This window comes from Excalfactoria chinensis, chromosome 9 (assembly GCF_039878825.1).
Source record: "Excalfactoria chinensis isolate bCotChi1 chromosome 9, bCotChi1.hap2, whole genome shotgun sequence".
NCBI lineage: Eukaryota > Metazoa > Chordata > Aves > Galliformes > Phasianidae > Excalfactoria > Excalfactoria chinensis.
The window spans coordinates 1,040,593-1,112,327 of NC_092833.1; the positions used below are offsets into that span (position 1 = coordinate 1,040,593).

The 71,735-nt window shown below is 47.1% G+C and overlaps 1 protein-coding gene and 2 long non-coding RNA genes across 3 annotated transcripts; all 3 read right to left on the bottom strand.

Moving 5' to 3' along the window:
- Positions 1-18,666: 18,666 nt before the first annotated feature.
- LOC140256375 (uncharacterized) lies at positions 18,667-28,809 on the bottom strand. Its single transcript, XR_011904693.1, has 3 exons — positions 28,728-28,809; positions 23,893-24,082; positions 18,667-19,655 (listed from the first exon to the last, which is right to left on the bottom strand). It is a non-coding gene; the product is annotated as an uncharacterized lncRNA (long non-coding RNA).
- Positions 28,810-43,119: 14,310 nt separating this feature from the next.
- LOC140256225 (uncharacterized) lies at positions 43,120-45,289 on the bottom strand. Its single transcript, XR_011904658.1, has 3 exons — positions 45,064-45,289; positions 44,447-44,897; positions 43,120-43,849 (listed from the first exon to the last, which is right to left on the bottom strand). It is a non-coding gene; the product is annotated as an uncharacterized lncRNA (long non-coding RNA).
- Positions 45,290-61,473: 16,184 nt separating this feature from the next.
- On the bottom strand, positions 61,474-62,569 carry SOX14 (SRY-box transcription factor 14). The gene is made up of 2 exons (XM_072344546.1): positions 62,117-62,569; positions 61,474-61,963 (listed from the first exon to the last, which is right to left on the bottom strand). The coding sequence occupies exons 1-2, from the start codon at positions 62,386-62,388 to the stop codon at positions 61,666-61,668; spliced, it is 570 nt and encodes a 189-aa protein (XP_072200647.1). The 5' UTR covers positions 62,389-62,569; the 3' UTR covers positions 61,474-61,665.
- Positions 62,570-71,735: the final 9,166 nt, after the last annotated feature.

The following is a 71,735-nucleotide window of genomic DNA, read 5'->3' on the forward strand; positions in this document are numbered from 1 at the left end:
TCATGAGCTTGTTCTGCACCACCAAAATTAAGTGGCAGTTTGATTTCCCCCCCCACACACACACACCTTACATCTCTGACTGAACCCAATGGTCCTGCACACTGGAGAACTTGGGGGGGTTACCAGAAAGTGGCCCACAATTAAAATTGTTCTGGGCCTGAACTTGCAGCTAATTCTGGTACAGGCTAAGTGTTGCATTCTCTTTTCAGTTTGATGTCTCCCATAGAATGGATACACTGAGCTCAAAGACTTTTGAAGGTGTTCTTCCAAGCTGGGACTGCTGCCTCTCCAGTTAGCCTAAGTCCAGCTGTGCCCACTGTCCTCACCAACCTCATTGCACAGGTGAAAAATAACACCCATTTCAGAGCAGAGTTTGCTCTTCTGCCTGTGAGCCGAGTTATTTTGGCTTCAGCCATCACTATTGCCCCAAGGAAGGAGAATCCTGGATCGTACCCAAAGCCAATGGCCCTCTCCCTCCACCAGCATCCACTCTCCATCTTTCAACTTCACAGTCCCATTGAATCTCCTTCCTCCAGCACGGCAGTCAAGATTTCTCCTGAATACAGGATTCGTCCCCGCCAAGGAGGACGCCTTGTCTGCTTAATTATTTTATTCATAAGTCGGCCGTAACTTCAAAGACATCTCAGTGACCTATCTAAAGCTAAGTGAATCCCTCACCCCGTAGGAGACTCTCTCTTCTTGATCCCCCTGGGGAGCTGGGGCTGGGTGGCAGAGGAGCTGCTGGGGAGCGATGTTCAGCCGGACAATGAGAAACACATTGACAAAGTGTTCACATTATTGGCTGATAGGTCTGCATCAGTCACTCATTCACAAGCACAAGGTCTAAATTGCAGAACCAATTAACGGCACTAATAGCCCTTGCCTGAATTAATCTTTGAGACAAAAGAGGAGAGAAGTGGAAGAGCTATTAGCAAATCAAGCTGTACCATCCCTGCTTTATTGCGGGAATCTAAGTGTCTGTATTTGGCTATTATGAACTGACTGCAATTACAGCCCTCATTTAAAATGATTAAGTGGTTATAATTATTTTTCAATTAAAACTTAGATCTTCCATTTATACAACATTGCAGGCTTCAATTAAAGTCCTTTTTCCTCTTCTTCTTTTTGGAGGAAAAAAAGTACCACTGTGCCAAAAGAATCTTGCATCGTTTCTACCCATTAAGAGCCAAATAAGATGCTAATAATGCTTTTGTATGCATCCCTCCTTACCGGCCCTGCTGAACTACATGGCAAACGAGATTAACTGCCAGAGACACCACTTGCAGTACCTGCAGGAGGTCAAAAAAATAACTGGGAAAGAGGTATGGGCCTCGGATGCTTCTATGAAACAAGTTATAGTCAAGTAAAACTTAGGTGAGCCATTGTGCTATGAGCGTAATAATATGGCTATTATTTGGGAAGAGCCTGGGTTTGGGTTTGAGTTTTGGTTTGAGTTTCAGTTTGAGGAGCAAGGGGGACTCTGTCCATCCATACTATTACAATAAATGAACTTACTTGGAAAAGCAGACCTGGAACTGCCACTGCAGGTGAGCTTGGGATGGGTTTCTTGAAAATCTGGTTTTAAAAAGCAACCCGGGGGGAGGGAGACAAACTTTCATATTTGCATTTTGCTAAGTGAAAGATTTTCTGCTTTGCTTTTCAAGATAGCATTTATCTTTCTAACTTTGCTTATAGGGATGTAAATAGATTTACAGGAGAAAAGGAAAAACAGAGCAAAGGATGGAAGAAAGAGGTTGAGGTAAAACGCATTGGTCCAGCCAAACATACTTCTCTATTATTTTTTAGTTACATGCCTCCAAAACTTGACTTTTACATTTCTTCACCTATATAAACACTCTACTGGTGTTACTTAGCCACGGAAGTCATGGGTAAGTTTGACTCAGGAGTGTTAGTCAGTAGGAGAGAAAGGCAGCTGCCACCAGAAGAGGCATACCATACCAAAACGTCACTCCTTATGTCACCTCCAACTGGGGACATCACAGCAACCTTGACCCCAAGGCACCAGGCACACCAGGAAATTTGACTTAGACTGCATTTTGCAAGAAGACGGGGAGGGATGGGTGGAGGGAGTGTGACTCAGAGAAACAGGATAAGAAAGAGTTTGTAGCCCAGGAGGACAGAGGTACATCTCAGGGGAGACCTCATCCTACAACTCTCTGAAAGGAGGTTGTGGTAACATGGGGGTTGGACTCTTCTCCCAGGTAACAGCAATAGGATGGGGGGGTGATGGCCTCACATTGTGCCAGGGGACGTTCAGGTTGGGTATCAGGAAGCATTTGCTCTTAGAAAGAGCAGTGAGGCACCAGCACAGGCTGCCCAGGGAGGTAGGGCAGTCATCACCCCTGGAAATGTTCAAGAACCAGGGAGATGTGGCACTGAGGGACGTGGTGGGATGAGTTGGGGTTAGACTTCATGATCTTTCAACTTCAGTAAATGCGTGATTACGAGATTCCTGTTTTTCCCAATGGTCAGAGCAGCAGCCACTGTTTCACTCTCTCAAGGTCTCCAGGTTGAGAGCAACAAAGAACAGTTCCCCCTGCAGGCTCACCAGCTCCACCATCGCACCTTCTGGTGCAGGGCCAAGCAAGATCAGCTCTCAAGAAGAGCAAACATCACGCCACATCCCATTCCCCATTCCCACAAAAGAGAAACAATGCTTCTGCCTGCTCACAAGAGGAGGAGGAAAGGCATGACAGACCTTCAGGAACAAAGCTGTCTAGTCCATTGCTGATGCTTCTTCTCCATGCATTTAGAGTTAGGCTTCACTCAACCCCCTGGAGGAAGATGACCCAAGGAGCTCTGTTGTGACCCCAGAGGCCTCTACAGGCAAGAAAAGACAAGAAACAGGATACAGGTACAGCATCTTGTCTCACTGACACCAAAAAATGCTAAGCACAGATCCTGAACGGTGACATTCTCTTGAGCACAGAGCATTGCAGGGAAGGATCTGGGTGCTGCCAGAAACAGCAGACCTGGTTACCTTCCATTTGATGGCTTTGAGTGACAACAGAAACTTGTCACTGTGATGTGAGCCAAGCTGTGCAGGTATTCTGGAGCACAGGTGGAAGCATCCCCAGGGGTGAACTTCTACAAGCACATAGTGCCTTTTCATAATGTACTTGGCCACAAATCGATGCTCCAGCTGACAGCCAGCCTACATTTTCTTTCTTTCCCAGGTTTGGGTCGATATAACTTCTTTTCCCACCTTAAATAATTTGTTGTGCAGATTTGTATATAAATACAACGCGTGCCACTTTTGTTATCTTTCTCCTCCATGGCATGGAAATTAGCCTCTCATGACATGAAACACGCTCTCTAATCTCATATTTGTTGTACAACTCCAACCTCCTCCAATGTATTTATTCTCATAACTCAATACAAAGCACCTTCACCTTACACTGCACAACAATCAGGTTGCATATTCTTCTACTTAAGAGTGAGGAAATGCAGAAACTAAGGTTAAAAATAGGAGAAAAGTGTGATATTGCATATGCACGTTGTGGTACCCACTCAGACCCTACAACCTTCAACTGAAGAGTGCTCCTTTAGGAGGTCACTGTGTTTCATATGCATAAGGACTTCAGAAGTGATGATGCATGCCACTGCTCAAATGATACAGTGTACTGAAACCCGCTGCCTGCTTTTATTTCTGCTCCAAAAATAATCCATGACAAACTCATGATGATTTATTGCTAGATGATATTAGAGGTCTTTTCTAACCTTAACAATTCTGCAGTCGTACGGTTCTATGGTTTCTTCCCATTTTGAGACATCAGTTCTCACCAGCATTTGAGAAGGTCTCCTGGTGCAAGAGAGTGAATTACTGAGATAGCATCTGTGCATGTGCCAATCACATCATCCTTACACATGAGAACATCATATTAAACCTACTCCGCCAGTAGGAAGAGGCTGATTTTTAACATCTAAAGCCCAAACAGATGGCCAATTCCTGCTTCATGTTTTGCAGCCAGAATCTAAAGGCTCAGATGCATCTTTCACAAACACCATTTCAAGGCTTTCTTCTCCAAACCTTTGTTTTCTTCTTATTGCTTTGACACCAACAGATTCCCTCCAGAAATGCAGGAATTGTGCTTGCAATTGATACAGCCCCAGCTTTTTCAAGACCTAAAGCCTGGCACTGAAGAGAACAATTGTATCTGTCTCCTTTTTTTTCCTTGGATAGACAGAATTTGCTTTGGCAGTGTTCCTCAGCATTGGTGGGCAGAAAGCATCTAGGACACTCTTCTGAATTGTCCTCTTTTTAATTTGGTTTTTCTTATGCTTATTTCTTAATTCCAAGAAAGCCTCTGTGAGCCAGATTGGAAGACCTCTCTCAAGGTGCCTTTCAACCCTGTATTGTATTGCCTTGGATGAAGGGGGGGGGGAAGGGGAAGAAAAATAAAGGAAAAAGAAGAAAGAGGATTTCACTGATTTTGAGAGGAATGAAAGAAAGAAAACACAACATGTGAGGAATGAGGGTTGTTGTCCCTGCATGGCTCCAACAAAGCCTACCCAGCACTGGAAGCAAGGAATAAACTCTCATTCCATCTGCTATGTTGCCATTAGGACTCACAGATTGTTTTCCACCTTTAAAGCAGATTTCTTCATCACCCAGGAGTTCAGGAGATACAAGTGTGCCACAAGCAGCTTCCTTCAAGGGAGGAGAAGCAGTCTCCAGTTTATTATGGGGTGTGCCTGCAGAGCCTTCATAGGGTATATCGGTACCTTAAACTCATCAGCAACATTCAGGTCTATCCATTGGCCTTACGTGTACCTGGATAATAAAAGAAACGTATAGCTTCACTCAAAAAAAAATCCCCACATTTTGTCTACTTTTCTCTTCCTGGCATCCTTTGCTGCTAAGGACAGCAGAGCTGGAAAAGCAACAGAAATGGAGCTGGTGCATCATTCTGGAATGCAGAGTACAGATTCTCCTATGCAATGCTCCTCCATCTCAGAGTTACAGGGTGCCTAATGAGTACAGGATGCTAAAATGCAAGAGAAGCTTTAAGAGCAGACACTGAAGTATTGCATCTGCTGCCTGTTATTATAGCACTAACGGTGTGAAGAGCAGCATCCTATCTTTGGCTCTATCATTGTCTTTGAGTTAGAGGTCACGTTGAGGGCTTCCTCTTCATCAGGCAAAGGAGAGCAAAATTCCAGGTTTCCCCCAGCATTTCCCAGTCATAAATGTAGCTTGTTGTTTTAATCCTGCAGTCTCTGAGCCTCTCTATTCTCAGGCTGATGCAAGGACATATGGATCCTGCAAGCAGTGCCTGGATGAGACTGGCTTTGAATGTGTTGATACTGAAGAACAGAGCAAACTTCTGCGCTGGGACCTGAACACTTGAATACGTAGCAATTAATAATTTGTCAGATTTGTTTTACTGGATTTTCAGAGAATCATTAAGATTGGAAAGGACCCCAAGATCCACAAGCCCAACCCCAGCTCACCCCACCATGCCCACATCCCTCAGTGCCTCATCTCCACAGCTCTAAACACCTTCAGGGATGGTGACTGCTCCACCTCCTTGTGCAGTGCCTCCCTGCTCTGTCTGAGAAGAAACGTTCCCTAATATCCAACCTGAACCTACCCTGGCATAACGTGAGGCCGTCCTCCTGCTTTGACGTGTGTATTGTCAAGATTGTACCGGGGTCCGGCAAAGCAGCGCGGATCACAGCCACAGGATGGCAGCAGAAACTCATCGATGGTCCCCAGCCCCAGATCTGGCCCCGATCCTCACCCTGCGGCAATGACTCGCTCTGATATAGACAGTAAATGGAATCGTGTCACAGTCTGCAGGAATCTTCTGCACTTTTCCCCTCCATAGACCTGCTTTGGGGTTTCAGGGAGATGGCATGGAGGTAGAGGGTGGTGGCACACGTGTGTCCCACTGCACATGGGCTCCTTTAGCAGGACATGGGCATCCCTTTGAGGTTAACTGGTAGGAGAACTCTGCTACCTCATCTGCCACACTGCAGAAGCATGCATATTCATACATACATACATATATATATACATATATATATATATACCCACGTAGTTTCTTCCATTCATTATGTCCCCTCTGCCATATACTAGCTGACACTTGGATTCTCAGACTAAGTTTTTCTAGCCTACTTCAGATGCAGTGTTGCTTCTCATCTTCCCTCCTTTTATTGGCATGCTGGGCTGTGCTGTCAATAGGACAGCCCTGAGCACACAGCGGGCCCACTGCAAACCTGCTCATCAGAGCATCCTCTCACTCCCCTCTTTGTCCATTCATCTGTTTCCCCCCAGCTCCCATCTGAAGGCCATGGACCGTCTTCAGGCCACAGCACTCTGTTTATGTCTGATCCTCATTCACTGCTACCCGTGGGCTTTACTTTGCAGAAAGGGCTATATCTGAGCAGTGGCAAACTTCATAGTATCATTATTACTGCCTTTACCCACATCCTTCTGCCTGCAATAACATGGCTGTATTTCCTGCTTTAAGAGGCAGATAACAGTTTATGCAAGAAGCCCAAGTGAGTAGATGGTTTAGTGGCACTAGGATTTGCTTTGTTACATTTTCATGAGTTTGGTGAGCCTGAACTGACTCTCAACAAACTAAAACTTAACTTTGGCACGTATGTCCCCTGTGTTGGGCACCCAGTTCTCAGGGTTTGCTCACAAAACTCTGGCAATTCAGCTGTTACATCCAGAGCTGGCAATGCTTCCAGTCTGACCTTGTTAATGCTATTTTAACCATGTGGTTCCTTTTTAAATCCTACTCTCCACTCAGGTGGGCAGCAGGACTCAGGTGCCTCACTGTCATCCACTTTTTAGCAAGACAGCCAAATCTGGAGCCAGCACTGGGTTAATCCATTGCCTGAGAGCAGCTGGGAGAACCATGGTTAGAATGGGGCAGCATGAAGAAGTCCCCAAAGGAGGTGTGAAGGAGCAGAGGAAAATGATATCCCACCATCAGGCAGACATCACTACAAAAGCCACAGCTTAAATATTACCTTCCATATTAATAGTTTACTGCAGGTAACGTAAAGAGAACAAGGAATCTTTCCCTTTGGCATGACTCTGGGACCACCTAATCACTTCAGTGTCCCAAGGACTACAGGAGTTCAAATGGCTCCCTGCAGAGTTTCTCTACAAAAGATACCCATGGGACTTTTCATCATCCAATCATGAGTTTATCACTTGCTGGCCTCCAGAATTCAGTGCAGTGTACTTTAGGGATGGGTAGCTAACATCCACCAATACTGACACGCGTCTCTGTATCATGCATCTTAGTCCCTTGAGCACAAGGGACCTGATATCCTCTTCCTCTGATTCAGTATTATGCACTTGTGAGCAAAGGCCACATGCAACAAATCAGGCTGCTTCCTACACGTAATGAGGGAGCATATCACAGCTGTAGGCATGATACCTTTCCTAAAGATGTTGAATAGCCATTGAACTGGAGGAGAGATGGAGGAAGGTAACTGGGATGCAGTAGAACTCTCCTACACCCTCTGCCAGAAGAAACTCCTCAGTATTTGATACCAGGGGGAAGAATAAGACACTGTGACCACATCCCCTGCCATTTCAAGACCCCTCTGGTGAGCCTACAACATCCCCACACTACCAATGGCATGAAGCTGGATGGTGAACACAGGTCTGCTCACACTCATGGCCATCATCAGGCAGTGCTTATCATCCATCAGAGCAGCTTCTACAGCACTGAATGAGCTGGGATTTTGTTCAGCTCATCATAGCAGAAATCCATCCTCCCCCCCAATGCAAATCTAGTTGAAGTCTTGTTTCTATTGAACCAGAGTCCATATCTCCCGCTAACCAACAGTAAGGCCTGACACTGAAAGGATGCAGAGATTCAACTAACCATGCCACTGAGGAAAGTAGTCCTGTTGTGATCCCTTTGATTTGGCCCTAAGAAATCCCATCAAAAGATGTGCTAAATTGCTGGCTCATAGGAAAATAGAAGTCATTTTATCCAGGCTTTAGGGAAGATATATTTTTCCCCTTCAATGCAGTATCTAGTGAATCCATAAGTTAATTGTGATGTTTTGTAGATGAATACGATATCATACCAATATTGTTGCCAGTGGTGGGTACTTTGAGCTTCTTTCACTTGAAGGATACAAAACCAAGCAACATTATATCATTACACAGTTACCAAGGTAACTAGAGAGAAAGATAACGCTGGCTGGGGTTGCACACTTTGTGATCTCACTTCATTAGCTCATTTCTTTACGTCAGCTTGCTTTTCTGGCTCCATTTCTTCCTTTGCTTCGAAACCCCAAGAGAACAATGAATCCACTAATCCATGCACGAGAAAGGTGATACTGCCCAGTAGCTACTTTGTAAGAGACAGAAACAAATGATTGTGAACCATTCTCCACTGTAATTAAATTGAAAGATGCTCATCCACCCCAAAAGGGGAATAAGAGAGGGGGAAGCTTGTCATGAAGGAACTAAGGACACAGGATCCCTCTACTTTGGTGGCCCCAAATGCTTATTGTTGCACTCAGAAGACCTCCATGTCCAGACATCTCTGTTCTTCCCATGCCAAGTGTTAACTCACTCTGCAAAAACAGTGTTGAAGTGGTCTGGTTGTGATGCGAGCCATTTCCACTGTGATTTGCACTGACATGGTGCAGCATTGCACAGGGTGGCTGCTAAAATCCACACCAAAAGAAAACCAAACTGGAACTAAACCCGGCATGCAGAAGAACACTGCATAAAGATGCAGCAAAGACACAGATTGCTCCCTAGAGGAGTAATTAAGAAGCAGTTGGGAGAGGAGCATATGGTTGGAGGATCAAGCACTTCTAACTATTTGGAATCAAAGTTCTTCACTGCATTCTCTAGCACATTTAGAAGACAAAGCATTAAGACAAGAGTTACAATCCATTCTTTTGCTTGTTAGTTTATAACTTCAGAATCTAGTATATAGGATAGTAGATGATGGTAATTTACTTTCCAACAGATGCTATCCAATAATGCATGCGCACAAATCTTAATGACTAGTGTGTAAAGCTTGCACCTAATCATGCTTATTCCAGTCACTATGGAAAGCAAAAATGAGAGCAATCCACAGCATATCACAGAATCCTAGAATGGCTTGGGTTGGAAGGGGCATTAAAGATCATTGGGCTCCCACTCCCTGTCATGGGCTGGGTGACCCCCAGTAGGAAAGGCTGCCCAGGGCCCCATCTCACCTGTCCTAGGCCACCTGCAGGGATGGGGCACCCACACTTCTCTGGGCAGCAGTGCCAGTGAAAACCATACCATAGGGAAATCCATCAGTGCAGAGGTGAGATAGAAAGAAGCCTAGAGAAGGTTGCTCAGCTGAGGACTCCAGGCCACTACCTGAGCTCCTAACTAAGTTCCCATAGACAGAAAAACAACTGTAGGCTTTGTGCCTCTGCTGGATCACAAGGTCTGGGGTCCTGGAGCTTCAATTCTCCCCATCACTAAACCCATCTTCACCTGAGCCATCCCTGAGATACTGTAGCAAAGACTCTTGCTGAGTATTGGTGTAAGCAATAAGGTGTGCAGTGATTTCAGGGATGTTGCTTACACAAAGATGCACTTGCTCTGGGTTGCAGTATATCAAATCTTCTCTTGCACTGCTCTGTGCCCCCACCATGTATGCGCTAACTGCAAAATCTGATGCAGAAAATAATCAGACATAGAAAAAAAATCATGTCCAAACTATTCCTTAACACCATCTTCACAGTCTCTTTCCAATTACAAATATAAGACACATTGATAAAGCCAAGAAACTCAAGCCATAGTGGACACAGATTGTGGTTACTGTAATGCTTTAAGGAGATGGAAAGTACAGCAATAATAGCCAGGTAGCAAAGTCTTTATCTGAAGCAAATGAGAATGAGCCCAAATGCAGCAGAAATGAAGGAAAAATACTGCCTACCTTCATAAAACCCCAGGTGAGCAGAAACCTCCAGCAAGAAACACCCTCACCTCCACTGCCAGCCCTTCAATGAGATCTGGGAAGGGGTGCATCCTGGCCCCACCCTCCCAGTCACTCAGGTACATTGCATGCACCTGAGCTCCTCAGGGTTGGCACTGCCTTCCACCAGGTGCTCAATCACTGCTTCAAGCCATGACTTAGCATTTCTGCTACAATTACCTATCAGTACAACCCAAATGCACACTTTGCATTTACACTGAGCAGGCTGTACCTCTGGCACCCCCACCATCTGTGGGGCAGGTGTGTGAAGCAGTACTGTGGGGACACTCACCCCCTGCTAGCTGACTAACATTTCAGGATCTGACCCATTCCATACATGCAGGGTGGACATGTGCCCTGCCTGTCCTCCTCTGCTCTGTGCTAATGCCTGTAGTTAGTCTGTTTCCATTCCCTCCAGGAGAGACCTGAGGCACTTTGGAAGTGCTGTGGGAAAGGCCTATGGAAAACCTGGGAGTGGGATAGTTCTTTTATTGCATTGTGTGCCTACTATTGATATAATAAAGATAATAATAATAGTAATCATCTGTTGAGTCTCATACAGCATATTTCAGAGCACATCAGCCTATCCCACTGCTTGCTGGGAAGAATGTATGTCCTGCCCTCGTTTATAACTTAAAAAGATATATTATTTACAAACCTGCTTGCCTCCCCCCCCCCCAAGCTGTGCATTCCAGCCTCTCTTTCCATCTCTCCCTTTGAGAATGAAAGCAAGGACAGGTCACTTGCCTTTTTATATGAGCATCCCTCTGAACATTTCCAAGAGTGGGAGGGAGAAAAAAGGAAGCCAAAAACACAAAACAAAATGAGAGAACATTTCTAATTGGAAGTGTTTTGTTTTCGCCAGGATTTTAACTTTAGAGAGAGCCTCACAAATACTCTCTCAGGGTCCACTGCTGAACAGCTTTATTCTGCCGTAGGCAGGCTTTCATGGTGCAGCACAATAGCTTTTGTTTCAGAAGTATAGGGCAATGAGGACCTTGAATGCCAGAGGTCTGTATTATATCCATAACTGTAGATTTGGATGGTGGAACTGAGGTTGGGGGAAGGTGAGAATGAAAAATTTCTCCATTGTATAGATGGAGTCCTTCCAGCAAACACCGACACAATAGGAAGCACATTCTTAAGAGCTGAAGCAGACTCTGGATAAAGACTCACTCATTTTGTACATAATGGTCCCTGTGCTTTAACCTTGTACAGCTGCTATGACACCTGCTTTTCAAAGCCATTGTTGAAGAACAAGCAGAGCTTTGTCTGCTGTATACATTCTGTGCCACACATGTTAACATTTCTCTTTTTGTATTTACTTTTGTTTCCCCCACCTTCCCTCCCTCTCTCTTTTTTTTCTTTTTCAGACATAACAGTTATGAATGAATGGCTGAAAACTAATTTCAGCCTTGATTCCCGCAGCATCGTGTCCAGTATGAAAGTCTCAATGCATTGTAATACTGAATAAAGGGCAGATATTAGACTGGGTAGCACTCTTCTCCTTTTTTATCGAATCGATGGGCTTTGTGTCTCTGCTTCCTCCTCTTCTCTCCCTTTTCCCTCCCTGCCCATCTCTCTGGCTCTTGTTTGAAAGGACGGGCAGGACGAAGTAGCTCCAGTGAAAGGGGCTGGGGGACTTGTGGCGTTGACATGCTCATAGGGACGTGGCTGTGATATACAGCACGAAGCCAGGCCACGGGATACTGACAGTGCTGGGGATGAAACAGGAAAGGTTTGGAGCAACGTGGTCTACAAGCGGCTTTTTCTTGGGCAAACATGCAGCTGGAGGCAAGAACAAAGCCTGCAGCACAAGGAAACTCAAAATCTTTGCAAGACCAGTCCTCTTGCTTCACAAGAGCTGCTCCAGCTGGAAGGGACCCAAAAGCACCAGGCTGTTCAGTATGAAATGCTCTGCAGAAGAGGCACTGATTTACTCAGGAAGGATTTACTCTGATGAAAGAGGACAATAATGGTTTGGTTTTATTAGAAGCTGTTCTCTTCCTCTCACTTAGCAATCTACTGTGAAATAGAGCAAAGACACTGTGTCCTTCTGAATTACATTAAATCTCCCCCATTCCTAACTTTCCTCAGGTGAGTAGGTGCTGGCTACAGGGGGGCAATGGGAATAAGAGAAACTGCTCCTGATCTATCACAGAGTAAATGAATGATGACTATGGCCAATGGAGCAGCGACAGCCCAGGCCCCAAGACTTGACAGTGAATCATTTAATGACAGGGTTATTGATCATGTCCACTCTGTGGAAATAGCCAGGAAGTAGGGAGCAATCTTCTGATGCCTAATTCCAATGGGTGCTGGCCTCTGTGTCACACAGCCCATCATCTCCACTGGGAGGTCATTCTGCTTCATTTTCTTAAATGAGCGATGGTTGCCAGAGATCTGGCTCTGCTTCATGCCTGACCAATACAGTCTCCAGCATTTTCCATGGCTTAAAGCTGTGGTGATGCCATTAATAAATCTGTGAGCAGGCATGGGAGCATTGGAGGAGAACACAGAGAGGATGGCAAGAGGTGGGGATGAGCTATCTGCTTGCACAGGACTGGTTATTCCTAACACACATTGTCATCCCTGAGCAGTATGAGATACCAAGTCCAACATAACAAAGCCCTTAATGACCACAGCAATTCAAATTGCCTGGGCTTTATGCTTGCATTTGTTTTTGTGGCTTGGCAGTTTTCCTTTGGTTTGCGGCTGCACACCCAGCTCCACTTACAGGCAGATTTCGAGGGCTACAGGGAAATGTCTCCTCCTCAGCTGAAGTCCCTCCCAGTGCAGAAACACAGCACTTTTAGAAGGTGTAGGGGGATCCCCAGTGCCCAGACACAGCTCCTTCTGGGCACTGACACTGGTGTCATTAGAAGGGCCATGAACAGCCAGTAGTGTGGGACAGGAGTGGTTCCCAGGTCCAAGGCATATATTTACCTTGAAACAAACAAAACAAAAAGAGGCCAAAACATGAAATTAAAGGCAAGGGACTGGTTTCTGAAATCACTATTTGGGTTTCTGTTCTTCACGGGAATAACTCAGATGTTTGTTTCAAGCTTCTTTTCCTTTCTAATTATTGATGGGAAAAGCCTACTGCATTCACTTGATCTTCAGCGTGTTCCTACTTGCAAAAGGAAAACTCCATGGATATATCCAGAAGACATCCACTGTTTTCTAAATGTCAGCAGCTGGCAGGGCAGCAGGCAGAAAAAAAACAGGCTGGAGAAGGGCTGAACTGTGAGCTCCTGCAGGGCACAAACCTTCAGTGTTGGGAGAGATGCAGTGGCACAAATTCCACCTCGTGTCCTTCAGAGCTGCTGCCAATGTGGGAAACTTGAACAGGACTTCTGTGAGATGAGCGTTACTTCTGAAACATCACATCCTTTACCGGCCTGAATCAAGATACTGTTCCTCTGTTAAGTCTGCATTCTCATTTGAATGATTAGGAGTGAAGCTTGGATATGTGTACCTTTCAAGTCCAGACACTGGGAGCTGGAAATTGTTGCATGTGAATGGTGAGAAATTGTAATGCAACTGCAAAAAGAAAGTCTCCAGGTTTTGGTTCCTGTGTCCTGAAAGAAGCAATTGAACAAGGGATGTGTTGGATTGCTGGGCCGTGTCTGTCCATGAAGCAGAAAGGAAGAGATGGGAGGGGAAGGACGGCAGCAGTTCAGAACAAGACCTGCTGCCTGCCCTTACCCACCAGCATCATCTGGGTGCAGGGAATGGGATGCTCCAGTGGAAAAGCACCAGCTGCTGCTGGGAGGCCTGCAGGTGGGATCCCACCCATCTTTCATTGGCTGAGCTCATCATGTCCCTCCTAACACATCCACCGGCCATCCTGATACTTTCCAGCCATGTCCTCACCTTTAAAATCTTCCCCAGCTATGCTGGCAGGGAAGTGTGAATCCCAGCAGGCTGATTGTAGAAGCAAGAATGTTTCTACAATTAAAAACCAACCAGGCAAACAAACAAACAGAAGAGTGTAAGCCAGAGCAGGTGCAAGTTGTTCATTGAATACTCAGTCCTCTTTCATGTCATGCCCCTAAGATCAGTTCACGCCTCCATATCTGTGCTGTTAATAGAGCATGAGACAATTCAGGCACTGAGCCATCCAGAGCATAATCCTGCCATTTGAAAGCACATAAAGGCACTTCATAGCAGCAAGTGTCAATAGTCACTCCCCTATTGATATAACATCCCTTCCCTCCTCCATAAACTCCATCTAGCAAAGAAAATAAACAAGGGTTATATGAAATCTAACCCCCAGCGTAGCCGTAAAAGATGCATCATCTAAAAATACATATTAAAAGAAAAAAAAAAAAAGTGGTGTTTCATCTACTAATTCACGCTCAGGTCCCTGCTCCTTATTTGAGAACAGTGTGCACAAAGCATGGGAGACCTGCCAGGGGATGCCAGTGGAAAGGAGCAGGAGGAAGGGGAAGAGGTGGATGGTAGAGGAGCCCTCAGACCATCGTCTGGTCGTGGTCCATGGGACACCCCTGCATCCTATGCAATGTTTACATCCCTGGGTCAATGGAGGTCACAATGGCAGAGCAGAAAGGGGGCATGAATGAGGGATGTGCTGCCAAAGGACTCTGGAAGTGAACCAAAACCCACCTTAAAGCTGACCCTGCACCTGGGGCTCCCTGCATCCAAGGCAGAGACCCAGTCAGTACTCCTGACTCTAGAGAAATGTTTGTCTTGAAGGGCAGGGAGCAATGGGCAGGGGAAGATCTGAAATCCCCCAAGTAGACATTGAGATTGAATTTAGACATCTACATCCAGAACATTCTCCACCATCCAGGCCAGATGTAGAGTCCTTAGATGAATTAAAACTCCCTCCCACCCACCATCTTAAGTTTCTGCAAGCATTTCAGTAGACCTTTCCCTTCTTAAGAGCTACCCAGGTGACCGAGCATCCCTGAGGGAATAGCACAAAATAAGTGTGAACTGTGGTAAAACTGGCAGAAGGAACCTTTGCCATCCTGATGGGGCACAAAGACACACTTCACTCGTGTGGTTGCAAACAGAAGATGTGAGGAGAGACCCTCAAGGGGCCAGAGATGAAGCCAAGCAGAGGTGACTTGGCTGTCCAGTTTTCCTATGGGTCAAATGAAAGATGATTTGCAATAAAAAAAAAGGAGCAAACCCTGATTGGTTAACGAACATCTCACAATTTACAGCAGCAAAATGCTGGGTGCCATCAAATGCAAGCCAAAGTTAAAGCTATGACTGCTTTAATAATCAATGACTGCAGAGTATTTAAAAAAACAGCTAAGCTTTCAGGGGCTTAAGACTTATTGCTCGCATTTTCTCAGCTTTCTTAAAGAAAAAAGGGGTGTTGTAGAAAATGGTCGAATTTATCATTTATAGCAAAATATTAATGTAGCAGCAGGAGACTTGATGTGGCCATCTATCTACAAGCATTCAGACTTCAAAGGAAGCATAAACACGAAATTAATGGTTTGTCTAGTGTAAAGGAAAAATAAATGCAAATGTAGCCTCATTAATACCAAGTGGGTGACTTCTTGGTTTATGGGGTTTGGATTGATTTTGTCAAAGGCCAATAGATTTATTAAAAATGTCTTTTAAATTTAGCATCCCTATACCCATTAGTTGAAAGAAATAAAATTCTCTGCAATTGCCACCACCTCTCCTCCTCCTCTACCCCCCCCGCCCCCCCTCCCTCCTTGGATGTTGTTTTACCTAAATAAAGTTCTTGCATTAGGACTCACTTTCATACTGAAATATGTCTCTTGTAGGAGCCGCTATAAACGTCAGCATTTTCCACAGCGTTGGTTTATGGGCAGAGTGAATTTTAATGGCATCGTAATCTCACTGCAATCAATTGTGGTACATGGGGCGGGGGGGGCTAAAAAAAACCTGAGGGAGTGTCCATTAACCAGAGCTCTGCATCACTCCTTGTGTTCCAGAGACTGCAAAGGATGCTTGGGGAATACTTCCTTCTCTTTTTTAATATCTATTCTCAAAACGTTTCTTCTTGGTTGTTTTCACCTCATCGTTCACAGCTCAAAGTGAGGTTCCTGCCTCTCCTTCTCTCCAGGGTGCATTCTCAGGGTGGGACATCCCATGCCCCATTCTCCCAGTGCAGGAGGTGATGATGGGCCTCTGCTGGATGTCACGCACACAGCAAGGGCAGCAAAATCATGGCCCGTGGGTTGGTTCGGTGCACCTGCTGCCCCAAAGAAAGAGGCTGAACTCTTCGCCCTCTTCTCCTTTTGTGTCTTTTGAACTGATGAAGCCAACAGGACTCTGCACAAGCTTTCCAACACTAAAGGCAAAGAAGCAACTCTGCTTATGGAGCAAAAGCCATAGGATCACCCTCCGAGCCAAACCTAGCAAACAGCAAGGCTTCCTGATGCAAAGCATAGAGTTTTCCTTGGGAAAATGAAGGAATATCTCCTTACAATTGCATATCACCTAATTTTTGTTGCTTCTTAACTGAAGATCACATTTTCCCCTCCAAAAGAGTTATCCTGGAAGACAATTAGTTGGTTCAACTTGGTCTGCTCAGGCCATTTTAAAGAAAGAACACAAAGTTATGCTTTCTGTACTTCCATGTCGGTACTGGCATAAATGGTTCGATGTCACAGGAGAGAAAGAAAGAAAGAGATAGAATGACCTGGGCCCTAAGGATATGCTTTGTCAAGTAAAAGACAAAATAAAGGAGACACAGATGACTAGGGAAAGGTGGAGGCAAATGATCTTTGACTATTTCCTTTGCTAACAATAGGGATGCTTCTTGAGATTAACTTAATTTAATGAACAGAAACAGCTACAGATGCATAAGGAGCATCCTTTCCCATGACTCGGTCCTTTTATGTCTGTAACTCGGATCTAATTGCTCAAGCAGACTGCAGAAGTTAGGAAGTTTGCTTTGAATCCTCACATTCATCGTGGAGAAAAACAGATCTTGATGTCTATGGTCCTTGGCATGACAAAACCACAAGAAATGAAGACATTGGATTTCCTAGGTACATATACCTGGACGGTAATGTAAGAACAAGACTACACCTTCTGCTCTAGTAGAGAATGCCACTTGGCTTTCTTGATACCACTATGTTTGTTCTTACTGCAGAATTTCCTTCCAACAGACCAAGAAACCCATGCTGCAAATGGGTGTTTTGCTTATCAGTTTTGGAAGATTTTCTTGAAGGAAGAGATCCTATATTCAGAGTATGGGTGGAGACCACCTGAGCCATGTTTGCCATTCGTAGACCTGGACCAGCTACATACTCTGAGTACACACGAAGCACATAGGCAGACCCATGCAAATATAGACACTGGGTAAGAAATGGGCCACTTCCCCACTAAAGCTACGAAATGAAAAAGGTGCATGTAAATGCATTTATTCTAAGCAAAATAACAACTTTCCAGCCCTGTGGACTTTCATCAGAAACCGAAATGTGTGCAGCACAGTGGAGTCCCTGGGTATCTGTAGCCTAACTGGTAAAAGCTCCCATGCCAAACACACTGAAATGCCTTTCACTCATTGGTGTGTGAATTCCTATTAGAAGTGACCCCATCTGCTGTCACTATCAATGCATAAATCTCTGGGCTGACAGCGATTAGCAGAAGACAAACGGTCAAAAAAAGGTAACACTCTCCTTGACCTAGAAATCATCAATTCAGGAAAGCATCTGAAAACACCCTGGAACCTGTCAGCAGAGCTGGGAGGGGGAACAAGTCTCCCGACTCATTTAAATGTTTTAGATGCAAACTGTTTGTCCTACTTGGACAGGTCAGAATGAAAACCAAACTAAGAACAGCAAAACCCGACACAAACGGTGGCTTCGCACCCAGCTGCTTTGTTTTCTCATAGCAGAAACAGAAAAATTAGAGTAAAAAAGCCCAGTTGGGTTTCTCATTTGCATCCACATCCAAATGCAAACCTTGAGTGGGGTGTTTTTTTTTAGCTGAATATCCCATGTCAGCCATAGCAGAAAGATTCCCCTGTCACCAGTAGCTCCCAGTGTGAAGCCCTTCCATGGAAGTCTTCCTAGTTGGCTTTTTCTGCACTACCAAAGATTTCAGCAATAGGGCAGGCTTTGGGAAGGGCCCACCCCTGTTAGCAGGGTGCGAGGGGTGCTGGTTTGCCTTGCAGCAGGGAGCAGCGAGTCTGACTGAGCACACGTGGGTGTCACCAGTCTTTTCTCAGGCTCTGCAAGCCAAATTTTGGCATGGCCGGAGTGTACCTCCCAACATGCATGGGGCTCCTGGTGCCTGAACACTCCCAGCTCACATTGCTAGCTTTGTTTGGCAAGCAGGAGGCAGAACATGGCTAGGACATGTGTGGTTCACCTCTGCTTCTCTATGCCACAGCAATGCCAGTTCATTGTGGGTGCTGCCCTGCTCAGCTCTGCTGGCTCCATTTGTGGCTCATTTGTAATGCTCCTGAGAAGTGCTGACGACCTCCCAGCTGTCAAAGGTGCCAGCTTAGCACCCAACTCAGTGGGGAAAAGAGGAGCTTGGGGCACATCCCCAAAAAGAAGGCCAGGAAACAAGAACAGATGAATAAATTTGGCTTCACCACCCCTTATAGATGCAAGAAAACTACCAAGAGCTAGCCAAGACTCCTCTCTACCTTGGGATGGACTCTACCATTTGCCCACAGGTTGCCCTGTGACCCCAGCTCAGCCTCTCTATGCCTTGGGCAGCCTTTTTATCAAGCAGTGAGCACAAGGAAGCTGCCCAAATGGCAGTCCTTAATGAAAGCTTTTGTCTGGTTGCCGAAAGAGCAGGGAAATACATCTGTCTGCTGCTTCTCCTCCTTTCCCTAAGTGCTTCAGGGCCATTCTGCATTGCCCACGCTGAGAGCAGACAAACAGAGGATTCAGCTGGTTTTGCCTTTCTCATTTCTTCTTTCTAATAGGACTAGGGGAAAAAAAAATACTGCTGTAAGTGTGTTTACATTACGTCTGCAACATCTATAATATTTTGGCATGTTTGCAAACAGAGGGAAAGCTCAATTATTTGGAGGAGAACCTTGTGAACTTTGTCTGCCCTATTGCTAGCAATTCCCTCTCTGGACACTTGGGTTCAAATCCAAAGCACCAGAGCAAAGCAGTTCTGCAGTGGGACAAATCAGCCCTCACTGCACAGGTGAGGCCACCACACTGAAGAAAAGAAGTAAGATCCAAAGTCAAAGGCCGTGTTTCTTATCCAGCTTTCAAAATCCAGAAAATAAATGGTATGTGCCTATGGAAAACGTTCTTGGGGTGTCCCATCTTGCTCCTTTCTCTTTATTCTTAAGAATTAAATAAGAAAGCATTCAGGCCGATTTTTAAACAAGCTGATATTAAAATGAACGTGTATATATATGTATGTATATATGTATTGTAAATTGCCATCTCCTAGCATATTTAAGCACAGCTTTTGTGCTCTGAAAAGCTCAGGGAGGGAAATTTATTTCTGCTGCCTCTTCAGTGATTCTCTGAGCAGAGCTATCTTCCAGCCTGAGGCTGCAGAGAGCTGGGTGTGAACTTGCTTTCTCCCCTATTGGGAGTTTCTTGAGTTGATAACATGCTCCATAGGGCAAGATGAGGACAGGAAGATGAAGTTTTTTCCTGGAGAGTGATGCTATTAATCTTTTTCTTCTCGTCTGTTTGGTGCAGTGAGCTTGGTCTTTCCTGTCTGTGGCTGGAAACGTGCCTGAAAATGAAGAACAAATATGAAAACAGAGCAGGCTATTTTAATTTTCAGCCACTCTCTTACCACACAATATATTTGTAGGGCAGTCAAATTGCCCTGCTGAATACCAACTAAATTATCCATAATCGTGTCAAAACATCAAGTCAGATTTTCTGATTACTGTATCACACTTGGTAATGTGTGTCATGCACTACTGCAAACTCAACCTGGTACAACCTTACCCATTGAGAGCCTGCAATCCCACAAGTGAGAATGGACTTTGCAACTCTTTTAATCCTATCTCCAACAAAGATATATTTAGAGCCTATAACAAGTTTATACACACACACACACACACACATATATATATATATATATATATGTTTCTGATGCTAATTCACCTTTAATGTCTTCTTCCAAAATGGTTAGATAGTATTGCCTTGCTGCAGCTGTCCCTTACCTGGTGGAGTCTTGCAAGGGGCCATGCTCCACTCGAGCCCAGTAAAATCACATCTCTTTCCTCAACAGCAAGTCTCAAATATACCCCGTAGCCTCCCAAGAGGCTGGGCATTCAATTAAACACATTTCAACCACAGATTGGGCAAATGAATTTGCAGTCTCACTGTGCTATGTCGCTACAGCCTTAACAGTTCCTTGCAATATCCCAGTATGTAAGATACAATTTCTCCTATCTACTCTAAAAGGCAACCTGTCCCTGCTCAGGTAGCCCTGGACCTTCTTCACTGATCCTAAAGGGACCATACACACATCGTGCTCCAGCCATGCAGCAAAGCAGGTCTTCATCCTGCATGTATCAACATGAGCCTTAGATAATAAATGAGGAAAAAGAAGAAGAGAGAAATCATCAGGGCTGTTAATTTGACACCGACTCTTTTGATCTCCTCTTTAGATCATAAGGAAAGGGTAAGTGTGCTTCCTTTTAATCTTCACTCCCGCACTTTAAAGGCCTCAATAATGTTCCCACCAACCAGATCATTTTCATTTGCAACTCTAATTAATCTGTGAATAAATATGCTTCGGAGAGGTGGATTGATTTAAATGAGAGCTGTCTTTTCACCTTTAATCTATAATGCTGCATTTCTCTCTCTTGAGAAAATAGCTCCTAGCTTGCACTCTCTCCCTTTCTCCCCAAGTTCATGCAAGGCTCTTTCTCCTCTTTTTTATTATTATAAAATAATGGCTCCAGCAGGTGAATAAAAGCTTAGGCAAGTTTGACAAAAATGGGAAGCTATTCACCCTTGCTACCTTTAATCTACTGCATTCTCCTCCTAATGAGTGTAAATTACCCTGGCTATTTCACAGAGTCTTTATATGGCATAATATCAGCCGGCAGGCCATTCTCAGAAGGGCGTTTTTATATGATTAGTATTAGTATTATCTTTAATCTTTTGTGGTGTGAAAGCTGAGGACAACACGAAGATCCACACAAAGCAAAGGAGAGCCTGGCAGGGCCCGCTTGGCTATGTGAAGGAATGGGTCCTCTGTAGGGAGGATTTGTTAGCAAAGTAGGTGGGTGGAAACCCACCAATAAATTTTAACCCCATTGCACGTGGAAAGCTTGGCTGAAGCCACATCAGTGCAGACAATAGGATCCTATGCCAATGACTGGTGGCTTCAGAAAGGGATGAGAAAGGAAGAGATACTAAGTCCCACAAACTCTCATATGTTCTTTTCTGCTTAGTGTAGTCAAGGTCTAGATGCAGATGTAACAATGCTGTTACCATCTGCTGCCCATCTCTCTTTTCAGTTAAGAGAACCAGGCTAACCTCTGACGTCAACAAAAATGCTTGTTCTCAGCTAATGCCATCCTGAGAGGCAGTGGGGGCATCGCCACCCATTGGAAGGCTGAGCATCATCATCACCTGTGGGGAGGATAGGCATCACCAATCATAGAGAAGCTGGGCATCAGCATCCACAACAAGACTGGTCATAACCACCTGTGGAAAATACCAGTATCACCACCACCCAGACATGTGGCACAGGATCAATGTCTAAAGGACCATCTTCTAAGCTCTTAGTACAGAAAGGCTGAAGAGGAAAGCTAAAGCAAGACGTCCACCCAAGGCCTCTGGTAAACAACAGATTGGAGGGAGAGCTAGGAAGAATTCTTGCAACTGGTTGGTACCACCAACATAATGTAGTAACTCTTGTTTACTAACAAGAAATCAAACTAGGAATACGTGCAAAGGAGCACTTGAGGAGTGAGTCTCTCATCTTCACTTGTGATTTGAAGGTGTTTAAGACATTTCTCCTGGGAGTGTTCAAGTCAAAGCAGAAGCAGCTGTGAATGACAGCTACAAGGGGATATATGGGATGTATTCAGGAAAAGTGGATGGTATCACGCCTTAGGGTTAAATAACCTGAAACACACATACTTAAGGTAAAACAAAGCCTGGAAATGTACCATGTGGGCAGGCACTGAGTTAGACCTGTGCTCATGAGGTAATAAGAAAGCAATGAACAGATCATCCACAAAAACTCACTTCAGCTGAAGGAGAAGTCTGCTCGCAGACTGGGAGAGCTGTCACTTTCAGCTCAGAAGCAGCAAATAGATATGGTGAGCCTTGAGTCACATCCCTCACCCACGTGCACTGATGTCACCCCACAGCATCAAGTGGTGTCACCACCCCCCTGCCTGCCACTCTGCCAGAGCTGGGCTGCATCACAAGGGAATTAGACAGAGGAGGGTTGGGTGAATGGAAGAACAGAGCTGACAAACTCCCCTTCCTCAATTTGGCCAGCAGTCTGAGAAGGAAGTCAACTTCACACATACACAAATAGAATAAATCAGTACAATCCTTCTGGAGCAGATAAGTCCTGGATTTCCTCTTGCTACAAGCTGTAGCCAGGCCATTTGCTAGCCCACGCTGTTGCTAAACCCCTTCTGTCATTTCTCTCATCTCAGGATGGTTCAAACCCCCCATTATCCTGTTAGAATTTGTGTCTTTATTATTTTTTTTTTCTAATTTGCCACTTGTGATTATTATTCTCCATTCTAAGAAGGCCTCATATTCAGGGATTCATTTGTTTCACTCTTATTATGCACACTGTATATGTTCAAGGTCGCTAGTTAGTCTATTATTCAAGCAGGCACTTTTTTTCCCTTTTTCTTATTCCCCCCCTCCCCAAAGAGGCTCAGTTCAAGGTCTCGCATTCTCTGCTTTCTCCCCTAAGTTTTTGCCATTTCTTTTCCTTATAAAAACATTTTCCCTTGCCTCACATTCTCCAGCAGCCTCCATTCAATTCAGTCCCTGCTAATATCTCTCCGCAAGAAGCCCAGGGCAGACCCCAAGTCAGCTGCTTCTGCTGTTTTAAAAGAACCAAAGAAAGCTTTTTATTTTCCTAGGCTCTCCAGCAATTTCTTGAGTTGCAAGCTGATATAAAAAGCGTTCTTAGAGGTGACCAGGAGATTTCCATATCATTTGCAACAGCACCAGCTAAATATCAAACTGCTGCATAGGACAAGGATGATAACCACCCCAGGAAATGAACACTTACAGTCCTATCCACTAGATGTGAATTTTAGCTGTGCTGCTGTTGTCTTGCTTGCAACGAGAGGTAAAACAGCAAGGGATTGACTAGCAGCTAGTGTTTCATTTTGGATGAACAATGGAAACAAGGCTTCAGCCCACTACAAGCCTACTTGGTGAGTGACAAGATCCTCAACAAACCCTCCTGTGCTATCTGTCATCTCTCATTATCCAGGTATATTTATGTACATTGTCCATGAAGGAAAAACTCCTCCTGGGAGAGCTCAAAGCAGGAGGACACCCACTCCTGAGCTTCAGCATGAGGTGCAGCTGTGATTTCATAACAGGCTTCAAGGCGCAGCCATAACCAAAAGGTAGAAATTCAGGCTCCTGAGATCAGTCACTCTGTGGGGTGCAGCAGTAAGACTGGGGAGGAGGTGCCTCTCCAGTACACAGCTGGGGCTCCTCACTGCTGGATTCACACACCACCAAGCCTGGGTGAGCATCACATCAATGCCATGACCGGCCTCAAAGAGCAGTTGCCAGGAACTCACACCCTGAGCAAAGCCTCAGGCAGCAGCACCACACCATGGGGCAGAGGCATGGGAAAGAGGCTCACAGACATCCTGTATCTTACGGATATACCCTAAGTTTCATTTCAGACTTATCTTTGCTTAGCAATCGTTAAACACATTTGCAACACGGAGATACACCAGCTAGTTGCATTTGATTTTCCACCAGGTCACTTTCCAAACATAGCTACTTACCTGAAGCAGTGGCAGCAGGAGATGAGGAGTTCTGTGCATTCCCATGTCTACACACAGCTCCATCCAATACGGCTGCTAGACCACACAGAGCATCCCAAGTTAGAAGGGCCCACCTGCCCTAACTTGCTGCCACCACAGGTAACAGCGCATGTTTCATTTTTCAATCTGCCCCTCCTCCTCCTCTTTTCAGCTTCAAGAAAAAAAATATATATATATATATATTTTATTGTTTGCCAGGCTCAGTCACAGCACAAGGACATGGGGAAAGACATTCTTTCAATTCTTTGGGCATTGTGACCAACTGAAATGGGAAACAAGACAAAGCCGGAGAAGAAAAGCTTATTATGGGCAGCCTAGTTGGAAGAAAATGAATCACCCAAACAGATAGATTTCAATGATCTCAAGCAAACTGCACTCTTTATTCTGTACACCCGCGTCTAATTGTTCAAGAAAATGTTCATCTGCTTCATAATGAGAGTCATAATGGAAGTTATGCGAAATAACTAAAAAAGTTTATTCAAGGGTCTGCTTCTGAAATACAGCTATAATGCACTTTCTTCTGGGGATTTAATAGAATTTCCTCTCATAGAAATTAGATGGATAACAAGTAATTTTTTTATTATTATTTTTTTAATATGAAAACTATGTCAGATAGAATCATAGAATTGCTCAAGTTGGAAAAGACCTTCAAGATCATCAGGTCCAACCACTACGTGACCATACTACCCTCACTAACAACCCTCAGCTAAATCATGTCCCTGAACACCACATCCAAACTGTTTTTAAACACATCCAGGGATGGTGACTCAACCACTTCCCTGGGGAGCCCATTGCAGTGCTTAACTACCCTTTCTGTGAAGGAGTTTTTCCTGATACCCTTTCTGTGAAGGAGTTTTTCCTGATAACCAGTCTAAACTTACCCTGGTGCAACTTGAGACCATTTCATAGAATCATCATGGAATCACAGAATGGCCTGAGTTGAAAAGGACCTCAATGCTCATCCAGTTCCAACCCCCTGCTACGTGCTGGGTCACCAACCAGCAGACCAGGCTGCCCAGAGCCACATCCAGCCTGGCTTTGGATGCCTCCAGGGATGGGGCATCCACAACTTCCTTGGGCAACCTGTTCCAAGGCTTCCCTGACATTAGATAGGACTTAGAATCAGGTTTATGGAGTGTGAAAGCAGGACAGTCAGATGTTGTTTTAAAAAACAAGGAACCAGAATGGGAAAATACAACAGCACAAGGCTCCCCAGCAACTGCCCGGGTCACATGTTGGGAGGAGAAAAGAAGTCCAGTTCACCTTTGGGACCTAAAACAAGCAGAGTCCTCCATTAAGATCCCTTCCCACGATACATCTAGAGGCCTCTTCTTTTAGTGGAAAGTAGTATAAGAAAAGATGATTTGCTTGATTTTCCTGGGCAGAAACAGCGAAAAGAAATTCAGACTGTGCAGTGTTTAATGCACAAGCCTGAGCAGACACCTTAAACAACATAAGCCCAAGAGAGATGTGGATGTCCCCTCCCTGAAAGCATTCGAGACCAGGCTGGATGGGGCTGCAAGCAGCCTGGGCTAGAGGGAGGTATCCCTGCCTGTAAAAGGGGGTTGGAGCTGGATGACCCTAAAGGCCCCTTTCAACCCAAACCATTCTGTGGGTTCTATGAAATAATCTAGTCTCTACAAGGAACAAAACAGAAACATTCATTGGGCTTCCTAGAAAATTTTTAAGACCTAAAGCAAAATGCTGAAAACAGCTAAAACTTCACTTTGAAAGCTTAGAGCACCAATGGGAGGCAACATCACGAGTGCATAGATTGGAGTTCACAGCCTGGTGAAAACCTCCTCCAGGCCCACTGATACATCACCTCCAGAGCTGAGGGTGCAGAAGGCAAAGCAGGCTCAGAGGAGCACCAATGAGTGCATCTCACGAAGCCCTTCAGCTTTTACACACAGTGGAATGCTTCTCAACTTTAACTTAAAATCAAGACTCTATCATTCTTAGGTAAACCCAAGTGAGTAGGAATATTACATCCAGCTGGACAGCAAGTGGTTAACAAGACATCGAGAAAACATTTTTTTTCCCCACTAAAAAAAAAAGACCTATACTTGTTTTCTTCACGAAGTACTCAGCGTGCTTCTGTACTCCTTGTCAAATGAAACCACAATGCAGCTTGCAGAGCGGAACATGTTGACATGAGCTTCGGCAGGATGGTGGGATGCTAGAGGACCAGCTGTTTGCTTGACATCAGCTCTGGTTCTTCATCCTTGAGATGGAGCGGAGAAGAGGCTCCATTAAATGCAGCAGGATCCTGAAGGATGTGACCAACTTAGAAAACCATGAGTCACCCAACCAAAGTTGGGCGGGGGGGATAAGTCATGTGGCTCAAGTTAGAAATGGCCTGAGAAAGCAGATGGGCAGGTGCAGCTTCTGTCCTAAAGAAGCTACAAACCTCCTTTCCTAGTTACCTTTTTTAATTATCATTTCATTTTAAAGGAAATAGAACGTTTTTACTCCATATCTACTCTCCCCATAGGATCCACTGGGCTGGTCTTAGTGCTGATGCCAGGGGCGGACAGGGGTAAAGACAGAGCATATGAAGCTGTACAAGAATGCAGAATTTAGGGGACTCTTTTATAGCCCAGGAAGAGCCAGGCAACCAGAAAGATCCAGCAGGCCCAAGAGATCCCACAGCAGGGCTTCTGAGGTCAACAGCATAGAGGACCCAGTGCAGCCCCAGGCAGTGGAGCAGGTTGCTCAGCTCCTCCAAGCCCTGTTTCAGCTTAGCGCCTTGGTAGCTCAGCAAGGACATCTGAGAGCTGCTTGCAGCTCTTGGTGGTAGGAGGCTGGTTCTTGCTGGAAGAGCACTTACAGGAACAGAAAGCAGCATTATACCTTTCATTTTATATACAGAAAGCATTGTATGTCAGGTTTTTTGTCTGAGAGCGCACCTCTGTTAGCTGTTTTCACATGCAAGCCTTTTGAAGAAGACAATAAAGTTTCTCAGAAAAGCTTCAGCTAGGAAGATAGTTGAAATGTACCTGGAGCTTAAGTTTAAAGTTATAATATTCAAGCTTTATGAAAGAGACGAGCTGAGGTTTCCCAGGGAGCTAATTGCTCAGCTTCCAGTGGCATTTCAAAGTAGATTTCAGGAAATAAACCCCTGTCTGTTGACATCATTTATAAGCAAGAAAAACAGAAGCACTCCTTCCATCGTCAGTGATGTAGCACCACTCAAAAAGGAGTCTTTGGTCTAATTAGAGACCTTTTGATCTTATTGCACTGACCAGCAGTCCTGAACAGTCTACCTCTGGAGCAGGAAGCCCTGAGAGCATTCTGCTCTGGTAGGACCATGCTGGAGGCAGGAAACCTGGAAGATAACTCCTAACTATGGGCATTCCATAGGGCAATTAAGGGGCTAACCAGTATCCTATGTCAGTGGAAATTTAAGCTTAAAAAAAGGTTTCAATCTCATTTTTATTTTACAGTTAGAGGAAAAAAAACAAACAAACAAGGAAGCATTTCCACAGCCACTTTGTCACAGCTTCAGTTTAAAAGCCATGCACACAAGGGTGGGTACTCATCTACTTTATACCTCCTTTTAATGTCAGGTAGGCAAAAGGAGATTATCACCCCATTTCCCAGGCTCTCCTCCATATAAAACTCTCTCTTACCTCTACCACCCAGTTCACAGAATAACTGCAAATGCACACAAGCAACTGATGGAGAAGGGTGCGAACAAGCTCAGTGACACTATTAGCACTTAAGCAATCTAGAAGTATTGTCTGGGCTTGAGGATGCTCTGCAAGCACATCTTGATGCTACAGTGGCATCAATGAGGGCTTGAAATTGCTATCAGGACCTTCAGGTGTTGAGGTCTTTCTACAAAATGAAGAAACAAGCCTAGAATTTGGGACAAGAAAGAGCTTTCTGTAATCTACAGGCACTTGATAAGAAAATTACTGAGCGAATCCACCATGCAATCATCATGAGAGCACTGGGAAGGAGCTGCTCATGGCAGTCACTAGAAAAGAGCAAGGAAAGTAAAGGTAAATACATATTGTTCTATTATGGCACCAGAATCTAAGAGCCTGTAGCCAGCTCTGTTCAGCTTAAGAAGGACTCCAAGAGCTCCTCTGAAATCACCCACCCACTTGAAATGCCATCTGCTTGAGGCTATGAAGGAGTATGAAGCAGCCCATACTCCATCTAACACCAAAGAGCACCCAGGGTGTTCATATAAACATGGCAGTATTACAGCAGCTTCCAAAGACCCAGGCCTGCTTTCCCCATGAGCAGATTTAATCTATATGTACAAAAAGTATAGCACAGCTCAAGTAATCTTTGCCACAGATCACTTATAGAATCATTTGAGCTGGAAGGGACCCCCAAAGGTCATTTAATGATAACCCCCATACAACAACAGGTATACCAACAGCTCTACCAGGTGTTCAGAGCCTCATCCAGCCTGACCTTGGGTATCTCAAGGGACAGGGCACCCACCAGCTCTCTGAGTAACCTATTTCAATGCCTCACCATTCTTGTCATAAGAAACTTCTTCCTTATATCCAGTCTAAACCCTGCCTCTTTTAGTCTGAAACCATTTCTCCTAGTCTTATTGCAACAGACCCTGATGAAAAGCTGGTTTCCTTCCTTCTAACAGCACCCCTCTAAACACTGACAGGCCATTCTCAGGTCTCCCCACAGCCTTCTCCCCTGCAGGCTGAACCACCCCTGTTCTCTCAGCCTGTCCTCAAAGGGAGATGAGGGAAAGGAGTAGAAGATCTGATGCTAGATTGCTAAAATGAAATCTATATAAAGAAATATCTGTTCATTACCTGCATAAGGAAATACCTCCCACTCAGAGCATACAGCAGAGAATCCCTTTCTCCACAAGGAAAGATCCAACCAGCACTTATGACACTCAACCCAAAGAGGGAAAGCCTTCCCAAGACCTTTTTTTAAGCTCATCAGGCCCCTGGTGAACTCCCTCCACCTGTGCCAAGCAGGACCAGCTGCACCCTGCACCCTTAATCAGCCCCTTTGCTCAGTTCAGCTCACACCCAATGCAAGACAAAGTTTTGTTTCCTCCTGGGATGGAAATCACATGTGTTTTCCAAGGGGTCTTGACAAGCAGATGTCAGAGCAATGACATTCATGCATGCATTTTAAGCCTGCAGCTCTTCTCGTTGTTGAGTGTAAGATAAAATGTCAGGCTGAGTCAGGACCTGGATCCCACATCACCACATGTCCTGGTGATCCCCATGGCCATGGCCATTCTGCTGCCTGTTCATGCACAGCTTTACATCTCTCATCCCGCAGGGGCCACACGGAGCCCCCCAAGGGTTTTGTTTCCCCCTTTCATTTCACTGTGGCTGGTGTAGGTATTCAGGGCCGGCTTTTCTGGAGGTGGCTCTCATTGTTCCTTCCCCCTCCTTCCCCGGCTGACCAAACGCATGGAAGGTCAGTTAGAAATGAAGCTGCTTTTATCTGCAATCTCCCACCAGCCCTAAGCTGGGTCCCCTTTTTCACACTGAGGCCCAACCAAGCATGAAGGAAAATAATTTTACCCAATCTCTCTGCTCTAATGCGCACCAACCCCCGCCCTCCTTTGCCACAACTCCTCACCAATCTAAAGGGGAAGGAATTAAAAAAAAATAAAGGGGGTTGGAGGGGGGGGGGGAGGAGAAGAAGGGAAAAAAAAAAGCCCTTTCCACAATGAAAGCGCAACTAGATAGAAATCTCAGCCAGGCACCACTCTAAACGTGACTGCAGCTTTCAGCTTGTCCTCGCTCCAATATCACCATCTCCACTGTTCAGCTTTCTGGTATACAAATATAATAATAAGAAATAGTAACCAGATGATTACTCGTGTTCAAAGTAATTGCAACAGGCAGAGGGAAGAGGACTGATTAATTTGCCTAGTGAATTATGCATTCTTTTCCTCGTCTCCTTTCCTCCCCCCCAGCTTCAAGCACACTTCTCCAAAGCTTTGTTATGTATATTCCTTGAATATTGTCACCTGTCCTCTCTTTCCTGCAAGAGAGCTGTTGTCAGTAGGTATCGGTAGAGGCTTGGTGGTTAATCCGCTATGAACACTCAGCTGAGGAGCTCGGCTGTGTTTGCTGCAGTCGGTGTATGAGCAAGGACAGAAAGCCCACCACGCCAACGCGGAGCACAGCGCGTGTAATTCCCTGCAGCACCAACCTCAGGATTTATGGAGCTAAGCAAACAAGCTTGCACAAGTGAAACAAAGACACTCAGGCACGACAAGCCAGCGGCTATTAATGTTTTAAAATCCTCAGTGGAAGAGCTGTTTTGCCTCTCAGCTCAGCGAGACACTTAAGTGCGTGCTTATGTTTAATGCTCACTGGAGCATCCCTGCGCTGAAGTTGCAGCTCACAAAGCTTGCTGCCTCAAGTGGTGTTTTCCTCAAAATATGGTACAAACAGGTGAGAAACAGCCCAGTGAATGGGTAAATCTCCCTTCTGTTGGTGGACATAGCTTTGAGTTTGATGGTTCTCCAGGCCAAGGTGCAGGGCACAGTCACCTTGGAGTTGAATTGTGGCACCAGAGAGTACGCCATCCATCTTCCTCCCATAGCACCATGGGTGATCTCCTACCTGCAGCTCATTCATCCACTCCCTGGGCATTGTTTAGGGCCCTGAACCTTCAAAGTGTTTAAACAAGTCATAAAATCATAGAATGGCTTGGGTTGGAAGGGACCTCAGTGAAAGTCCTCCCAATCACCAGACAGCTCTGCAGTCTTACCTAGTTTCCTTAGGGACTTTAAGAGTGGAAGAAGAATAAAAGGTGACACTTTATCCTTTTTGGCCCAAATAGTTGTTTCACAGAATGTAGATGCCCTTCAAAATAGTTATCTGAATCCCCTCCTAAGCATGGGCTATCTACTTCTGGGAGGGAAAAAGGTGCATTATAGGGTTTCTCGGAAGCAAGTTTGGCCTCTGCTCCTGGGTAACAGTGATAGGATGAGTGTTGATGGTCTCAAGTTGTGCCAGGGGAGGGTCAGGTTGGATATTAGGAACACTTTCTTCTCAGAAAGAGCAGTGAGGCACTGACACAGGTTGCCCAGGGAGTGGTGGAGTCACCATCCCTGGAGGTGTCTGAGAACCATAGAGATGTGGCACCGAGGGATGTGGTCAGTAGGCGTGAAGGTGATAGGTTGATGTTTGGTCTAGATGATCTTAGGGGTCTCTTCCAACCTTAAGATACTATGATTCCATGACCTAGGCGATCGTGCCAAGTCATTAGATCTGCTCCTAGACACCTCAATGAACAGGTATACATTATATACAGCAGCACCAGCCCTTAGATCCCCTGGAAAACCACCTTCTGCAGCCCAACCACTGCGGATCCCATACAGGGGACCTTTGCTCAGCCTACAGGGCAACTTTCAGTAGTAAAATCTGGTAGTGTGGCCCAGCATTAATGCAAAGAGCTACTTGCAGAAGTGTGTGACAGACTGCATAACCCAGTAACCCACTCACTGGCACTGTGGGGATAATTTGGAGTTGTCCTTGCTCCTCCCTAGGAAGAGATGAAGGGAAAAAGTGAGTAAACAGAGAAAGGCACAAGCAGCCCCACTCCCCTCCCAGATCTCCCTAAGGAGATTTTAGAAGAGATCACCTGCTAAGGAGAGGATGGATAGAAATTTTCAGGGTCTAAAAGCTGATTAAAAGCTCAGATAAGGTCAGATTTTCAAAGACTGTTGAAAAGCTGCTTTGGAAAAGCCCACTGCTTTCCCCTGCTTCTCTGGGCTCTACCAGCCCTTTCAAAAAGCCTTCCCTGGGCTTCTGAAGGTGAAAGGAGCCGAAGTGCCGGTGCTGGAGGGAGGCCAGATGCAACGATAGATGCCTGGAGGATTTGTTGCCGGTGTGTTGTGCCACAGTGCAGGTCCCTATGCTGCAGCCCAGACAATGGGCATTGAGATCTCTGCACCCCTTGGGACACAGCTAACCCTGTGTTGCCATCAGGTGCACGCAGAGCCGGCAGCCCTGCGGCAGGAGGAGAGCTGCGAGGCGATTAGAATATTCCAGGGGGAACTTTTTTGCTTCAAATGAAAATAAACGCAACTGAAGGATTACAAAACCCAAACATGGAACATTACACGAAGCCATAATTGCCTCCTATTATTTCCCGGCTCTCACCAAAACAGCTATTTAGACAAACAAAAGAGCAAAGAAAGGCAGAGACCAGTGCTGAAAGTTGTTTTATCTCTGCTAATCCCTGCTGCTTTGATAAGTCTGTAATAGGATCATTTGGCATCTCCAAAGTGCTGTGCCTGAGGAAATTCCTCTTTGCAGGCAGGTTTTGCCCAGGTGTCCTCTTCCAGAGATGGAACGATACGGGGATGGCTCAGCTCTGGGCACGCAGCACTCTGAAGATGATTGCCCTCTATTTTGCGTGCACGGAGCTGAGGGATCTTATTCTCCTTCAGCTTAGATTGCTCCCAAATGTTGTTTTATTATTGTTTTATTAGTTTCTCTTTTATGTTCTTGGCAATTCAACTCATTTGAATGCTCTTTTTATCAACTTTGGATGCCTTTATTCACATTTAAAGGAGTTTATTCCACCAGTGCTGTCATTCCCCTTACTTGGGCAGTGTTAGGAGTTACTGCCCGGACTAACAGCTGAGCCAGAGCTGGGCTATCCCATCCTCAAATGCTGGAAACAGTTGGACTTTGTGCTGTTTGTGTGTTGGCAGGAGAACCGTAGAATCACAGAATCTTAAGGTTGGAAAAGACCTCTAAGATCAATAAGTCCAACCATCAAACCATCCCACCCACTGGCCATGGCCCTCCACAGCTCTGAAACACCTCCAGCAAGCTCTGCTGAGCACAGCAGTTTGGTAGCTGTATCAGCCACAATGTCCTCTTCCCCTTTTCCCTCTCCACATTGTCTAGTTTCAAATTCAAGACACTCACATGTTCCACTCTTAATATACCCTCAAAAGCATGGAGACTATTTCCCACGTCCTTCCCTCTGCAAAGTTAACTGCAACATCAACCCAGCTGTAAAGACATCAAAGTGGTGAAAGCAATCTCATAAACAGGACCCACATTGATGATGATTGGTCTCCAGTTCGTGCTCCATACCCATCTCTTCTAATCTATTCCATGTTATTTTTGAGCATTTTCCCTCAGAATTAGTTTGTAAATACACAGTGCTGGAAATCCACCTTTGACTGAATTTTATCCATGCAGCCCAATTTTGTTGCTGTTGTTGCCTGGTACTTTTCTTCTAGAAGAAAAGCATGACCTGCCTACACAAAGTTGCCATAGATGGATACCCAGAGTTGATATGGTGAAACGTGGGGAGTTTGGGGGTTTTTTGAATGTTGGATTTAAGATCAATTTATTGCCATTATTTGCCATATCAAAGTTTATGAGCTGCGCACAGAAACTTAATTGCATCAGATTTTCCTGTCAGGAGCTATGCTTTTCTGTCAGATTTTATCTCACAACAAAGAATGGTTCATGCACTGCTGCTGGCACATAAGAATTCATGAGCAGCTGTCGGGGAATAACATTTTCTCCATAAGCTGCTGGGCTTTTTACCTGCACAGAGTTGTTCTACCACCAGCGATGGGTGGAAAACAGCTGGAAACAACCCTCCAGCAGCTCTGTTGTGCCAACTTAGCGTTGTATTGCAGTCCTACACCATGTTAGACAGACTCCACAAACAGGAGGTGAAAAGAAGCTCCTCGCTGCCATAGATACCACCAGTTCTCCACCAATGGTGGCACCATTTCTGCACATTACCCATTGCACTGCCTTGTACATGGACAAGGCAACCTCCTGCCCTCCCCATGCTCCTGTGTACACAAGCAGCTGCTGCAATAAGGCATCAATATTTATGCAGTAGAGGTAAAATAAAGCAAATAAGACATGCAAAATGCTATGAGTGATGGGAGCTGTGCAGGAGATGTGTTGAGCTGGGAAGGGGTAACCAGCAAAACAAGTGTTATGTGAGCACACACCGTGACTGCACGCAGAAAAAAGCTACTTTGAGGGCAGATGTTTTGTTCAATCACTACAGGGTTTCCTTGGTAGTGTAAATAGCAGTAGGATGAGTGGGGTGAGCCTCAGCCCATAGGGAAAGGAAGCTGCAGCTGGAGTAACTCCATGATTCATTATAGCTCCATCAGTTCCTAAGAGTAGGAGGTGCAAAGTCTTGGTGCTGGGCACTGCACAAAGCAGGTTGCAAACAGCACAACCTGCCCTAAGGATCTTGTGGCCCCATCTCCAGGGGCTGGAGAAGACCACTCCAAGGCTCTGCTTTGTATTTATGAGGAGCAGCAGGGCGTATTCCCTACGGGTGTCCCAGAAGATATATATACTGGTGACTGTTCCTATTCATAGCAATAATATGAAGTGAAATGAAATATCAGCGACCCATCTGATTCAGCCTATCTCTATTTCAGATCTGTATTTTGTAAAGAATATTGAAAGCATAATACGGAGCCTTCAGTAACCTGCTCTGCTTTATTACACAATCCACACAAGTTTTCCATTTTTTATTGAATTGGTCACTCAGTCATACTAAACACGGCAGAAAAAGAACAGGAAATAAAATGAACCAATAAATAAAAGCAGGGCTTCTAAAGCTCTTCGTACTGAAAAGAAAGCCGGAGTGTTCTTCAGAGTTTATCCAGGAGTAAACCACCTTAGTTAGAATAAAATTGTGCAGTGGAACAGAAAATAAGATGTTACTGCAAATGAAATGTATTCTTCAGTGGCAAAAATTAAAGATGTCTTGGGAGATAGGATTGGCCTGTGCCCATCTCACCCAGCCCTTCCCTGGGAATGATGACAAGATAGAAATGCATGGCTGGCTAAACCCACCCATCGAGGGGTCAGGCAGGGCTGCATGGTCCCTTTGCTGCTAGCCCGTCTCTGCTCACCCCAGAGCTTTTTAGTATGTTGCAAAAGTGAAGATGTTTACTTTGCCGTGACATCTTATTTTCTGTTCTGCTGCACAGTGTTATTTTAACTAGAGCAGCCTGCTCTCAGATAAACCCAGAGGAACTTAATACCTGCAGAAAATCCTGCATTCAAATGTGCCTGGGTGTATGCATACTGGGGAGACAAGAGAATGCTGTGACTTCTATGGTTCCTTGTGATGTTGCCCCGCTTAGGTCTCCCCTGTGTATGCAGAAGGAGCTGTGTGTGCTTAATATGCAGGTTAGAGTGGCGTGAAAATGAGCATCCTTCCCGGCTGCACGTGCTTGGGTAGATATACACATCTCTCTGTTAAACCTAGGGGTTTGTTGTAGCACTCTAAACCAGGAGGTGTTTTGTGTGTATCTCTTCTAGGTCTTTGTTTCATTAGTAAATGCAGCAAGTATCCCCTCCCTTCCGTCAGAGTGCAACCATTATGGTGGATCTGGAAAGGCGCTGTCAGATGCACCTTGCCTTTATGCCTTTCTGAATGTGGCACCCGACCCAAGGGCCAGCTTCAGCTCTTGATGCAAGAGACCCAACAAACAACACTGCATTTCTTTCATACCCAGACCCAGACATCACATCCTTATTGTAATATTAAAGGTCTTCAGTACTTAGGACATGGCCATGAATTTGTGCTCACCTCCACATTTCCACATCAGTTATTGTCACCAGCACTGGTAGCTCTTAGCACACATATAAATGTTCCATCACTTTTCAGATCTAGCTCTTTTCATGGCCCTATTAGCTCCCTGTATAAAGGACTTCTTTGGTTCAATCATACAATCAGAGAATCACCAAGGTTGGAAAAGACCTTGAAGACCATACAGTCCAACCGTCCACCTACCACCAATACTTCCCACTAAACCACATCCCTCAGTACAACATCTAAATGTTTCTTGAACACAGCCATGGTCAGTGACTCAGCCACCTCCCTGGGCAGCCCATTCCAATGCCTGACTGAATCAGGAACATTTCATCTCTTGCACTGTCAAAGCCAGGTAGATTTAAATTTTGGTTCTCCGCCCAGGAAAATATAAGGATGATAGTTTAGAGCTGTCTTCCTCCACATTCTTCTGAACAGATGATGCAAGAGATAGACTTAAAGACACAAAGAGATAGCTCAAGAATGATGTGCTGGGATTTGCCTCCAGCCCCATGACATGGTCCCTAGCCCCTGCACTTTGCACATCTTCAAATGCCTTTTCAGCAGCTGCCTAAGTTGCATCTGTTCCATTGTCTGTGGATTAAAAGCTCGGCTAAAACAAACATATTCACCCGAGCACCAGACTCTTGTCTGGGACAGTGACATATCAGCAGTCCCCTCCAGGCACACTTTGAAGTCTAACTTTGGATATTCCTCATTGTCCACGAAGCAAAGGGAAAAATCTTTCTTAAACAGTATTTCTTAGATAACACAACATAAGCTGGCTGGCACATCACCTCCATCCTAGTCAGCTCCCAAGCTCTACTTGTAGCAGACTTCTAGAAAACACTTCTTTTTGATTTAACAGAGGGTTTGGGGTTTTTTTTGCATTGGTTTGTTGGTGCTATTTTTTTGCTAGCTCCACTTTGTAAAATACACTTTGTAAAGTACTTCTGCAGAAAGGATGCCTGCCTGCCCATAATGTTCGCTTAGCTTTTCATTAGCAGAGACAGGCTTTCTTTCTTTTTGTTGGGAGCATCTTTTGGGTTTCACTTGTAGCTGAGCTGATGTTTGAAATGCAAATCTGAAACTTTCCATTCTGAAAAAAACCAAAAGGAAACATCTAATCTTTCTGGGTGTTTCCCCAGGACTTTTCTTTTAGAGACACCTGTGAAAGTTTACAGGTATTTCTGGTCAACCAAGTGACCAAGAAGAGCTAATTCATTTCACCACTTGTAGCCATTTAAAAATGATGTCTCATTCAACTTCACCATCCTCACTTCTTCCTTGAGCAGCAGTGCATGTTGACTGCACCAAGGGACAGTGCCTAAGAGTGTGGAGCTGAAGCTGTTGCTGACCTTCCAAAGTGTACATAAGGAGCACAGACAACCAGTGCTGCACCTGACTTTTCTGCAACTCTGAGTGAAGAAATGCACTCTTCTGCAGCTCAGTTCACCTAAAAACTCCAAGCTCACCTTCCTTTTTCACCAGCAAACCCACAGATGCAACAAATCCACCCCCATTTCTCTGAGCAGCATCATTCAGCTGTTGAAAAGGGAGAAGATTTGGCCTCCAGCCATCAAAGTCAGCCTGAAAGGCACCTTAGAAAACATGGACCCACTCAAAGGCAGCTGGGCTCTTTGAGAATAAAGGAACACTCTTGGAAGTTGTTTTGCACTGCCTGGCCTGCCATGGCTGGAGAAGATCAGATTTGTATGCTTCACATGGGATATCCTCAGCTATCAGGGTCTCCTTCATCTGGTGTGCAATGCACTGGGACAGCAGCAGCAAAAAATCCTGCTTGCTTTTGTGTATCTCACTCACCTACCCAATAACCTTGATTGTTTCCAGGAGATTCCTGCTTTCCCTTTCCATGCCATCCCAGCAGCTTTAGGATGAGTGGTGAGCCAAAGGTGGCAAATCCAGGCTTCGTGTCACCTATTGGCCATGGGTCTTCTGGGCTCTTCTTTGCTCATGTCTGTGCTTCACTGACAGAGAAAGTCTTCCCTTTTAAGAACAGATCCTGGATGATCTTTATGTTTCCCAACAGCAAATGCTGGTGCCTGAGACTGTTAACTTGTGGCAAACCTTTCTGAGTGTCCCTCAAAAACTAAAATAAATATTAATGGCAAATCAAACGCTGTCAATGAGAATCACTCTGGTGTAACAAGCTCAATTTCCAGCCTATAGCATCTTCCCATTCACCACATTAATACCGAGCTGACCTTTCGAACCAGCTCCATGAGACCAGTCCAGCAGGATGAATAATGGAGGAGGTCTAGGGTTAGGTAGGTGTGTTCACTGGCTGTCCTGGTTAGTGGGTGGCTGAGACCACATCCTCTCAGCTCTCTGCTGCCTGAAGGACAGCACAGGGAGAAGCACGAGTAATCACAGCTCTGACCAGGGGAGCAGCCTTCATCCCAGGTCTCTCAACACCTGTGGGTTTCTGTAGCAGCTTCCCCAGGAGAGTGATAAAAGGGAGACGAAAGCTGCAGAGGTGGCATTTTTTCCCCCCTAACGTGAAGTTTGGTGCAGATGAGGACTGGAGAGATGAGGAGCTCCCTTGTTAAAACCCCAGCATTTGAATAACCCATCATCCATCCTGCCTACAGCAGCCAAGTTTCCTTTGCAACTGTCTGCCTGGGAAGAGGGAGCTCTTCATTATCCTACATGCTCCCTCCCTCACTACCCTGCAGGAGAAGAAACAGAGGAGAGATAATGCTTGAAAAACCAATAGGAAAAAAAAAAGAAAGAAAACCCTAATATGGAGCTGTCTCCAAAGAGCTGCTTTCCCTGTGTGGCAGGCGCCTCATGGATTAACCTTTTGTATATGCAGAAATGGGAAATGAATAATTGAGCAGCGTGCAGACATTGCAGCGTTCCCTGTCCCGCGTGCTGTGCTGCTCAGACTCGATGGCTCACTTTACAAAACCCTCTTCAACAACACCTTTTAATTGAGATGTACAGAGGATGGGAGGCAAGGGGCAATGAGTGCTGCTCATCTCGTTGCGCCTGATGATATGCCTGGGATCACGTGCAGCCCATATAATTCTGTCAACAAATTTATACACGGCAACAAATCCATTGGCTGTGGTGTATCGGCCAGCATTCTCCAACGCAAAGGGATGATGGGAGCAAGGGCCATCGCCCCAGATCCCAGGCTACCAGTACAATCCAGAAGGAAGCCAGTTAGTTCCTTCCAAACAGATCCCCATAGTCAGACCCATTTTCAGAGTTTCAATTGCAAGATTTTGACCTCTGTTCTTTTTGTCCTCCAGTCCTGATTCATCACCGAGGTGATGAATGTCACCGTGGTCTCGTGGCCAGAACTCATTCCCTTGGATGCAATTCTGTCCTTACAGCTGTACCTGTAATGGAGTCCCTCCTGGAGTAAAATGTCAATCCTGGTAGAAAACACGTGAGGAGGGCATAGCAAAGCCAAATTAGACGAAGGTTGGAGGAAAAAAAAGAAGCCTTTCTGAGTTCTGTTCCACACAATATGCCACAGAAATCTTGCCATCTCCCTGTCAGGGACTGCGGTGACACTGTGCTCAACCTTTGGGCTGACCAACTGGATATGAGTGCTTTCCTCTGCCCATTTGTAGCATGGCTCTTCAGTGGGCTGCTAAGGGCTGCTATTTCACGTGACCTCCCTTGTCCCCCTGAAGAGAGAAACCATTAAATCCCTCACCCACCAATGGCAGTGAAGGTGGAGGCTTAGGGGGGAAATACTGATGGTAAGTGATTGGTTGGATGAGATGATCTTGGAGATATTTTCCAGCCTTGGTGATTCTACGATTCTATGATTCACCATGTACCAATTCCTAATGTTCTGGCACTAGGGCTTGGGGTTTGGCTGAATTCCTCATCCCAGTAATTGCAAAAGTTATGCCTGAATGAACTCATCACAAGTATTCAGCAGGTGTCAGGAATGCTGTGTCTTTAAGGAGCATCACAAATCTCTGTTCTAATTTGATGTTACTGTTTTCCAGATGGGCTTGTGCAAAGAGCCCCTGTTCTACTTATACCCTATAGCTTTTCCTTCCAAACAGCCATAGGTTCCATAGCCTATGGAATTTCATATTGTACATCTGAGCATGGATCACTCATATTCATAACATTCCCCATGCCACAGAATTTTTCCCTTGTCCTCTGACACCTGCATCCATTCAGTCACTTTCTAGAGGATGCTTAGGTAGGTCCAGCCCTAAGTACATGCTCCTCTGTGGCAGGGCTACTTTTGCTCCTCGAGGTTAGTCAAGAAGTTCTCCTTACGCCTCCATGTGAAATCACTGTGTTGATGGAGCTGCAGCTTGGCAGTAAGGTACCCAGACAGGCTTTCTGCCTGTCCCCTTGCTCCTGATGTGTCACTAAATATTGCAGGGACACATCCATGTCAGTATCCTTAACATTGTTAGAGCCTGATTCCTTAATACTATAACTGAGCTCCTGCTACTGGTCCCACACAACTTTCCCTTGGAGATGGCAGAATGTCTCCATCACTGTCTGGTCACTGTCACCTGCTCCATTCCTTACTTGCCCATGGGGAGCATTTGTGAAGGCCACCAGCAAGTGTAAGCCTGGTGTTTTCTACCTATGTCACTCAGATTCTCTGGCAGGCCGTTATTGGTCATGGCAGCAGGATGTGAGTGATGTTCTGGGATGCAAACACAATACATTCCTGAGCAACCATCTTTTTGTGCCAGGTGGTGAATGTATAAATGGCAGCCCTGACAGATAAAGATATATATCCCCAATAAAGATAGAGGAATCTTTACCAGCAGAGAAGGATCTATAACTAGGGGATAAGTTTGCCTGAAGGCCAGCTGAGTCCTCAAGGCCTTGTCTCTGGTCGTTACAATGAAGGAGATGTGCTGAAGGCAAAGATGAGTGACACAGCTACTACTCTATGGACAGTCCTGCTGGCCGGACTCATGCCAGCAGTGAGGAGAGAGCAGCCAGATAAAGCTAGAATTGTTTATCTTCCTTTCCTAATATTTGTCGTTTCCATGGTGACAAGTCCCTCTTCACCAGTGTCAACTCATTAGACCTAGTAATGACAAGTCCTTTTTTTCCCTAATGAATTCTGTTAATCTCCATTGTGGTCAGACTCTGTTTACCCTTGAAAATGGTTATTATGATTTAAAGTGCTTCTAGCGTGTCTCGGAGCTCATCTCTCTATTTGTCTTATTTTGGTTGACCCGGTAGAGATTTACTTTCATGGTTTTTGTACTTCTAGAATTAAGGTTGACACAGAAGGAAGATGGAAGAGATGGCACACAAAGATAGCTTGGTGCTTCAACGAATGAGTGTTCTTGCTTTTCACCTCTTCTAGTGAGAGCTGACGTGAGTCACAGCTAAACCAGGTTAGGAGGTCTATGTTTTACTCTTCATCTGTCTGCTGGTGACTTTCTGGGTCAAATCAGGATGCTGCAAACAAGCAGTTCAATTTGTCCCTTCCCAAGGAGTCTCTGCCCACACAGCACATTGGCTGCAGCCAACCAGGGAGCAAGGTGAGGTATTTGATGTGACACCTCCGCCTCCCTGGAGGTGGCATCACTAGAGAGAAAGCAGGAGTCGGTTTACTGACACTTACAGCACACAAAAAAGATGCTGCAACACGTAATGGGTTGCAAAAGGAGGACATTACCAGCACATCTAGGCACTGTGGTTATGTGTTCCCACTCCTTTTGCATCAGGACGTGGGGCTGGTCAGTTCTTTGTCACTTCTCCTCTGAGCAGCTGTTTGAGCCAGACGATCAGGGCACCATGGCCAGACAGACCTTCCCATCCTAACAAGGCACCACACAATTTCATTGCCCCTGCAATGTCAAACTGCAGCCTGCTCTCATCCATCCTTTTCCTCTCAGGACTGCCCAGCCCCTCCCTTACTAGCACTGCTAGTGCAAGCTTCCTAAGGTGAATTTACCATATTAAATTTGTCTGTGTTATCTGCACTGCCCTGGTGCCGGTTCAGCCAAGAATGATGGATATGGTCCCAGCCCGACAGAAATTAAGGAAGTTCACGCTCTGTTTTAATAGCAAGTGTGGTGATTTGACATTGAATAATGGAGCTGGTCAGGTTCTATTAGTGGCAGATTAGACCATAATTCAATCTCCCACCTTGCTGTTTTAAGCCTTTCTCATAGACTGTATTAAACCTGACCCAAGCCTGAAGAGGCAGAATGGAAATGCTCTGTGGTATGTGCAGATGAATTACATCTCATAGGGTTGAGAAAACACAGCTGCATTTGGACTCCGTGGGACCGTGATGACAGCAGCTCCGGTCAAACTTGGGACATCTCATCCTAGTGCTCAAAGTCACCCATGTTAGATGCAATGGGGCTGGAAAAACTTCATACTGTACACCATCCTATGGGGCTGCACTCGCTGTCGAGGGAGGACAGACCCACACAGTGGCACATTAGGCTAGAAGGAGTGGGAATGTAGCACGGAGAAGGGGCAAAACAGAGAGGATGTGGGGGATCCATCCCAGGAAGAGGGTCAAGGGCAGGATGGACACAACAGAAAATGAGTTTGCCTGGTTGCAGAATGCCATGCAGGTTCCACAATGAGAGTCATCAGCAAAGGACAGCAATTCTGAGGACATAGATGTCATTAATTCTGCAATACATGAGAGACACAAAGCTCCACTGTGCCCAGCAGTGGGCAGCCAGGCAGATGTTTCTGAGGAGCAGATAAACACTACAACACCTGCTTGCAACCTATAACTCAATACATCATTCCCCTGTAGATGTCTTCCCACAGCTCTCACTTACCTCACTCCTACAGTGTTGTGCTCACAGAGTGTTTCCATCACCCTGATAAGCCCAGCAGCTCCAAGCCTGTTCTTCAGAGCTGCTTTCAGTGTTTCCTCACCCTGCCTTACTGAATCAGAGTGTGATTGGATAGCTGACATGGTGCCATGTTTTCTGATTGAGAGAGAACACTGATTTACTTTAGCAAACATTTATTGAGCACCTAAGACACAGAAAACATAAGAGACATCAATGCCCTGGAGATTAAATCCTCCATTAGAGAGACCTCAGTAGTTGGGCCAGGAAATATGATCTCAGCAGTGCTGCAAGCTGGCAGAGCAAGCAAGAGTTCTTCACAAAGAAAAAGGAGCCCTAGATGAAGCCATGAACATCATCACCCTGCCTGCACTCAATGCAGAAAACTCCCAGTCACCAAACCTTTCCCATAGCCACATGGAGCTCTGACTGACCCTAGTGCTGGAGCAACTTGTGGTCAGTCCAGCAGGGCTTGACCATTGGAAGAAACAGATAATGCAAACAGCCACAGGAGCCCAAAGGAGATGTTTTGCTTCTCTGCTGCTTTTGTGAGCCTCTCACATCCTTGGTCTCCTTGCTGCCTGCAGGAACGCCCATGGGAACCACCTTTGAAATTCATCTGCTTGTGGATATCAGGGCAAACTGGAACCACTGTAGCAATACAGTGGGTACAAGAAAACACAGGTATTAGAAAGTGGTAGCATGGATAGATACAGAAAAGCAGTCAGTGGGATTTCTTTTCAGTGAAACAAAATTCCTGATCCTTTAGCCTACTAAACTTACATGTTATTTAATATCTTCCAGCTCTTGCATTGCAGCAGCCCAGATCCCCACTTGCCACATGAACAAGGTGGTCCATGACCAGCAACCCCCCCAGAAACTGGTGACCCTGGAAAAGAGGGTAAAGCCTGTTGGCTCTGAACCATCTCAGGAAGCTCCTGGTAAAGCCAGGAGTGGCAGGTAACCCCAGAAGTCACCCACCAAGCTTTGAGTACCTTCTGGATGGGAGGAGGACCTGCAAAGGAGCTGTCTTCACATTGTATTTCTCCTTTCCAGGTACCTGACGCTCACTTCAAGCATCTGCAGCACTAGTTATTGTGGCAAGTCATTTTCAGGCTGCAAGGTATGTCTTGCTGCTTTCTACCCAGGGTTCCTACACTTCCCCAGGAAAAACCCTTCAAGGCAGAAGCCAGAGATGTTGCTCCAGGACACAGAAATTGAGCTCTGCCTCTGAAGCCCAGGCAAGCCTCTTCCTTCCCCTGTGACCCCAATCTGCACCAGTGCCATAGGCAGCACCTTATGGCACACTGAAATGGTTATGCAAGAGCTGTCTCTTACAACTAATCTGGGAACAGATCCCCAAGAATCCTTATGTCACAGCTCATCAGCTCCTGCTTCCTTACTGCACCACCCCAGTGTCTTCTCAGCATACTGGATGCACGGTTGGCACTTCACTGCAGTTCCTCATTCAATACCGATAGCAATACCAACGAAGGCTTCCAAGGGGCAAGAGGTACACATGGTCAAGAGAACATCATCAGAACAGATAGCTCCCTCTGAAAAAAAACACCAAAAACAACCACATCAGCACAGAACACCTTTGTTAGTTGTATTGCTTCCAGCTGAGCTCCCTCCATCAGAGCAATTTCACACTGAAAGTGGCTATAGGAACCAATCCAGTATGACTGGACACAACCCCATCTGCAAATCCATACCCCAAAGCCTTTGTGGGGACAGACAGCAAAGCTCTCCGTGTCAATGGCCAAGGAGCTGCCACAGACTTGGTCACCCCAAGACACACACTGCATGTGTCCTGCTCTAGCTTTATGTGTAGGAGTGATGGGATTTCATGTTACTGACACCACTGCTCATATCTCCCTGGATGCTATTCTGAAGTCTGTCACCTCTGGGATGCAGTTATGGGATCCCTAAGCCAGCTGGGTAACACAGCACTCATTCTGTAAAGGTGGTTCTCATGTGCTGTGTGCCAAATTAACTAAATTAAGCTCAGAGGTGGCACAAACCATGTAACCACACTTGTAAATAACAGCGTGCTGAAGCAGAAGCTGGAATTACATCCCTCCAGACAGCCATTCGGTAAGGGAGAGAACAGCATGCACCTGCTGTAATGCCGTGCATTAAAAAGCACTTACACTGCAACAACCAGCATTAGAATAGCACATAAACATGGCTGTCATGATCTCAATGAGACTCTGGAGTCCAAAGGGGAACTCAGGCAGCATACTGGAGCCTGCAGAGGTGGAGATGGGGAAAAGAACCATCTCGTGTATTACACGGATACATCCACAGCATCCAGACTACCATTGATGTCCTCATGCACTTGCACTTGAAACACAGGTAGCTGTGCAGCAACAAGGGGGATCAGCTAGCACCTCAGTAGCCCTTGGGAGATCAGACCTCAGGCAAAAGGGCACTCATCCAGCTTTCTCTTAACCAGGAACAGCCTGAGTGGCACAAACACAGCTGAGAGCTGAGCAGTTCCCAAAGCCCAGCAAGAGGATTGAGTCTGCATCATGCTTTTATGGCTCTTTTGGCAGCATTTCCAGCTCTGTCCTCTCCAGTAGATGCTGGTTTCTTGAAGACCTGGAAAGACATGAAGAATACATTCTCATTGCCAGCCATAAGTGTATGAAAAGGCTGATACGAAGGACCTCAGTGAAGACACCAAGGAAAAGTTAAACATTTGCAACTGCAGCCTCAGTGAGGCCAACACTGACAGAAAGCATAACATCCTTACTAAGGGACTTACCATGTCTGCTGCTACTTCCCCAGCATTACAATGCTGTCATGTAACATCTGCTTGCAGGACATCTTCGCTGTAGCTGGGAAAGAGTGGGAAATTGTATCTAAGCTTCCTGCTGCTGCTTTCTTTGAGGCTCTGCAATGCATGGAAGCATGCTGGGAAGAGAAAGGAAAACAAGTACTGATGGGATACAGCCCAGGATGTGAGATTTTGGAGGAACAGGCTGGAAAATAATAAAATCAAATCAGAAACAGACCTTAAGAGATAACCTTTCATTTGCCTACTGCACAACTGTGCCCTCCTACTTCTTACTCGTGGATTAGACTTGTGCGAGTATCAGCTTCTAACTCATTCAGCAAATGTTGCTGACTACAAGCAAATGTGGTCTCTGTGGATTCTTACCCTTCAAAGGGGAAGTCCTTCTGAGCAAGAGCAGAGGGCAGCCCCAACTCACCCTTCCATAAGGAGCAGGCATGCTGGCATCCTTTTAGATGGATAGGAACTCACAGAAGTTAAAGTTCTTAATTAAAAAAAAACACGTTTGGTCTATAAAAGCTGGGCTTTTCCTCCTGGAAATGTTCATGCTTGCCTATGAGATTTTGCAACTGGGAACAGAAAACAAATGAGTTCAAGGACAATCTGGTGGACAGCAAGAAAATGATGATCTCATGAGCTCTAAATCTACAGGGCCATTTGGATTGACATGACATTAAATAAGCTCACAACCTCATGAGGAACAAGCCAGAAATTTAAGCCAATTCTGCATTTCTTGCCTATCTAAAAGGTTAATTGCCATGGTATTCATTAACCACAAGCTTAGAGGCAGCCCTGGATGTTCCTGGCTTAAGGACCAGCATGGCCCTGGCAAATACTAGATACAGCACTTAAGCTGGAGCAAGGAGAAGAGCTATGTATGCTAGCAGCCACCATTTTCATAAGACCTTAGAAACAAGGAAAATAAGTGACAACCTAGAGAAACACTATAATGCAATGGGAAAACAGCAATGACAGCAGGGTAAGAAGAGCCCCAGGCCCAAATGTAATAGCCACAGATACAATAACAAAGGGAAAAAAAGCTGCTTACCTACAGAAGGCCCCAAGTAGGCAAGGATCTCCAGTGAGGTACCCTCACCTCCACTGCTGACCCTTCAATGAGGTCTGGGAAGGGCCGGATCCTGGTTCCACCTTTGTAGTCACTCAGGTACATTGCATACACCTGAGCTCCCCTGGGTTGGCCCTGCCTTCCACCAGGTGCTCGATCACTGCTTCAAGCCATGAGTCAGCATTTCTGCTACATCTACCAACCTGAACTACTAATGTCAAGGCATGTTCACACAAGCATCCTTCAGACACGCTGGCATTGCAAAAGGAACTTAACTACCCAGAGCAGGCTTGCATCTACTTTCCAGGCTGTCCAGATATCTGTCCGCAACACAACTATTCCATCTATCAAATGGAAACAACAATGCTGCCTCCACCACTAAATGATCTGAGATATGCAAAAGGAATAATAACAAACATCGGTGGAAATGAAGCATTTAGTGCCCAAGGCTGGTCCAGTGTAGTCACCAAGTCCAAAAATCACCAAAAGATTGAAGGTTTGACAATATCAAAAGGTTGCTGGGAAATGATCTGTTCCTCTATATCCAGCCTTGTTTCTCAAGAGATTGCTTTCCCTGGCGGCAGAGACAATATTTCATTGAGTGGGGATGCCCGGAGTGAGTCCTCCTGGGACTTGGATTGAGAAAAAATATCACATTCAGTGCACTGAAGCATTTGATGTCTGAGCTTCAGTGAAAGTCAATATGAACACAGAGTCACAAGTACTCAAAGTGCACCTACGAGGTACAGCCGGCTATGCCTGTGCTCCATAAAGGTGATATGTACAGATGTGAACTAACCCAAAGTCCTCAGTGCCCAATAACGTGTGGCAACCAATGTTGGGAAGTGCTCTGATTTGAAACTCATTTACTCTAATTTGAAAACAATGGTACTGATCCTTATTCTCACTCTTGTAAAATGAAAATAATGCTTTAAGAAGTGTTGATGATATTGAGGTAGTCTGTGAATTACATTGGTCATTCAGAAGTAGACATCACAGTCTAAACTGCAGTGTCTTTCCTGTGCCAATTAGACTCCCATGCTGAAACACGGCAAGGAAAGCCTCTCTCTCCAACAAACATTCGAGCCAACCGTCTTTACAGCTAAAAATATTAATCCTTTGCTTGAGCCATTCTCCCTTCTCTCCTGATAGCACATCCTCTGAGGAACATTGTGCCCTGCCTCGGTCGAAATTGCCTACAGGGAATAATTACCTAACGTCATCAAGCAAGCCTTGCGTAGTCAGACGGCAGGGAGGATTCGCAGCACCAAACCCGAAGCCTCAAAGAGCAGTGCAATTATACTCTTTACTGGTGCAGTTCCAGGAGTATCCAGACAAACCACGGGCAAGCACAGAGTAATTTTATCCTGATATGCCTGTCTAAACAGCAGATAGCTCCTCGGTAGTGTTCTCCCTCACTTGTTAATTTAACGCTTGATATATAGGAAAAATTAGAATTAAAACGTACCCAGCTGCTTCCTCCATTCCTGATTCCATTTAGAAATATCTCACATCTCTCCACAAAATGAGCTTAACTGCTTGAGACACTTGAGAGCCTGGATTTTATTTTTTGATAAGCCTGTGTGATTTAGGATCCTAAACCCTTCAGGAAGGTCAGGTTTACACAGCTCTGACAGCAGCACCCACGACATCCAAATCCCACTCCCAGGGTGGGAAGGGGCACCGGTCCCTGCCACTTTGGGTGGACAAGCTCATGAAAGACCACAGGGATGTGGGTCTTGATGAACTGAGTCTTCTTCCTCCTTCCCAGAGGAAGCACTGCTGGCTTTGTGAAGGTCAAAGGGAAATAAAGATGCTCCAGGGTAGCCAGAGGAATCAGCATCCAGACAGCCAGGCCAAGAACAGGAGCAAGGAGAAGTGCAGTGACTTGGATTATGCATCATTTCTCACTGTGGGGCTGAGATCTGAGAACAGAGTCCCAGCACACCCCCCACAGCCCTGGGAGAGCAAAGGACCTCGCTAGGAGGAGCACTCACCATCCTTCAGCTTTCGTGCACAGGTGAAGGAAATTCCTTTTCTGTTCTTCAACAGAGCCAATCGGTTATCTGTGCCGAGAAATGAGGATTGTCCTTTGTCCTGGGAAAAGGGAGCAAGACATGGGCAATAGAGGAGATGGGAGGCAGCCAGGCAGAAAACATGGGGCACCTTTGTCCTGGGAAAGGGACCAGGACGTATGCAACTAGAAAACCCACCTGCGGGAGAGCTGGGTGACGGGGCAAAAAAGAGGGGAAGAAGCAGTTTGACAACAAAGGGAACCCCTGGGCATGAGGACAGATATAAAGCAGAAGAGGGCCCATGAAAGGCAGGACTGAATTTCAACAGCAAATAACTAGAGCTGGATTTAACAGCTGACTCTAGGGACTGGAGGCAGGCGCATGAAGTCTGCTGCTCCTCCAGCCACGGGAGCAACAAGGAAAGTAAACCAGCCACTCGCTTAGCATGTTGAGAGCCTTCCCTCCTCTTCTCCAAGGCTCTCCAAGCAGCGGTGTGCACACGTGATGGCATGGAGAAGATGCCTGAAGAGGCAAAGGCAGATCCAAGGCTCTATTGCCTGCATCTTGCAAGAGGAGGAAGCAAGAGCTACACTGGACCCTCATTAATCCAAATAGCTGGAAACTATGGGCCATGTGTGCGAGTGAAGCTTGCACGTCTGCAACACAACAGTGATGCTCATGAGCCCATACCCTTCAGAGGCACTTCTGAGTTTTCTTATTAAAAAATGAATTCTTGGGCTGGAGACAAAACAAAAGAAACACTCAGTATAAAGCGTTACGCAGCAGCCACAGAAGTAGCCAGAGGTCAATGTTAGTTAACTGCGCTGTCAGAGAACTGAATTCTGGAATACTTATGTCCCTCTCCATTGCTTTGTTTCTTTCTATGGCTTACTAAATGAATGGAGATGTTTCAGCTTGGAGAGCACGTAGCGGAGATAGTGGGTGAGGAGTGAAATCCAGGCCTTTGAAATCCAACAGAACTACAGCGAGAAAATGTTCTGTCAGCACCTGTTGAGAGGGAGAAGAGATTAAAAAAAAGTAGGGAATGTGAAGAGAGAAGATGAGGGGAGACAGTGGGAAGGTTCTGGGTATAATCAAGATGAGTTGGATGCAGAAAGTGGGTCTGTGGACAGAGGTTGGCTGCCCATCCTGACCCAAGCACAGGGTAGGCAAGATGAGGCTGTTTCTCCAGGACAGCAGGTGAGTGAAAGCTATGCAGGAAAATGTCACTTGATGCCTCCAAACAAATGATGAGGACAGCAGGAAAGGCAATATCCTGGGAGAGGTGTCATGGAAAAATGACTAGATGACTATTCGCTGCAAAAACTTTGCATTTCAAAAAGGAAGGACCAGTGATAAATCCAAGTTGGGAAGACAAAAAGTGATGTTGATACAGGTATGTAAAACTGCTGTGTTAACATCATTCTCAAGTGACCAGTAAAAGAAGGACGACTGTACCAAGGACTGGCAAGGAGAAACATGATAAAAAGGAAGTGGCAAAGGCTGAGAGAAATTGCTTTAAGAAGTGCCCAAAATGGTGCCTCCTCCTGGGCAAGCAGTGATGCCTGCAAACCTTGGAGCATTCTCTGAGCATCTCCGGGATGAATCCACAGTGGCCACTTCCCCCAGGAATGGCTTCATTTACCATGAAACACGGGTCTTTAAGACCATAAAACCCAACATCGCCCCATTGGGAGTAAAACATCCACGCAGAAGTTCATACATTTGCCTGAGTCGAAGTCCAAGCTGAAAACAAGCGAGTGCTCAAAGGCCATCTTCAGGAGCAACTGTCCCAGAGCAGTGTAACCAAAGCCTCCAGCAGATACCAATGTAACCCCTGAGCAAACACATCACTGGGGCTGGGGGCTCTCCATCCCCACCTCCAGCCCCTCTGTGGTCACTTAGAAGGACCTCAATAAGCCCAAGGCCTCACCGACTCCATTCCCACTCATGCTGTTACTGAGGAGCCTCCAGGCTCCCAAAAACCCAACACCACCACAAAACCAGGCTCAGAGAAATCCAGTCCAAAAGCAAAGAGGTTTGAAAAAAAAAAGCTCTCTATTGCCAAATACATCTATCTCTTGCCACACAATGAGGAGAAACACACTCCAGTTTAAAAAAAAAAGAGAGAGACCTTCAAATCATCTCAACTTCAATAGCTAAACACGGCCATAGATCCAACCCGCGCACGGTTTCTCACAAGCTCTCCTTGCAATGCTACACCCTCATCTTTCCCAGCTCTTTCTCGGAGTTCAAACCAGCATTTTCAATGAGTATCTCTACTTTCTTTAGAAATAAGTCAGTCTTTTTTCTTTTTCTTTTTTTTCTTTTTGCTATCTTACAGAATCCAGCAGGTTTTGCTGCTATGAATATGTAACGTGTGTTGCTATTTCTAAGTGATGAAGGTAAGTGAATAGGAACTTGTGTTACGCTATCAGGACAGGGATGATTAATTCGCAGTTAACATCCGTTTACTTCATTATCCCTTCATCGAAGCTTGACAAATGTGAAAACAATAATGAAAAATAGAAATTAATAGGAGTATTAGCGCTGAATGCAGCCTACTACAGATTTAATCCTCACAATAGAGCGCACAGATGTGTTGGATCTCCTCTCTTTGTAACGACCTTTTATCCACCTTCCTGCCCTTGGGCATAAATCTATTTAAATTTAAAGAGATCCATTTATATACACACGTGTTCATCTGTGTGCACGTCTATACATATGCATAGGCATGCATAGAGCAGAAGGTTTTCTCATCAGTTATCAATTAGGGCTGGGAAAACCACTGTGACTAAGACAAAGCACATGCAAAGCTTGACCTTCGGGATGGTTTCTCTGCAGGCAGCAGCTGCTCCCCATGTGCCAGCAAAGAAGGTGACCCATGGGGTCCTGTCCCAACATAGCCCCATTGGCTCCATGCATGGAGAAGAGAGAAGGACATTGACACCAATAAGCACCTAACCACTACCCTGCCCAAGGGAGGAACCACTGCAGCACCTCCACTCCTATGCTTTTATCCCTCTTCAGTGCTCCTGTACTGCTGGGATGCTCACACTGCACTGGATGTCCTTTTTTGTACTTCTTAATCCATGCAAAACAGAAGGGCTGCATTTCAGTAGAAAGAGGGTGTACCCAAGTAGGTACACCCTCCAGCTCTGCTATTTGGACATGTGGGCATAAGGTACAGTACCGAGAGGTGCTTACAAAGTTGAGTTAAAGAAAACTATTCATGCCAAACCTCTACACTGCAGCGATGGAATAAAAATCCGTAGTGGAGAGCTGTCCAGATGCTTGCATATCCTTAAGACAAAACTGAGGACCTGTAAGGAAATAGGGATTTTCAGTCATCGCTGAATTTGCCATTAAAATCCTCTTGGGATAAGAAATACCATTAAAAGAGTTACTCATCTACCCTTCAAAGTGACCTACGAATGAAGAAAAATTGTTTCGTGCCCTTATTTTTGTCTTAGCTACGAAGGCTCAAAAAGTCGGCAGGGATTTGAAGCAACGTGGGGTTGGTTGTTTTGGGTTTTTTTTCCCCTATTTTTTGTAAAAATAAATTCTACTATAAATTCAGTTCTTGTCTTCCCTGGAACTCTATAGCCCAAGAGAGAACAAGGAAAATCACCCCATCAAAGAGGAGTGGCACATCCTAGAGGACATGAGGTCGCACCACCACCTGTGTTGCCTCCAAAGGAAGGGAATGCCACAAGAGTCTTAATTCTAGATAGAAAAGTATTTGTTTGGCTGTTCAACTTACTGTGGGTGAGTCTCTGATAAGGATCTGTTCCCGTTCTCCTCTCACTGCCTGGTGGTGGGGGAGTTCCTGTGTGAGTAGGGTTGGATGGAGAAGAAGAAGCAAAAGGAAACCCATGTCTGTGTCATCCAGCTAATGGCTCACAGGGAAGGGAAGGAGGCAAACTTCAAAGACTCCTGCATGGAAATTTGGAGAAATTATATGTGATTAAATACCCACTCTAAATCAGAGGTCTCCTACCTTAGTGGAGAAAATAATAATAATAATAATAATAATAATTAAATGAAGACCTAATTTGATATTGGAACTACAGCTGAAAGATAGAATAGGAAAAAACATTGGGGAGCAGTGCTGGGGTAGGTGGTGCTGCCCCAGGAGGCCACCATGCAGAGGGCATCACCAATGGGAGCCAGAAGGCCCAGCTCAGCCCATGATGATATGGGGTTCCCATCAGTACCAGTGATGGACCCTTTGCCACCCAGGTGGCCCAGAGATGGCAGCCTTCCTGTGATCTTTCCTATCCCAAACAGGCTGGCACTTATTCCTGATTTATGCGATATTTTCAAAGCTGAAATTGCTGAAATCATGTGAGCCTTCCAAGACCTGATCCTGTTCTGCCAGGAGGCCTGAGGACATTCGCCATTGCCCTTCAGAGGCAGAGTTTGGGCTGGTGGCACATGCAAAGCCCACCGGTGCCAGCCTGCATGAGAGAGGGAAGCCACTGGGGCAGCCCCAAAACCCCCTTACCTTGCCCTCAAGCAGGTTTCCCCTGCTTACCACAACACAACAGCCTGCTTCCTGATTCACTGGAAACGGAGATAGCTGGCTTTCCAGAGCCCCAGAACCTTGCAGGTAAGAAAGATGCTGTGGTTGTTACATTTGGATAGGGGCTGTTCAAAGGGTTGTCCACAGTCATAAGGTAAAGAAGCAGCAACAACAACAGCAACAACAATCTGATTTCATTTTGCTGCCAGGAGGATGTGTCCATCTTACTCCAAACACCCTCACTAACAATTCCCGTGCCGGTTTGGTGGCACTTTCACAAATCCCAACTTTTCCTGCTGGAAATGGCTTGCTGCTGGGCTAAAGCTCCTGATGAGCATCAACAGCAAAAGGGAGGACCTCAGAACCCCCAGGGAAATAACTCATGGGGTGAGGAAGAGACATTTGGGGGAGGACAGAACAGAGCTTACTGTTTCCCATTTAACCCCTGGCTCAGCAGTTTACTGTGTGGTTCTGCATCATTTTACACAGACATCATTTCTTAAGGCAAAATAAAAAGCCTTTTACTTACCCACCCCAGAAGGTGATGACATGCAGACCCATCCTGAGTGTGATGGATCTGGGGACACTCCCAAGCAAAGAGCTTGGGAGAAACCAAACCCCATTTCAGCAGCTTGGGGGTTGTCGCGCCGTCCATGATGAGGAAAAGACAAACAAAGCAGCTCCCTGAAAAGACTTGAGTGGGTCATTAGACAAAACTCCAGAAGGGTGAGGTTGGAAAGGGTGTTACGAGCAGGAAGGGTGCATGATTTCCAGCAGAAATGAAGCCGCAGGTCCCAGCAGGTCACTGGTGGTAACATCCTCGGGGGACCTTCTCAGTGAGAACCGCTACAGCAACAAGATCCTCCAAAACATGCAAGTCCCAAATCAGAAGTCAAATCAGTGCTAAAGGAAAGACATTATGAGATCTAAAACGATGCTACCCGGAGGTATTAAGATGTTGGAACTAAACCTGCCTTATTCCCACTAGCGGCTGCATTTTAAGGAAACCTTTTAAAAGGATTATCTTCAGGAACTCTCTTTCAACAGCCTTTCCTTTAAGAGTCCTTCATGGTGCTACTCCTATTAATTACGCTATGTGATATGATTATGTATTTATTCAGGTGTGGGTTCCAAACATGAAGCGGAGCTGACATCCGTGGGTACCACTTACAGCACAGAGCCCGACGCCTCCGCCTTTGATCAGCCTGGTGTTGTTGCAGGGATGCACACACAGGGCAGGCTTCCATAGGGCTGCCCATCTGGGTGCTGTTTGATCGCAGGGTGGGCGATGCGTTGATACCTGGGATTGCTGGAAGAGTGGCAGGGACCCTCTGAGTGCCAGCGGAGGCGCTTCTAAGAGGCAGCAGTGGGAGAAATTATATGCGGATCTATATAAATATCTGGCTGAAGATAAAGGTGTGTGTTTTTATCTGCCTATGTAGGTATTTCCATATCTAGCTGCCTCTCCGTTTACGTATTCCTTTCAATAAAGAGCCAACTTCTTGTACAGCTTTTCCTGCTACACGTAGCCTACAAAGGCGAGTTACGCTGATCCCTTCGCTTCCAGCCTGTGCGAAGGTTTCTGGGAGATGACTGATGGATAGGTGGTTTAACAGCCTCCTGCTTTGGGCACACAGCTTCAGCCTCCTCATGGCTGTTCTGGTGGGCAAAAGCATAGGGAGGAAGGAGCCACCTCCAGCTCCGGCCCCATAAGGAAGGGCTCACGTAGGGTAGATTGGTTGTAACACTTGCCTATGTTACCAACAACGAGAGAGGTTTGCTCTTTGGTCCCTCTTCCTATAAAGGAAATTCTACCTCGGGCCCAGCTATCACCCTAAACACAAGAAAAACCAAATACAACCACAGCTTTTCAACTGGGACGGTCTAAGGGCACCAGGCTGATCCTGTCTTCCCGTAGCCCACTCTCTCTCAGTGTGCATAGAGTGCTCAGCACGTGGACACAAACACCAGCACCCTCACTATGCCGTCAGATGCACCTCCACACTCACACAGGAACACACGTGGGGAATTTAAGATGCTATTTTATGTTTAAATGCAAACGTTCTGTTCCGGCTCAGAGAGACGCTGTCTTTGTATGTGCGCAGCGTGGGCATCATATATACTGCACATCTATATAAACAGCATACGTAGGCTGGATGTATGTTTCAATCTATGTCTGTGCACTCGGGATATATGAATGCCGTAAATATCTGTACAATATCTGTATATTTTATTTTATAGGCACGCACATAGAGAGGGAATGAGCTATTTATATAACATGAGCGTAAAGACACGGTACATACATGTTGAGCACACAAGCTCCGTGGTATATATTATATATACACAGTAGACACATATATAACATCTATAGTTCATATATTATTTATAGATATATACAGACATTTTCTACCGAACTTAAAGGGGCGGGTATTTTTTTTTCCCCTTCATATTGCTAATTTCCTCAAAGTCTGCAGGGTAAAGCAGGAGCTGAAGGCTGGGGGGAGAAGTGGGAACTTCCCTCTCCCTACTTCAGCTCAATCCCTCATTATTTCATTCTCTCTCTTTTTTTTTTTAAGGAAACTTCATTGTATATTCCAGAAAAGTATATTGGCGGGGTAGGTTTACCAGAGGCAGAGAGAATGTGCGGGGAGAGAGAAAGTGAATTGATGGATGGATGGTTAAATGAATATAAATGAACTGATACCTTTACAGGAAAATAACATTTCTTTTTTTTTTTCTTTTTTTTTTCTTTTTTTTTTTTTCTTTTTTCTTTCTCTTTTTTTTTTTATTCTATAGATCAGTGGGTTTTGTATCTGTAATTCTTTCATATCAGCAAAGAGGAAATAAACTCCCATGTAAATCATTTTCCCCCCATCTGGAAGCATATTAAAAGCATGCCTTTTTTTTTCCCTTCTTCTTCTTTTTTTTTCTTTTAAGCAGAGCCTTTTTTTCCCCCCTATTTGCTTATCGGTTCATCCACCATTACATTTTAAATGAAATTGCAAGACCCCCCTTCTCTCCTCCCCCCAAATTCCGGGCTGATGTCGGAAAGAGGGAATCAGCCTCTCCCATGCTTTAGAATAACTGACCTAGATTCAATTACAGATAGACCCAACGGAGAGAGGACGGCACCTCGCCGTCTTCTCAGGGGGCTCTTCGTAAGTAAGTAAATAAATAAATAAATAATGATTATAATGAAAAGTAATAATTAATTATAATAGTAAAGGTTAAAAAAGAATTTAAAAAAAAAAAATTGTCCCTTCTCTTAAAAAATAAATAAATAAATAGAAGGAAATAAAATGGAAGTGGGGAGAGCAATCGGACAGTCGGCCCCCATCCGGCTCTGCAGCTACCCGAGCCCTTTTCCGCTCTGCCCCGTGCAGCGCCCTCCCCGACGGCTCGGCCCCGGCGGCCTCCCAGCTCCGAAGGGGAACGCAGACCCCGACAGTGCCCACCACCACACCCCCACCCCAGCCCTTCCCAAGCCCTTCCGAAGGTGGTTTTGGGGAGGGGGGATCCGCTTCGGGAAGCACAGCCTGGGGATGGATGTCTCGCGGTTCCGGACGGCTGTCCGCGGGCGGCAGCGGGACTCGCGGGGGACACCCCGGGGGCGACTATCCCTCTCCTCGGGAAGAGGCGGGTGGGTAGATGGTGATGGTTCCCCCCCAGCCGGCTCCGGGGGTGGGCACGGAGCTAGACACGAAGCGGCGCGATTCATTTCCAAGCGGGACCGGGGCCGCTTTAGGACTCGCCGCTCGCAAATATAATCTTCATATTCAGTTCAATGGAGTCTCCTTATAATTTACAGCGCCGAGATAAGGCTGGAGGATGCGGCGAGGAAAAAAAATCTGAAGCCATCCTCTCCCCCCCTGTACTGCTCTGCACCTTGGGCAGCGGAGCAGAATCCAGAATCTCAACTTCTCCCGACATATGTTTCCAGCAGATAAGTAAACAATCTGGACGTGAAATGAAAATTTTAATTAATGCAGTAATGCTATTACACCTCAAGTGTGCAAATCCCATTGCCTTGCACTGTGACAATGGGTGGGGAGGAGGAAAGAAAGCAGACAGACAACAAACCACGAGCAAATTCTAATCTGGGTTTTGCTTTTCACTCGGCTCCAATTGTTTTCATAGTTTGTTTCCTTTGAATTAATCTCACCCTTATATTTCAATAATTACCAGCTCCTCATCTCGGCTCCTCTTTCTCTCACACACTCAAAGAGCCGCTTCCCTCTCCCTCGCTCTCCGTTTTAAATTGGGATCAACCGGGATTTAATGCCGGGCTTTGAGCGTACACATGTTTGCGTGTTGCCGTGCGGACCTGCACGGACCCCGAGCCTTATTTCTTCTGTAGCTCACAATGAATAAATGAAGCATTTCACTATTTGTCCTATAGATATATATATATATAAAAAAGTGAGGAAGACGGAGCTGGGGGGGGGGGGTGGGAAGGGAGGGAGGGAAGCCGCGTTGTCCTTTTGATGTTTATATAGAACACCCCAACTGCAACAGAGGAGAGAGAAGCGGGGAAGGCGAAATGAAGGGCCGGAGGAGAAAGGCTCAATTACAGCACATCAAAGCCCGGCAGGGCAGGGGATGCCGCGCCGCGAGGTGGGAGCAGCGCACAGTCCGTCCCCCTCAGCGCCCGCGGAGCGCACCGCGCCGCACGCAGCTCGATAGGCGAAACGTTCAGCACTTCGGATTCCCCCCCCCTTCTTCCTCCCCCCCTCCGCCTTCGTTTTTACGTTTGTTTTTGTTGTGTCACCTCAGCGGCATGGGACGCGTCTCCCCCCCCCCCCCCCCCCCCATCCCCTCACCCCTCTTCCCTCTGCCTCTTCACCGACACCCGGAGCCCACCGCTTGGGTCGGGGCGGTGCGGCCGTCGGGACGGGCGGCGGAACGGAGCGGGGGCCGATCGGTGCTCATCGTTAAACGCTACAATCACGGCATGTAGCCGGGAGGTCGGGCCTGGAAGGAAACCGTAAAATCAGCCTCGCAATCTTTTTGATGTTCCAAAGTCGCTTTGAATGCCTTTGATACACTCAATAGCAAATTTACTGGGCTATTATCACTAATAAGCAGAAATAAGTAATATCTCTCCGAGACTTCTGTGAGCTTAATGCGTCCTTTAAAACAAAGTTTTTTAACATCACAGAATTTCCCCCTACCCCGTCTTTGTCTCTCCCGCAGCAGCGATTGCAAAGCTGCACCTCGGCTGCAGCTCGGGCCCTACCGATTCCCTCTGCATCCGGTGTCTGCCCTCTCCCTCCCGTTCGGTACTTCGGTTAAAGGAAGCCCGGGTGGGATGGGATGCTTCTAACTGGCTCGATGGTCCTCAGAGCCGCCCGAACGGGGCTGGAGAGGAGAGGAGAGGAGAGGAGAGGAGAGGAGAGGAGAGGAGAGGAGAGGAGAGGAGAGGAGAGGAGAGGAGAGGAGAGGAGAGGAGAGGAGAGGAGAGGAGAGGAGAGGAGAGGAGAGGAGAGGAGAGGAGAGGAGAGGAGAGGAGAGGAGAGGGAAAAGAAAAGAAAAGAAAAGAAAAGAAAAGAAAAGAAAAGAAAAGAAAAGAAAAGAAAAGAAAAGAAAAGAAAAGAAAAGAAAAGAAAAGAAAAGAAAAGAAAAGAAAAAGAAAAGAAAAAGAGGAGGAGCAGAGGGAGCGGAGCAAAGGGAGCTGTGCGGGACGGGGAGCTGTGCGGAGCCGCTCGGGGCCCGGCAGGGCCGCTCCGGGACCCCGGGGTTGAGCACTGCGCGGCGCTGCGCGCAATGGGAGAGGCTGCGATGCTCAGCCCGGCCCGGGACAGCGCCCGGCCGAGCACCCAAGGCGTGGTACACATAACCTCGCGGCCTTTGTGTAATGATTTTATTGAAAGAAAGAGACAGTTGTGGGGAAACAGGTTTAACGAGAAGCTGTGTTTCCCCCTCGAGGGAATAGCTTTTTTTTTCTCTCTCCTTTTTTCTTTTTCTTTTTCTTTTTTTCTTAGGTTTCCCTTTGACATCAAAGTCAGCAATCGGTTCATTGCTGTGTCAAGATCATTATTTAATTTATTTACCTCCACGAGTTAAATAGCTACACACCTGCAGACGGGCGAGAGAGCTGGAGGAACAGCTCCAATAACAGCGCTGGGGGAATGGAAGCGCAGCGCTGCGCGGCTGCGGAGGGACGGTCGGGAAGGGAAGGAGGGAGGTGAGAGGGTGAGGAAGGGAGAGTGAGAAAGGGGAGAGAAGGGGGAGGGGGGGGAGAGAAGGGAGACAGAAAGGGAACTGGAAGAGGAAGAAAAGCAGAAAGGAGTGAAAATGAGAGGAAGAATGAGAGAAAAGTAGAGAGGAAGAAAGAAAAGAGAGATAAAGAGTGACAGGAAGAAAAAGGAAAGAAAGAGAGAAGGAAGGAAAGAAGAGAAGAAGGGAAAAGAGAAAAAGAGTGTGAGAGAGAGACAGAAGGAAAGAAGGAAAGAAGGAAGAAGGAAGGAAAGAAGAAAGGAAAGAAGGGAGGAAAGAAGGAAGGGAGAAAAGAAGAAAGGAAAGAAGGGAGGAAAAAAGGGAGGAAAAAATGAAGGAAAAAAGGGAGGGAAAAAGGGAGGAGAGAGAGATAGAAAGAAAAGAAAAAGAAAGAAAAGAGAAAAGAAGGGATGAAAGATCAAAAAAAGAGAGAAAAGAAGGAAAGAAGCTCCTCGCTAAAGTTTCCAGCCCACATGGCCCTGGTTTTGCCCCGGCCCCGATATGCCCGTTTCCCGGCCCCGAAGCGCACCCTCGGCCCGGCCTGGCCCATCCCTATCAGGGCTGGGGGGTTCCCACCTGGCCGGCAGCGGAGTTCTCGGCTGGGGCGGGCGCGGTGCCTCCCCCGGCTGCTCCCTCGGGGCCTGGCGGGCGCGGGCAGCCGCTTCCCCCCCTCGCTACCTCCGACCATTGTCAAACTAATCTGGGTAGATGTTAAAGGACACTGAGCTATCGGTGTTATCACCGAGACTGACAGCTCCTGTCAGCTGGGGTTACATCAGCGCCGGGCGCTCCCGGCGCCGCGTTCCCTGCCCCACGCCGGCCGCATTCAGCCCGCGTGTCCCAGCGGATCGGTCCGCTGCTCCCAGGCCCTCCCGAAGCCAGCTCTTTTAATTGTCCTCATTTGTAAGAGCCGTTTTGTCATGCTAAACAAGGCTGGAGCAGCCATTCTAACCTCTCCTTTCAGCCCTTTTCTCCTCTCCCCTTTTGTTTACCTTCGCCTGATCTCTCATTTATTTATCTATCTATTCTTCCCCTGCTTACCCTCCCATTCAAGCCCCATGTATGTTAATTGTGTTATGCCGTTTAATTCTAACATCGGTCTCCAAAGAGCACTTAATGAGCAAAGCACATCCAAACACGCCGCGCTCCGCTATTCAGCTCCAGCAGACGGACCCCGCGCTCCTCCTCGCCTCCGTCCCTCCGCGCAGAGACCCTCCTTGCACAAAGGGCCCGGTGAATAGCACCCGGACACCGCTAATTGTCCCCCGGCACGATGCTAATTCCCATCCCGACTTCCAAAAAAAATCAATTAAAAAGAATTAAAAAACAGAGAGAGAGAAAGAAAGAGAGAATGGTCGCACCGGTAACAACTTCAGCTCCACGGAGGTAACTTCGCAAAGCTCACTTTTCCCCGACGGGAGGGGAGGGGATGCCTCCCCCCTTCCTTTCCCCGGCTCTCCCCCCCTCGTTGTTTCTATGTGTCGTCCTCCCGCAGCCGCCGGCTCTCCACGAGGGGCTCCAAGAGGAGCCCGCAGAGGTGCGGGATGCGGTGCGGGGCTGTGCGGGGCCGCCCGGTGCGCTCCGTCGGGGCTCGGGGCTGCGGGACGGGCACCGCTCTCACACCGCGCTCAACGCCAGATTGCCTTCATTCCGAACGGCTTTGTTTAACCAACGGAAAGGTTCAACGAGATAAAATCCTACCGGATACGCACGGCTTTGTTTTTTTCCTTCCCAAAACATCGCGAAAACGCATTGAAATGACCATCATTTTTATTACGATTATTCGGTTTTTCCGTTATTAGTAGTATTAGTATCAGCATCGTTAATTTGTTTTGTACAATTCTACCGCCTGACTTCATACCTGACGCTCTGCCTAAAGTAAACTTAGATCTAATCTCACTGGATCACACAAATTGAAGGACTAGCTGTTTGAAATGAAGCAAACACTATCATACGTTTGAAATAGAAATGCTTCTCTCCCTCTGTTTTGCTTTTTCTTTCCGTTTTCAACTTCGAAGAGACGCGAAAAAGCAATTGCTTTCTTTCCCGACTAAAGCGTGGTGGCAAAATATATAGAGATTTATATATATAACACAGCCGCTCTCGTCTTTCAATGTGCAAAAGGAAAACAATCCCCCCACCCCACCCCTAAAAAAAACCCCAACATCAGAACAGGACCGGGACATCCCAAAGTCACATCCAAGTGCCGTGAGACCATGGAGAACTCAGAGACGTTCAGGGAATAAATTAAAATCACCGCCTCTCTCCTTTCCCTCCCCCCCCCCCCCCCCCTTTGTCCCAGAGGGGCAGTTCGAGCTTCGCTCTTCTTTGCTTTCCTTTTCTTTCTTTTTTTTCCTCTTTTTTTTTCTCCCTTTTTTTCCTTTTCTTTTCTCCCGGATTTTCGGAGTTATTTGTTTCTTTCTTTTTTTCATTTCTTATTTGTTTTGTTGTTTGTTTGTTTTTTTCTGTTTTGTTTGAAAACACATTTACAACTCGGCCCGGTGCCTGGATCCCATCCGCTCCCACTGCTTCAGGTTCTCCCCCATCCCTCCCTCCCACCCCCCCCACACCTCGGGACCCGCTGACAGCTCTCAGCATCTCCGCGTCCCCCGGGGCGCATCCGCGGCTGTCCGGGCTGCAGAGTCCTGCCTTCGGGAGGCTCCGGCGGGGTTATGTACATGCACACGGAAGGAATCCCAATCCGGCCGGCTCCCCTGGGTGGGGGCCGCCCGTGGGGTTGTGGGCGGGTGTTACATAGCAGTCGCGTGTGCTGAAGAATAGGGGTCTATGCCAGTCTTGGTCATGCCCGGGAATAATATGTAGGCAACCGGAGGCTGCAAACTGGAGGCCGACCATGCGGTACAGTTACACGGCACCACGTAGCCCGGGTTGGTCGGCGAGGGGTGGGTGTGGGTGTGTTGGCTGGGGCAGCTCAGGCTGCCGAACGCCCCGTTCTGGTATCCCAAGGTGGAGGCGTAGGGCAGGGTGCCGGTGGCCAAGGTGTGAGGAACCTCGGTCATCTTCTGAATGGCGCTGGAGCTGAACTGGCTGGGGTCAAGTAAGGAGTAAGGTGCTGAGGTGGGGGGCAGGAAAGCCCTGGCCTTCTCCGGGGAGCTCAGCAGCGAGTCAGTGGCCCCCACGGGAAGCCCGGCGGCCTTTAAGGGATCGGTTTCCCCCAGGTAAGGCAAAGGGAAGACATACCTGTCCTTTTTGAGCAGGTTCTTGGGCTTGCGCCGGGGCCGGTACTTGTAGTCGGGGTGTTCCTTCATGTGCTGCGCCCGCAGCCGCTTGGCCTCGTCGATGTAGGGCCGCTTCTCCGCCTCGGAGAGCAGCTTCCACTCCGCTCCCAGCCGCTTGCTGATTTCCGAGTTGTGCATTTTGGGGTTCTCCTGGGCCATCTTGCGCCGCTGGCCGCGGGACCACACCATGAAGGCGTTCATGGGGCGCTTGATGTGGTCGCTGGGTTTGGACATGCTGCGGGCGGGCGGGCGGGCGGGCGACGGGACGCGGCGGTGCGGGGCGCTCTGCGGGCACCGCGACGAGGAAGAGGAGGAGGAGGAGGAAGAAGAGGCGGCCGGGGCAGCCGGAGGAGCTCCAGGCGCGGGCTCAGCTGATCATCACAGTCCTCCGCCGACGCCGTCCCCGCCGGGAGCCGCGCCGGGGCGGGGCGCGGGGAGGCGCGGAGCGGTGCGGAGCGGAGCGGCCCGCGGGGAGGCGCGGGGCGGCCCGCGGGGCCCGGCGGGCGGCTATGCGGGCGGCGAGCCGCCGGGCACAGCTGCGGGCCGGCGGTAGGGACGCGGAGCGGCGCGGGGCAGTTCAAAGGAGAGGGGCTGCGGCGAGCGGGCTGACATAGTGGCAGGGCGTTCACAGCGCGGCTGGGCGCCCAATCAGCGCGGAGGGGGACCAGCTTAAAAAGAGAGGGAGAGAGGAAGGGCGAGAGGAAGAGGAGGGGAGGGGACAGGGGAGGGCGGAGGAGGAAGAAAGGAGGGGAAATGAGGACCCCCCCACACACACCCCCTCTCCATCAGCGCGCAGATTAAAGGGAAGGCTTTGTGAGTTGCTGCGCTAACAGCGAGCGGAGCTGAGGGGAGGGGGGAGGCATCGGGACCCCCGGGATATGGGGACCGGGTGTGCGGGGGTCCCGAGACCCCTCCGCCGCCGTCGGGGCTGAGAGCACAGCGCTCCGCCGGGCCGAGGCCGCTCCCCGCTGCCAATTCCCCCGTTCCGCAGCCCCGCTTAACCCCGGGAGCCGGCCCGCGTCCCGACTCGCTTTGAATAATTGCCTGCCTCCCTCCAAACGCCCGTGGGGAAAATATTTATTAAATGGAAACAATTGTTCCGAATCCCGACGGGGGCCGCGTTTGTTCGTGGCTTATTGGTTTTGAGCACCTGCTTGGTTAACAAACCTGCTCCGAACAGCCCCCGTCGGGCCGCCCCTTGCCCCGGCGCGGAGCATTCAGGCCGCTCTATGGCTAACGGGGGCAGAAACGAGATGCGAGCCGGGCGGGGGGCTCGGGCCGGACCGAAGGTGGGGTCCGCAGCCCCGCAACCTCCGCACTCCCCCCGCAGTCCCCCGGAGGCAAGTTCTGCTCCGTCCGGGCGGCCACGCGCTGCTATTGGAGGTTGTTCGCTACCCCCGGAGTAGTAATAAGAACAACAACAACGATAATGATAACAATATCATCAACCACCCTCAGTTATTTCCTGCTTTTTCTGTTGTTTTTTTTTTTTTTCCACCTTTCCGCTCTAAATAAATGACTTTCATTTCCCCGTGTGCGTGTGGGGCCGGGGAGGAGAAGGAAGAGGAGGAGGAAGAGGAGGAGGAGGAGAAGGAAGATGTGGGTACGCTTTAGAGTCCGCTCACCTGGACAAGCCTGGTGGGGCCGGAGTCTTTGCGGCTGCCGCCACTGTCACCGTCCCAGCGGCTGATTTCGTTGTGTTTAGGAATGTGTTGGGAATTTCTCAGCCCCGTTCCCTCAAAGCGGGGGCTGCGGGTCGGGCTCCCCCTGTCTTAACCCTCGGCACGGGGGAATCCCATGGGGAAACCCTTCCAACCCCTTCTCAAGGTGAGGTCCCACGAGCCTCTCCCCCAACATCCCAGCAGCCTCTTTCGAGAACCCGTGACAAAACAAAAACGCGGTTGCAGGAGGCCCCTTCCCCCTGGATTGCCCCCACATCCCCTTAGCAGTGCCCACAACGTTACCCCTTCGGGCAGCTCCGTGCCACGCGTGGCCCCGACGGGGAGGGAGCAGGGATGGAATGTGCGGGCGATGCGAATGGGAACTGCTTTCTCCCCCCCCCCCCCCCCCCAACACCCACCCACCCGTGGGAGCAGCCCTCGTCTATCGTGTTTTCCCCTCCTCCGTTTAAAATACAAAACTACCTTTGTTTTCATTGCGTGTTCTCGGCTACTTCGAGGATGGGGGGGGGGGCGGGGGGGGGGGTGTTGTAGGAATATATACATCATTTGTCATCCCGTGTGCCAATTGAAGCAGGGAAACCTGGCGCCGTTTGCCGAAATCCGGCTCTAGCAGCCAACTCGTTCGGAGGGGGAGCGATGGCTCTGCCCGCTCCCAAAAAAAGTCTTTCCTAGCAGTTCGTGACGCTTCGCAATATTAACGATAAAAGCCAGGCAGCTCCGCTTCCATTGGGTGCTACCTCTGACCGCGATGCATCGCTCCGATGGGGAGCTCGGGGCGTTTCGGGCTGGGTGGTGTTCAACTCCATCCTATAGAAGTTTAATGAGAGAGAGAGAGAAAGGAAAGACAAGATTTCTTGCGAGGTGCTGATGCCCCCAATCCTTAAACACTCCCATTCATAACAAGCCGCTTCTCCTGGCAGCAGAGCTCCTGTTGCATCCCCCCAAGGAGATTCGGGGCTTTTTGGGAACTTCGCAGCGAGCAACAGCGATTTCCAGGGCGACGCCACATTGTTCAGACATCAAAACGAATCTTGCAATTACGAATGACATCATCGTAACGCAGGAAGATAAGAAGATGCTGATATGGAAACGTTAGAATCGGATTCTCGGTGGGAGTTCATTCGGAGTGACTTTAAATGCGAGGAGATCGCGGAGCCTGAGATGTGACAGCAGCACTAACAGAGCGGTGCTTCTGCCTTCATCCTCATCCTCCTCCTCGCAACAATCCCGGCTGGGCAGTGCTGGAATGGCCCGAAGTGGCACAGCAGTTAGAACTTGAAGGTGCCCCGATCCAAAGTTTAATTGCTGGAGGATAATGGATCATTAAAGAACGTTTTGCTTCGTGTTTGTGCTTCGGGTATTGGGTGAAAGGAGGGGATCTGAAACCGAAGGGAGCACATGTTGAAGAGCCTTTCAGATCTCTGCCCGGCTGCGGGCGCTGCCCTTTTCACAGCCCCGGTGCCGTTCCCTCTGGCAGCAGCACTCAGTGCATATGTATGGGATAGAGCTCGGTGCCCAGGCTGAATATTGAGGCAGTTTTCATCTCTATTTGATTCTTTTTTCTTTGCAATGCAAATGCATAAGAACGTTTCCTCGTTCATGTGCCACGTATTGAAACAGATCCATTTAATCACATGCCATCACATTATATATATTTCTTTATTAATATTAGTGTGTAAAATACCTGCACACACACTCACCCACCCAAGCACTGACGCACTCAGAGACGCTGAGCAGAGCACAGCCTGCACCTATAGGATATTCTCTGTGCACATTTCTCAGCACCTTCCAGCCCTGAGCAACACCACTCATAGAAATAGAGGCACCCAAAGTTACATGGATGCAGCCCTCTGCATGGGCAGGTGTAAGGGAGTAAGGCCACCACCTCATGCTTTAAGCAGGGGGATGGAAGTGTCAGACCCTATCAGCCCCAATCTGCATTCTCACACCAGCCAATATGAGATGGAAAGAAGCCACGCTCTCCAGGAGGATAATCACTACAGAACATACAGATTCCTCTCAGCCCCAATAATGAGCATCAGTTTTATACTCTGAAGCTGAAGAGTTTGCAGCCCCATTCAAACTTCAACTTCATTCTGCCCCTTCCACCTGGCTGCAATGCTGTATGGACTGCCAGTGAGCACCTCATCCCTTAAGTAGTGTGCTGGGTGTTCTTACCAAACACCCCTCCCACAGGTGAGATACTCATTATTTTCCAAACTTGGTGATGATTCTATTTCTTCTACAGCCCTCATTTACTTTTTTTTTTATATATAATGAGGAGGGCAATGAATGCTTTCAGACCAGGGGATGTCACCCCAGGGAACCTCTAGTGATGGGAAAGCTGTCTGTACCAGAACAAGGCGACACATGAATGGGTCCAGCATGTCTTGCTGTCTCCTGACAGCCCCTGGGGTGGAGAGGGGGAATATCCCACAATAGGACTGCCTTACAGGCTTTGTGCCTTGAATTACAGCAGCCTGCAGGGATTAATATGGTCCCAATGCTCTGAGCAGCGCTGGCCACAGCCAGTGGGCACTACTTGGGTTACCATTGCAGTGCATAGCACCAGGACAGAGAGCACCAAAGCTGCCCAGGCAGGGTCAGACAGCTGGGATAAGTCCCAAAAGTCCCTAATCACAGACCCTGCAGAAGAGGATGGGAAGATCTCCATGTGCTTCCTTTGAGCCACAGGCAGCAAGTGGGAGAGTTGAGATTCTCTCCAGAATGGAAAGGACATTCACTGTGGCCTCTCATGTAAAGCCAGTGCTCAGCATAGAGCTGACATCCCAGATACTGTGTGGCTGGGAAGCCTTAGTCTTTGTCAGCAGCACAGAGTGAGGGATAAATGACATGAGCTCAAAGGCACAGAGCAGGCTGGTAAGGGAAAGGGGTATCTTTTACTGGAGCGACTGAGAAAGAAAGACAAATAAAACAATAAAAATCACAAACAGCCTCCCAGACATGTGTGCTCTGGAACACAAGCACAAGGAAAACACAAGGAAAGCACCAAAGCTGAACTGTTTACCTTGAGACCTCACTGAGCACTACTGCTGGGAGCCTGACAGCCCCATTGGTGGTAATGCAGCCCTCCTCACTGTTGCAGGAAGCAGGACTGTCCTTAGTGACACGCTAGGCATGGAGAAACCATGGGGGCTGTCCAGGGCTGGGTGAGGAGCTCGAGGTGGGGAGGGAATGGACCACCAGGGCTCAGCTTGTTGGATGAGCTCAGCAGTAGAACTTCTGTGTTACTGACATCAGTCCAAAGCTACACGTGATGCTCAAACATGAGCAGCTGCTGCGTTCTGCAAACAAATGCTCTAAAGCGTTGTTTTCCCATTACTGTTCTCAAGCAGTTAAATCATCATAGAATCACAGAATGGTTTGGGTTGGAAGGGATCTCACAGTCTATCCAGTTCCAACCCCTGCCATGGGCTGGCTGCTTCCCCACCAGGTCAGAGTCATTAGTGTTGGAAAAGACCACTAATATCACATAGTCCAATCATCAGCCCATCACCATCTTGCTCACTTAACCACGTTTCCAAGTGGAACATCTACCCTTTTCAAGGCATCAAACAAGAACCAGGTAATTCCCCCCTTGCTGTTCCCACATGCACTAATGGGGCACTTTGGTTGAACATATTCACCCAAATACAATGCTGTGAGCACATAGCACTTAAGAGCTATCAAAGATCCAAACAGCAGACCATTTCTCTTGCTACAAAGACTCCATACCTCTCTTCCCCATTCACACAACCATCCTCAGCATCTCCAGCTGAAGCCACAGACGTTCACAAGCACCAAAGGTCATTTCTTGCCAGTGACACACTCATAGTATAAAGATAGAGCTCTAAGAACAGTGGTGGCCAAACATTGTCCGACAAAGCCCTGAAGAAATCATCAATTGTGTGGTCCAAAATAACCTCCAGAACAGGCAGGGAGGTTTTACCTGTTGTTTAGATCCCAGATCGCTGGAGATGACCACAGTAGTCAGAGTTGCTCCATGGCAGTAAGAGCTGATCAGTAGATACTCACCCACCTCAAACCCAAGACCTTCAGTAGACATTTGGCTGCAGACACCATCCGACAAACACAGCTTTGGGCTGAAGTGGTGAAACAAAATCTAAACAGTCAGAATGATGCCCAGAACCCACACAGTTGTCTCAGGTGCCATGTTTGGGTGGATACAATGATGTACAATGATGATGGGTAACAGAGCTCTCCAGCATTCACTCCTGAGCTGCAGAAGTTGTTCCTCCTTAGGCTCAGCAGGGCTGTAGTCCTCAGCCATGCCACGAGCATCTTACTTGGACATCATATGAACCTCCTGCCCAGTCAGGGAAACATCACTTCTGGACTCCAAAACACATCAAACAGATCAGCAAAGAGCTTGGGTAGAGAAGACCCTTAATGCCTTGAGACAACTGGAGATCCAGCCAGCCTAGCTGGAGGGCATAGCCTTATTCGGACAGAAAAACTGCTGCAAGACAGACACAATGACTAGAAACAGAACCTGGTGTTGCAGAAAGCGTTCCTGGCTTGTTTCCTGGGTGCTCTATCCCACCCTGCCCAGCCCAGCCTTACTCGTTATGCCGTAGCATCCTGAGTCCAGCCTCAGCCTCCTTGGCAAACACATCCCCCCGCAGCAAAGCCAACTTTGGGAAGTTTCAGGAAGTAGTTTTTTATTTGGGGGGGATGGTACAGATTAGATGATCATGGCTGGAGGAAATTATTATATTTTTAATTGAATTTTGTGTGTTACGCTCAGATACTACAGTAGCGGGTCCTTTATCAATTGTTAACACGAATACTAATGAATACTAATGCTAATCATTTGTTTCTGGAAACAAATGCATAGATATTTGATGGGAAAGTCTCCCTGAATTTTAACACTAGAAATAATGAAATGCATCAGAGTCCTGTGGTGCCAGCAGACAAAACCCTACAGTTACAATATGGTGACACAGAACGTGAGATATGGAGGAGTCAGCACCTGCATTTATGTAGGTTGCTCCGCAAGTAATGCCTCCTACGTATTTCCATGCCAAAGACAACAGCCACAAACAACACGATCACACTACCTGAAAGAGCAAATTCTCACCTACAAAACACTGTTTTTCCACACAGTCATCACCATTAGGTATGCATTTTTGATAGTGATTAACATATGGGTTGGAAGTATGAGACCTCTACTGCCGTACCACCAACACCTGCCTATGATGCTGTGGGCCAACATAATGAAATAGGAAGCATTATTTTTGGAGCAGCCTGATGCAGTCGTATCAGAACCCAGATATTACCTTACCCAGGTAAGAGGAGCAGCCAAAGGGCCTCCCTCCAGGCTCCATCCCATAGGGCAGGCCCTGGTACATCCACACCAGTGCCCACATTGGAGCGATGCTCCCTGCTTGACTTGCAAGGATCCCATCTCTCCCGTAGCTGTTGGCTCTTTACAAGGTTGGGAGATGAAAGCAAGCTTTATTTCCAGCCACCCACCCCAAACAGGAAGGCACGCTGCTAACCCTTTCCTAACCCTCCAGATAGGGATTTTGTGGGGAATAACTTTGCCAGCAGGAGATTCCAGAAACTGCAATTAACAAAAGACTTGGATGAAGCATGCCTTATATCTTGTTCCAGATGCATTCATAGAGGTTTATACTGAGGTGGGGGAGGCAAACGTTTAAGGGAGGGCCTGCTCTGGAGCGCACCCACTCTGCAGCACCTGCAAATTTCACCCCCAGGATAAATAACTGAGATATCTCCGTCACTTGGGGCTGCTCAAATTATTCATAGCAAATAAATTACCAGGTGCATTCAGTCTGTTGTTCACCCCTCCTTCCTTTTCCTACACGCTCATGAATCACTTGGAAATAGATTCTGATTTCTGCAAGAGTGTCTATTAGTCATAATAAAGAGACGTGGCACGGCTCATGTGAACACATGTGGCCAATGGGCTGTCAGCAAGTAGTTCTTACAGGTCTGGTACCTCAACCTGACTGGTGATTCAGGGTGTTTGCTATGGCTTCTGAGCCTCACTTGGTGATCGGACTCTTTCCCTTCTTAATCCTTTTTAGTGAGCAATGGGAGTGAAGAGGGAGGACCCATGGAGACACCCAGCACAAGCCTACCCTGCCAGGCAGAATCCCCCACTCCTCTCACAAACATAGAATCCTTAAGATTGGAAGAGACCCCTGAGATCCCCAAGTCCAACCCCAGCCCACCCCACTGTGCCCACATCAGTCATTGCTATATCTCCAGGGCTCTGAACACCTCCAGGGATGGCGACCACACCACCTTCTTGGGCAGCTGTGCCAATGTACATATGAGCAAAGGATGGGGATGGAGGTCCTCATGCATCTCCATGAACCATAGCACCAAAGCAATACATTCTCCTCCTGGGTAGATATATGATTATATATATCCCTCCAGCCACCAACGGCTTCGACCTTGGTCACCACGAGGCTATGCAGCACAGAGGACCAGCCCCACTGTTACCCATATGAGCCTCTGCAAGGCTGCCCTAACAAATAAACATCTTGTGCTTGTCCTGGTGGACGTCCAAGATCCTACTGGTCATGAAGGGAGAAAAAACTTGTTATTGTTAGAACACAATTAGCACTGTATACAAATAGAGACTAAAGGAGACACGGGTGGGAAGAGAGGAGGAGAAGGAGGTGCTGAGTCTGGACTTCCTCCACCACGGTCAGGTTGCAGGGGATGGGAGACTTGTCTGATTACCAGCCAAACAATGAGCAGCACTATTCAAACACATCCAATTACTGTTGTTATTCAGTGGGCAGAAGCCAACATGAGAATGAAAATGCAGAAGGAGCAGGGAGGTCTTTGCCTGGAAAAGCATGTAGAAGCCTTGTAACACTCCATTCTGAAAAGGGATTTAATCAACGGCAACACATTTGTAGGGTGAGGAGAGAGAATGAGTGCATTGTGCACAGCACTGACTTTTCATGCTCCCTCCAACGTAGGGCATGCTGATAACCCCCCAGCCATCACCTTCCCCAGGAAAGAAGGAAATCAGGCTGCCCCATACATTTAAACCCAGCCCGGGGTCTTTGTCCAAGAGAAACATCTCAGTTTCCCTCTGATTCTGTTGAGATCTGATGACTTCTGCAGATCAAACCATCTCCCAGCCCTAAAACTGCGGGTCAGAGAGGCCATTCTGCTGTTTTACCCAACCTGCTTCCTCCTCTTCCATGCTAGCTCTGCTCAGTGCTGGTTTTAACATGGGTTCCTGCACCAGTACATCACAAAACCATAGAATGGTTTAGGTTGGAAGGGACCTGTGGAGGTCACCTGCTCCACACTGAAAGCATCAGGTTTTAAGACTAAAGCAGCTGTCGTTGCACATCTCTACCAGAATAAGAGTAGCTTTGTACCACATGAGCTTAGTGCCTCCCTCGAGGCTGCAGTGGTACAAGTAACAACATAAGGACACGTCGCATCCTCAGCCTGGAGCTCATTCTGTTCTCTTCCTGCTGGCATCTCTCATTTCTCCATCCATTGGAGTCCCCAGGTCACAGCTGAGTGCCACCAGGAGGGACTCTCAGCATGGAGGACAAACATTGTGCATGATGTTGGGGCCCCAAAGTGAGGAGTCTCCTCATTAAGATGAAGTGGAGCTCAGTTTCATTTCTGCACATATATTGCTCTTCAGAGCCAGGTTCCCAAAACAGACTCCAAACACTACAAGGAAACAAAAAAGAAGGGAAGGAAATCTTCCTTCTTGTGCAGGTTCTTCTCACCAGCTCCTGTTGTTGGAGGCATCCCAGCACATGGCTCCCACAGGGCTGAGGGTGCTGATGAACCCTGGGGGAAGGCAGCCTGGCTATGCCAAGCTGATCCCCACACTGTCCCAACACGTGTGTGAGCTGAGTTTTTCCA

Coding starts and splice junctions, on each gene's coding strand:
- SOX14 (XM_072344546.1), bottom strand. CDS start 62,388: ATGTCCAAACCCAGCGACCACATCAAGCGCCCCATGAACGCCTTCATG. Junction 61,964..62,116: donor AACCTGCTCAAAAAGGACAG/GTATGTCTTCCC, acceptor ACTTGACCCCAG/CCAGTTCAGCTCCAGCGCCA.